The sequence below is a fragment of the Bidens hawaiensis genome, unplaced genomic scaffold, assembly GCF_021521415.1.
Source record: "Bidens hawaiensis isolate Kalapana, Puna unplaced genomic scaffold, B.hawaiensis_p1.1 tig00008861_1, whole genome shotgun sequence".
Lineage (NCBI taxonomy): Eukaryota > Viridiplantae > Streptophyta > Magnoliopsida > Asterales > Asteraceae > Bidens > Bidens hawaiensis.
In genome coordinates, this window is record NW_027491640.1 from 543,575 (window position 1) to 615,663 (window position 72,089).

Consider the following 72,089-nt stretch of genomic DNA (forward strand, 5'->3'; position numbering starts at 1 on the left):
AAACCTCAAAGAACTTAGGTAACGAATCACTAAGCCAAGATTAACGAATTAATTCACGAATTAAGTCACGAATCTGATTAACGAATTTGCTACAGTTGATTTAACGAATCAACTATAGAGAACCAAGTTGTTAAAACGGTTGTAACAAACTTCAGGCAATTATTGCCACGTGGCAAAAAGTTGTTAGAATAACAGTTAACGAAGTGGACACGTGTCACACGAATTGAATAGCACGAATCAGAAAATGTAACGAACTAGTTCACGAATTAGCCAATAACAATAACGAATCAACTTGAAATGTTAACGAATCAGCTTGAAGTTTTAACGAATCTTCAAAGATTAGATGAAGATCTTCAAATCTTCAAATATTCAATCATACATTTCCAAATTTCTGGAAAAATATGAACACCCAAACCAGTCTTAAATTTGTAATACTAATTCAATGCACCACCAAATCGTCCAATTCACCTATCAATATACTCGGAAACACAACACGAATCCAACTCAAACCATCTCGTAACCCAAATCACCGTATATCATAACCAATTTGAATAAAACGAACACTCTGTTTCGGCCAAAACAAATCCAAAACCAATCCAAATTCCAATTCCTACTAACCACACCTTACCAATGCCTTAACAAACACAGATCTAATCCAAATCAATCCATAACCAGTCAAATTCACACTCAATTTGATCCAAACTCAAACCGTATAGAAACTTATACTAAAATAACAATTATTAGTCCTTTAATAACGAATTAACACTCGAATCAAGAGCAATCGAACATCGAAAGCTCTGATACCACTTGAGAAGACCTTAATCCAGATCTAAGATAATAATAACTAAACGGGTCTAGTTCATGATGCTCTGTATTGATTAATATGTTAATATTATGTATTAGTATTATATATATATATATAATCTGGATTTAGTTATATATATATATATATATATATATATATATATATATATGTATAATATTAAGGTGAAGCTTGAGAGAAACGATTTGGACAGAGGTTCGATACAATTAACTCAAAACTTAAATTAACAGTGGAATGAGTCCACTATATATAGAAGATGGGTCTAGTTCATTACACATTCCGTAACGAACTAGCCACCCACTTCGTTACAATACAATTAACATAATAAACTTAATGAACCTCCCCCTGATTCGTTAAACATCCTTAACGAAACAGGAGTGAACATAACTTAAGTCTAGTTCGTTAAACATCCTTAACGAACTAGATGATTACCTTAACGAACTACATTAATATCTTAATATTTATTACATTAAATAAAAGATAAATACATAAACGATAATTACAAAGACTCAAGACGCAAAACCGTGTACTAACAGATGTGTTACTTAATTGGTCCATTTCAATCAAAAGTCCAAATAACAGTCCAATGGTCCAATATAAATTTTAAGTTCAATCAGCAATGTTCCAATATATCTAGGCCCAAAACTAAATTGAAAACCCGAGAACCCAAGAGCCGAAAAAACTAGATTAATCCCGAGAACCCTGTATGAGAGCCTAAAACACTTGAGCAGAAAACACAATAGCCGAGAACACACAAACAGTCCCGAGAACCCTTGATTTGAGCCGAAATCACCAAATATTTGCCGAGAAACTTGATTGATGCCCGAGAGCTATCAACTTATTGCCGAGACCCTTGATTATTGTTCGAGAATGATCAAATGTTGCCGAGAACAATGTATCTTTGACTTGGTAAACTTGGTAACAAATATTATCCCGAAAAATCAGGGATTTAAAGATCTTTCAAATTTTGAAAAGGATCTTATCCCTAACTTGCTAAACTTTCCCGAAGAACACGAAGAATACCAAGAACCACTGTAATATCGATTTCCATGAAGAATACCCACTGATTATCAATCAAAACACAATCTTGAATCCTTGATATCAACAACACCGAGCCTAGAATAGGTCTATAGGCGCGGATACCAATTGTAAGAGCATTCTCATCCAACCCCATATCCCTAAATCCAAAATTACACTAAAATCCACTACATTTTCTCTCTCATTTTCAATTAAATAATATTTTTTAATACCTTTATCATTACCATTTCTCTTTCCTTCACTCACAACCTCTTTCAAAGTATATTAAAAAAATATATGGGGTGAACAGTAGCTTTTAAAATATACAAAAATATCACAATGTTTTATAAAATATAAAAACTCTTCACTCACAACACCCTAAATCACTCTCTAAATTATAAAAATACCCCTCACATAATATAGGGCCTTGAATGAAAATGCTCTAAGTCCCAAATCGGCATCTTTCAATGTGATATCACCAAACTCGTTGTTAGGCGGAAATTAACAACGAATTGATTCAAGACAAACAAGAATAAACACAAATCAACACACGATGGTCTTCAAAACACACGTTATATTAACATCGGGTGCTTAAGCCCTAACGAGGATTACAAGATGATAAGAATACGTGACAATGTAACCCTACTCCACACACACCGTTCTGTTAATCATCGACCAACATAATGACCTAATACAAAGTGTATATGTAGCACTAAACACACTACGAACTAAGCCCATACATAAGCCCACCGAAAACACATGTTTTCGGTATTACATAATAATCAAACCCAAGCCCAAGAGATTAAGTATAAACCATCAAGCCTAGCCCAACAAATTGAATGCTTGTCCACCACATTTAACACACCATTGAAGAACATTAAATCCACTTCAACCACCTCCTTTCACAACCATTAATAAGGGAATTATCTCATCCATCCACCTTTTGAAGATCAAGAAGATTAAGATTTCGGAAGAAGTCATTAGCATCAAAGATTAGTCATCCAAATTGGTTACTCTGTTCTAATTTGATCAAGTTTATAATTATTACTTTAATGTATAACATTGTGCTTGGCATTGTCAAAACTTTCATAATATCATCTTGGTTTATAATTAATCATAATTAAAACTTAGTAATAATGGTTAAACATGTGATCGGTTTAAAAAAAGTAAAGGCAATGACGTAATTATCACTTAATGAGGAATGTTAAAATACTCCTAAAAAATACACCAAGTGCCAAGCTTGACGATAAGCCGAGGAACTGCCACTCTTGTGGGGCCTTGGATCATAAACTTTAAAAGAGACACCAAATACCGAGCTTGATGATAAGTTGGGAACTCCCTTCTTGTAAGGACTAGGTTGAAAAAAAACATAAATCCTAATATGAACATGGACCAAATGAAATATTAGTAGTAATTGATCATCTTAAAATGGGAATGTTGTCAATGTTGTGAAAACAGATTGTTGTTGTTAATCGACTAAAATCAGTTAATTACTTGTCAAGTGAGTGTGCAACATAATCTATTTTAAACAACTCTTAGATAGTTGTTACATGAGTTCTATAATTGTCCAAGAGTTGTGTGAGTTAACACTTGGTAATTCAAGGTTGATCCTTTACAACTTAACTAATCTTAGTTGGTCTTTTAAGTATAATACAAATGTTATTTTTACTAAAATCTCAAGGATAATTCACTTAGCAATTTAAGGGACTGTCTCATCTTTAAAGTAAGTAATCTTATAAAACTTGATATAAGCCACTTGCTTACATAAAATGGTATTTTAATGGGGATCATGAAGTTATGCATACATCTTTCTTTAATTATCATGAAATGACATGACTTAGGAATAAGGTGTTATTCCCACATTTAATTACCAAAGCAAGCTTATATCACATGTTTACCAATTAATTGTTAAACCAAGTTAAGAGAAGTTGTAACCAAGATGATACACTTTTATCCTTGATCATCTCTATAAAAATATAAAAATCCAAAAATACTATTTTTAATTTTTGCTTTTAAATTTCTCTTCAATTTACTTGTCTAACAAAAACTACTATGATGTTAACTTTCGAGTTAACATAAATGCAGCGATTTAGTAGTAACAATCAAACAAGCGTGTCAGCGGATGATACTTGGTTTTTGCGTATTCTATACTACATATACGATAGGTACATTTGCCTATTTGTGTTTGGTTTATATAAGATAAAAATATTTTTTGTAAATTTGAAAATTGACATTGCATGAAATAAACCTTTTTAAAAACTAACAACTTTTCATAACCATTGGCACTCATACCAGTCACCTTCATGGATATCTTTCAAGACTTCTAGTATTTCAGGATCCTCTAGGCATCTTAAGTATGGACATACAATAGACTTTTCTTAGAGAATGTCATGTAAAATAACAAATCGAGATACCTTCATATGAGGGCTTTAGGATTCTCATCCTTATGAATCTCAGTATGCTGTAAAAATCTCTTAATAGGTTGGGTCCATGATTCCTAATTATCTTGAGGATCCTAGTCAGCAACGTCTACAGTGTTCATTACTTCTTTCTTATTGTATTCAGGCATATCTAAGGCTGGATTTAGAATGTATATGATCAACTTATTAAAATGATGAAAAAAGATAAATTACAAAATATTTTTAAAAAAATAATAATAACTTTTTATTAATTTTGTTGTTCTCTCTTTAACTAAACTGACATAGGAAATACTTTTTATTACAAGGCAAAAAAAAAGTATTTTATATGTATTTTAAATAAATCCATTTTTACCCCAACTCGCCTTGAGGAGTACCTGTTTGACACAAACGAAATAGATAGCTTCTAACGTATCACATTTTAACCGGACTTTGTATAACCCAAGGCCTATAACCTGTTATCCAAACTTATCGGTAGACAAGCTTAAATATAAATAAAATAATATAGGGTTGATTTAAATAGAGTAACAATAACAAAATTACAAAACCCAAAATAGAAATAAGAAAATAACATATTAATGGCTCAAAATACTTTTATAACATAAAACTGAAAAATCCTTCACTGGACTTATTATGTGGCTAATTTACCTCTCATCCTCACATGTGTATGTGGCTTGTTACTGTCAGTGACGATAATAAGCAGTTATTCCTCTAAACTCCACTGCACTTGTTGAAAAATACATAAATAACACCACTTGTTTAATTCCCATTTTTTTAAAATAACCAAAATGGGACACCAAATGATTGTTCTTGCTCTTATCTCCGTCGCCATTATAGGCTTCGCCTACGCCGCGGCCCCTGCCACTTCCCCGTTCGCCTCACCACCAAAAGTCGCCCCATACGCGGCAGCCCCAAATAGACCAACGCACGCACCCGCTCCCTCACCCAAGTCCCACGAATCAAGCGGCTCCCTAGGCCCTATAACTCCCCCCTTCGGAAGGCATCATCCACGGTCCCCGCCTTATCAGTCATCGGGCTCAGACGCAGATGCTGGTTCATCAGCATCTGATGCAACGCCCGTAGACGCCCCTTCCTCGGGAACCATGTTGAAGGGCTCTGTTGCGGGCGCAGCAATCACTATTGCTGCTTACTTTTTGTTCTAAATTTGATTAAAGAGATTGATGGAAGTAGGAGAACAAAAAGAAAACACACATAAAGGTTTGAGTTTGTGTGTGTTTTTTTCCGGATTTGATTTTGGCATTGTTCTTATATGTTGGAACAATATGATGATGATGATGATGTAATGAGGGACCCCTAGAATGTGTACGTTAACATCAAATGCCATTTCTAGTGAGCTCTTTTCGATATTTCCTGTTGTATTCTTCGATTTTGTCCTAATTAGACAACATCAAATGTGACATGGAAATAATAAAATTTTTAGTTGGCTAATATAGATTGTTTACTAAAAATATTCTGAAGCTCTCAATTTAGGGCTTATAGCTTATCTTATTTCTATTTGACTATTATAGTATAGCCACTAGATGGTGATTAGCCCATAATCCCCCGAATATATACTAGGTAAGTAGCACAAAATATAGATAGTACTACAAAAGAATCATCAAACTAGCTAGTCTTTTGAACATTTTAAACATGATATTTTCAACTTTAGTCATGCTTTTGAGAAAACACCAAAAATAGTCATCACGTTCCGTTGGATTCGACGAAAGCACATTAGCCTCCGACGAAACTCAACAACTATTAAAATCTCGCCATGTGTCAACGCATTAAGGGATCCGACGAAACACGAAACTATTCTGCCGTTCGACTAAACATTTCATCTCCTACCTCTTAAACCATAAATCTCCATAACCAACCCTTATCTCCATATTTCTTATTTCTCCACAAAATCAAGTCTATCCATAGTGTAAATCACTTAGTTTTTCAGGGAGAATAAAATCATTGTGTTTGTTTTCCACGAATCAAATCTGTTATTAAGAAATCCGCACAAGAAAGTGACGAACCCTAGAGTTCATAGTGTAAAAATCCAACGAGATGGTGAAACTGTCGGACCCAGTGGACGCGACCTCCTGCACCGTCGGTCCGAAGGTTTAACGTTCCGTCGGATCCCTTGCGTATTCTGTCGGATCCATTAATACATTGACATGTGACGAATTTTTAATTATTGATGTCTTCAGTCGAAGGATGATGTGCTTCCATTGGATCTTACGGATCAGGATAACAATTTTATGTATTTTTTCAAAACCATGGCTAAAGTTGGAAATAACTTGGTTAAAATGGTTATTTTGAGGATTTTTCCGAGAAAGGCTATTTTAACTCATTCAGTGTTAGAAAACTCATAGATTTGTGACGTGAAATTGAGTATTTACAAACGAGCAATTTAAATGCTATGTACATGTCGGAAAAATCATCATTGGAATATCCTTCATGACACAATTTAAAGGCATTATTTTATTGCAGCGTTTGACATTTTTCCTACACTTGTTAACATCTCCATCAATAATATAAATAACTAGCTTTAGATCATGTGTAACATACGAGATGATCTAAATAATTAAGTTACAAATAAAACAATACATAATGTATATTGAAAAATATGTTACATTTAGGCTTGTATCATTATATATAAATTGATTTTATTTATATCACAAACTGATTTTTCTAAAAAAAAATGAACTTAAGAAAAAAAATAATGCATGTGTAAAAAACATACACAATAACACTCCATCTATTGAAAATTTATTCTTAGTATCATATATGTAGAATTTAAAGAAATTTGGTTATGAACCAATTTCGGAGAATACTTTTTACATAATAGTAGTTTTGAGTTACAAAATTAAAAAGATTTTGATAAGTTTCGGGGGGCTTCTCAACTTTGCCAATCGACAAAAAAAAATAACAGGTTAACCAGTTCAATTATGTGAATGTTTTGCTTTGCATAATTTTCTATGACATGCTTCACATACAACATTCTGATCAATATTCAAGAAAAAGTCAATGATGACACTATGTTTCTAATTTGATAAAAATTAGGAACATTGATAGATCTGGAGGTGGCATGTTAGAATGTTTGTCATTTTTTCTTAAATTTTAATAGTCATGGGAAAAATAGTCAATGTGCAAAATCGCGAATCTTTTGATTATTTCCAAAAATGTCTTTAAATATACATTTGAAACCCAATCACATTTAAAACTATAACTTTCACTTGTTTTACATTTACAAGTCAAAACTCTGAACCCATAACAAGTTTGATAATATATCTATTTGCATTCTCAAATTTTTAAAAAAAATCAAATTACCCATTTTTTACTCGTAACAAATTTAAGCCAAATTTAGTTAATTTGTACCAAACAATTTACTTACCAATGTTTATTTGTGCATATTATGATCTGGACCGGGTCTGAAACAAGCTTTGGATCTTTCTTAGAGTGATGGGTTGTTGTTGTTGCTTTGGGCTTATTTGTGTCTTCAGGAGTCAGGCCCATTTATCAGAAGTTAGGCTCGTTTATGGGTTGGTCAATATATATCCAAGAGTCTTCAAGAGAAAGTCTGGAGACTTCGATGATTCATTCTCACTTCACACATATTTCTCTCTCTAGTTCTTTCATCTTGAATTAGGGTTGTCATATTTTTTTCTATTTGATTTCATATTGAAATCAAATCTGGTGTATTCAATAGTTTTGAGTATTTTGAAGATTTCAATATGTGTTTATGACATGGTATCAGAGCTTCGGCTATGATCCATCGCTCTTCCGCATCTATTCTCTAATTTGTGGAGTTAGGGTTTCAAATTTGAAATCGGTTCAAGAAGGGTTGAATCTCTTGGAGTCTTCTCGATATTCAAGGGTGACTCTGTAACCCTAAGTGAAGGTTACAGCTAATTGAATCTTCTGATTTCTTTCAATAGTGGCTTCGTAACCCTAAGTGAAGGTTATGAGCAATCAGTGGAGTTTTCGTATGTAAGATTGTTCTTACTATATACTTATTGTTTTTTCTGTTATTGCATTAGGCATATTTGGTTGGGTTAGGGGGGATGTTGATTGACTACATATTTACTTGTTGCATTAGGCATCCTAGGGTTTTTATGTTTTATTGTGTGATTGTTTATTGATTGGTGATAAAATAGGTGATGAAAGTGAGTCTAGTTCTTCTAAGACTCTTATTAGTAACTTGGATGTTAGTGATCCATTATACTTACATCCCAGTGACTCAAGTTCATTGTCTATTATAAATGTAAAACTGCAAGGCACTGAAAATTATAGAGTTTGGGACAATGCAATGAAATTGCCCTTATAAGCTAAAAGTAAAATTGGATTGTTAATAATTAATGTTTAAAATCAACAGATGATGAAGTTCTTGCTAGTCAGTAGGATATGTGTAACTCAGTTGTTCTTACCTGGATATTAAATTATGTTTTTGAAGAACTGTATTTGGGTCAAGTTTATTCTGAGTTTGCTTTTGATGTGTGGGAAGAACTAAGGGGTCTTTATCAGAAAATAGGTGTGTTAAATCAAAATGGATCATCAGTCTCAGAATATTATCATAAGTTGACCACTATGTGGAAGCAGTTTAATGTTATGCTTCAACTGCCTTCATGTTCTTTTCAAGCATCAAAGAGCTTTAATGATTTTAACACTTTGATTAAGCTAATGCAATTTCTTATGGGATTGGATGATGTATATCAGTCGGTTAGAACTAATCTTTTAACTAGAGATTCATTGCCCATTGTGAAGACTTCTTTCTCAATCATTTATAGAGAGGAGTCACACAGGGTATCAATGGATCTTCAAAAAAATAAACTCAAAATGTTGGTTTTGTTGCAAAATCTAATCAAAAAGGAATTTATAAAGGGCCTAACCCAAATTTAAAATCCACCCATTGTGATAAGATTGGTCAGACAGTGAAAATGTGTTTTGAAATTGTTGATTACCCTCAAAATTCTAAATCAAAGTTTGGAAAATCTAATAATCAAAGTGGAAAATTTTTTCAAAATAATTCTAACTATGGTAAAACTAGTACATCATCCAACTCTAACAATGTTTCTCTTAATCCTGATCAAATTTCAAGATTATTAGATTTACTTGGAGATAAGAATGATGACAACAATCAAGCTTCAAATGTTGGAGATAATTTTTTGTAGTAATTGTTCTCAAAATCTGTTCAGTAAAAAGTTATTTTGTTTTTCAAGTGGGATTTTTCCTCAGTCTAAGTCAATTTGGGTTGTTGATTCTGGAGCTAACCAACACATGGTTATGAGTGATAAAGTCGTGTTTATTAAAACCGATGTTAATGATTTTGACATTAAAATTAAACATCCCAATGGATCAAATGCATTGGTTACAAAGATCGGTAATATAAAATTAAACAACAATGTAATTTTGAATGATGTGTTTGTTGTTCTAGAATATAGTGTTAATATGTCGTCTGTGTATAAACTTGCTTGTGATAACAAATTATCTATTACCTTTAATGAACATAATTGCTATATTCATGATTCAATCACAAAGACAATCCTGGTGGTAGGTAATCAAATTGATGGTTGTACTTGTGTGGTGATGCTACTAAACCTGTTAAGGTGTGTTATAGTAGTGTTGACCATGTTAATTTGTGGCATTGAGATTAGGACATCCTGATTTCCAAGTTCAAGATGTTTTAAAAAATGATTTGAAACTTAAAATGCAAAATATTTCTAGTCCTTTTGAAATTTGTCACTTGGCAAAACAACATAGGGAGCCTTTTTCTTTAAGTGATGATAAGACATCTGAACTTGGGGAGTTAATACACTTAGATGTGTGGGTTCCTTATAGAGTTAATAGTAAGGAAGAAAATAAGTCCTTTTTGACTCTTGTTGATGACTTTACTAGGGTTGTCTGGGGCGTATTTGCTAAAAACTAAAAGTGAAGTCTACCAAAACATATTAATTACTTTAATATGATAAAAACTCAGTTTGGAAAAATCATTAAAACTTTTAGGAGTGATAATGGAACATAATTTTTAACTCTCAAATGAAAACATTATAATTCATCAAACTTCTTGCATACATACACTTCAACAAAATGGTATAGTTGAGAGAAAACATAGACATTTGTTGAATGTTGTTAGGTCTTTATTGTTTGAAAGCGGTATTCCTTTGAATTTTTGGTCTGAATGTGTTCTAACGGCTACCTACTAAATTAACAGGACTCCCTCTTCGGTTCTAGATGGTAATGCTCTATATGAGTGTTTGTTTCGCTTTAACCCTCTCTAAACCACTTGAAGGATTTCGGTTGTTTATGTTTTAGTACCGTTTTCAATCAATCAATCATGCCCAGTAAAATCCCACCGACAGCAAAGCTATAAGTAGGGTCTGGGGAGGGTGGGATGTAGGCACACCGTACCTCTATCCAAAGGAATGAAGAGGTGGCTTCCAGAGAGACCCTCGGCTCTAAGTACATGTGTATGAAGCAAAATAAAGGAAATCAAAGTTTAACAGTTATATACAAACTACTACTAATTATAATAATATTAATAATAAGATCACAGTTTAACAGCTATATAAAAGCTAATAATAATTATAATAATAATAATAATATATGTAAGGGAAATACCATTATGGTATGCGACCTAAATAAGTTAAGTCTAAGCCCTAAGGTATTCAATTCTCTCTAGAAATCCTTAACTTTAATTCTACTTCTCCACGAATTCCTATCCTCAACCATGTCCTCGGAGAGGTTTAGGTCTATCAAATCATGCCTAATCCTCTCATCCCAAGTCAATTTCGGTCGTCCTCTACCCCTCCTCCCCTCTATAGTAATGTTTTCTACGGATCTAACAGGATTCGTCGTCTGTCTTCTCTTTACATGTCCAAACCATCTCAATCTCCACTCTCTTATCTTGTCTGCTATGTTCGCCACCCCTAATCTCTCGCGAAACACAACATTTATTATTCGGTCTAGCCTTGTGTGCCCACACATCCAACGTAGCATTCTCATTTCTGCTACCTCCATCTTCCGCACTTGTGCCTTCTTGATGGCCCAACACTCTGTTCCATATAGCATTGCAGGTCTAACTGCCACCCTATAGAATTTTCCCTTTAGTTTAGTCTGGAAACTCTTGTCGCACAATATACCTGTGGCTGCTTTCCATCTACACCATCCTACCTGAACTCGGTGGGTGACATCACTGTCTAATTCCCCATCGCTCTGAACAAATGATCCTAAATACTTGAACTTCGTTACCTGCGGGACCACCTGCCCTTCAATTGTGATCTGTGCGTCTTCATTGTCGTTTATCCCCCCAAAATCACAGTGGAGGTACTCCGTCTTAAATCGGCTAATCTTTAAACCTTTTGTCTCTAAGGTTGTTCGCCACTCCTCAAGCCTCATGTTTAGATCTTGTTTTTTCTCAGCAAGTAACACAATATCGTCTGCGAACATCATGTACCACGGGAGAGTCCCCTGAATCGACTTTGACAACTCATCCAAGACTACTGCAAAAAGAAACGGGCTGATAAATGTGTTTTTTTGGGATATTCTTTTCAAAAAAAGGGTTACAAGTTATGGAATATTGAAACTAAACATGTTTTCTTTTCTTGTGATATAAAATTTTATAAAATTGTCTATCCTTTTAAAAATAGTAATGGTCTGAAAAATAGTAATACAATTGTTGATACCTCTTTAAATGCTTTAAACTTTTTTGATTTGTTACAACACATGGTTTTCTATGTACGATTTAGTCTCGACAACTTCGATTCTGACTGAATTCGCGTTAGTGCACAAACGCAACGCGCGTTGTTTTTTATAACTTTTTTTATCCCTCGATTCCATAATTAACGAATTCGTATCAGTTCGCAAACTACAATGCGCACGTGGTTTTTTGTTTGCCACATTTTTAAAATTTTTGAATATGTTCAATTGTTGTATATTTAAGAGTGGGCGAATTTATGGTTTGCTTTATTTTTTGGGTCGTAACTAGATATCAATCGAAGTGTTACCGGTTTGTAACCGCAACACGTGTTTTGTTATGTTAATGTGTTGTATTTTTTTTGTAATTACTCACACCGATCGAATTCACCTCGACTCGCATACGCACTGTACGATTTGATAAGTTGTACGGGTACGACTGTTAATAACTTCAACCGTTGCGCCGGGAATCTTCCTAGTTGTATACATCTATAATTATAATTGTTTTTTTATGTACTTATAAATATAATTTTTATGGTCACTTGATGATTGTTTGCATATAACAAGTGATATTGTGTAAGTTACATGAAAACAAGAGTCATGACTTAAAATGAGAGCGTATTTGTTGGGGGTGGTGATGTGGACATTTATTTAGTTGTTTGTTAAAAAAGAAAAAGTTGATAATTAAAGGTGGAGCTAGAAAACAAACTTAGGGAGTTAGGGGGGATGCTTTCATTTTGGAAATCAGTCATCCCTAATTCTGACTGCTACATACAACAACAAATGCTGAAATTGTAATTCGAATCAATCGATTGAGTCGAGCATGGCTGCTGCTGCTTTTGCCAGGCTTTATACAAGATCATCCTTCTCTAAAACCCTAAATTACAACACTCTTGTACAATCCAGCAGGTTCATTCATTTCTCAACTATTATTATTATTATTAATTTTCCAATCAATCGCATTAGGATACGCCATCAACCTGATGATGATAATTATTCTTCACCTGGAATGATTATCGATTGCTTCAGGGGTCTAGTTGGACAAAGAAGATATAATACTTTTTTCGGATCTCAACATACAACTAGGAAGCCCTATGACAAATTTTCCCAATTCCGAATCCGCTATCATGCCTCAGGTTCTCATCACCATTATGCCACAAATGTCATTAGAGACCAAAAATCAACAAAAATGCTTTATTATTTAACCGGTTTGGTCTTTGCAATGGTGGGATGCACTTACGCTGCAGTTCCTCTATATAGACGCTTTTGCCAAGCTACTGGCTATGGCGGTACTGTTCAACGCCGCGAGGTAATATTTTTTCTATTTTCTTATAAGTTTTTTTTGTATAATTTTTATTTTTTCATTATTTAGACTGTAGAAGAGAAGATTTTGAGACATGCTCAAGATGGAACCGTCACCAATAGGTGTGTTATTAGGCTTGTAAACAAACCGTTCGTCACCAATACATGTCTCATCAGTTCATTTATGTTCGTTTACATTTACGTTCGCTATTTTATATTTGCTTAAGTTAACTCGTATATGTAGGGCTGTAAACGAAGTGAACCGAACGAAGCCTTGCTCACGTTCACATTCATGAACGCCAACCGAACGGAAAATCTTGTTTGTGTTCGCTCTTTAAGGAATTGAACTTGTTCACGAACGGGCCACGAACGCATACGAACATGTACTATTTAAAGGAAAAAAAGGCAAAAAAAGTAATATTTTCAATCCAAAACATTAGACATAATCACCTTATTTATATATAAAGTTAAGCATTTGAGATAATAATAATTATAAACATAATCATCCATCAATCGGCGGTTTTATCATAATAATGTGAACGAAGCACAAGATTTGTTTTTAGTTAAAGCAAGACTTTATAAAACAAACCATTAAAAACGAATTGAAGATAAACAATGAGGTTATGAAATTTAAATGTTGGTTTACCAATAAAATGGATAAAAAATACATAACAAACCTTTAACTAACGAACATAAACAAACGAATGTAAACAGACATAATGAACACGTTACCGAAAGTTAACGAACACAAATGAACAAACGCAGCCTCTGTTCATGTTCGAACAAAATTTGTTGTTTGTGTTCGTTCATTTATTAAACAAAAGAATGTAAACGAACTTTCCGCCTAACAGTTCACAGACTGTTCATTGAACGTTCATTTTGTTTACAGCCCTACATATATGTATTCATTTAAATTGTTAGGCCTGTTAAAATATAATCTAGTTTTATTAAATAAGCAGTCACCATTACAATTTAATTTCATTTTATGAATTTTTTAGACCCAACAGATTGATATCAACGTCAACTTTTAATTGGTGTTTGTTTAGTTATGTTCGTTTATATTCGTTCGCCTGTGTTCAGTTATATTCATATTTTTATGTTCGTGAAGCGTTCATTTATACTATTAACGAACCAAACAAAAACAAACATGAACACGTTCAATTTCTTAACGAACGAACACGGGCAAGAAGGCCTTATTCGTTTAACTGTTTATGTTTTTATGTTTGATCGTTTGTTAGGTTAAAATTAAACGATGCTCATTCAGTTCCTTTACAACCCTATGTGTTAATGTGTTATTTCAAGTTCACTTATGCTTGTACAAGTTTTTTTTTTAAATGTTAGATTTACTATTGCAGGGAGATTGTGGTGCAGTTCAATGCTGATGTGTCAGATGGAATGCCCTGGAAGTTCATCCCTACTCAAAGAGAGGTATTAATGTATTATAACCAAAATTGTAACTCGAAATGTGTTACATTCTTTTGAAACAGAGGGATACATGGAATGATGTATTATTGTATTTAATATCTTATAATATGCTTTAAATTATTTTTAATTTATATGTAGGTGAGAGTGAAGCCGGGAGAGAGTGCTCTTGCTTTTTACACTGCTGAAAATCTTAGCTCTGCTCCTATAACGGGCATGTCTACTTATAATGTTACACCCATGAAGGTAACAATTTTCATCTTCTCATTTTATACAATAACACGACTTTTGTAATTAATCAATGAGCTGGGATGTCATGAAACTTTAAAAACCGACCAGAAACTGAAAGAACCGAATAATCCGAAGTTTTGGTGTTGTATGTAATTAAAATCTAACCGAGTTTATGCATTTTAAACTTTAATTTTGAATTTTAAGTAACTTATAAGGATTTAAAAAATATTGTAATTCAAATATTTTAGCCAAAATGTATAATAATCAATTAACTATTAGTTAACAAAAATTTTTGGCGCAAATTCATTATTGGCAAAATTGAGAAACTGACACCAAAGGGTTTTCAAAAACTCAAAATCTAAAATTTAGGTTTTTGGCTCAGTTTGAGTCCAAAACTGACCCATTCACACCTCTACGGGTCAGTTTGGATTGACCTGGTCAACGCCTTTTGTTCATGTATGTGGGTTTTGTGATCAGTTATGTTTTTAATATGATTACAAAACCTTATTATTTAAAAGAAAAATTGGATTTAAATAATCCAAACTATTAACTATTGGCCAATAATAATCCTAACTAACAATCTAACTATTGGTAATCCCAACTTTCAGCTTTGTTACCAATAACAATCCAAGACTAACTGAATACTAACTCCTTTAATTTTAATTACGCGAATGACCCCTGTACTTTACACATGCATCTTGAAGAGCATTTAATTTTTTATGGGCCCATCTAATTTAAATTTATAATATACAGATTTATATTATATATAAATATAAATATAGATATGTGTGCATATAATATAAAACCAATTGTCTATCAGCCTCTGTATTTCCAACCACCACCACCCTCCGGAATAACCATCGAGTGCCGCCACTACCGCCACCACCACTGGTTGCCTCAACCTCCATGCACCACCCTACTGTTGAACTCGACAACGGTGAAACGATTTTCAGGCGAGAGAGGCGATTTTCAGAACTGAGAAACACTAATCCTACTGCAGATGAAGCTTATGGCTGGAATCGATGGTTTTATGGTTTTATACAGGACGGCTATTTAACCTGAAATATACGTGAAACTCTAATCCCAAATCTGTTAACCCCCTAAAATTCGTTTGAGATGAACTATCAAAATGTCAGGGAGTTGAGGGGAAACGAACTAGATCTCGGAGTTGAATTTGAGAGATTGCAATCTGGACTGAAATTTCAACGGCTACTGAAAGAGCACATTATAACCATTTGCAGATCGTTTAGGGGAAAAAAGCGTTGATTGAATTGACAAGTGATGGCCGGAGTCGGTCAAGCGGAAGAGATGTAAATGTCGCCGGAATGTGAGGGCGTCGGTAGCAGAGAGAGAGAGAGAGAGAGAGAGGGAGGGTGGGCTAAGGAGAGGGAGGGAGAGAGAGAGAGAGACAGAGAGACAGAGAGTAGGTTTGGGTCTTGATGGGGAAGAAGATGGCTGGACAAAGGTGGTTGTTGGCCGGTCGTCGGATAGGATAGAGTTCCAGGGGTGATAGTTGGCGGATTAGGTAGAGACAGAGTTTACAAAGAGAGTAAAAAGAAATTGGAGATCAGTTTAGGAGAGTATAGCTAGAAAGGTGGTTTAGGCGGATGGCGGCGGCCGGTGGTGGTAGTGGCGACAGACGGTGGGGGTTGGGGTTGTGGTACGTGGTCGGAAATACAGAGAGATTGTAAGACATGGTTTCTACTTTCTAGGTTTTTATATTATTTAAATAAATATAATGAGGTTGGCCCACAAAAATTTAATGGTATATTTGGTGCATGGGTAGTCAGTTAACGGGGTCATTCATGTAATGAGCTAGTAGTCAGTTAGTCTTGGTTTGTTATTGGTAACAAAGTTGAAAGTTAGGATTACCACTAGTTAGATTGTTAGTTGGGATTATTATTGGCCAATAGTTGATAGTTTAGATTATATAAAATCCAATTTTCCGATTTAAAACATTACTCTAATTTAATAAATAAAACATTTTACGAGGCTGTAAGTGTTTAAAAACATTTTACGCTACTTTTGGCACATTTGTTATGTTTATTTGTTAGGTTTTTTTTTTTATTTTACGTTTTTACCTATTTGGCACCTGCAATTGCTCCCTATATTTTAAATAAAGTTTATTGGATTAGGAAGGGAGGTAAAAAGGTTGATGGGATCTGTAATGGTAAAATGATTCATAGAAGCAATTTTAGTTAAATAAATGAATAAAATAAAGTGAAATGCATCATGTTTCTCGCACATGACGAATTCCGCACTTTGTGAAATTATTATGTTTGTGTTATTGTTCAGGCTGCAGTTTATTTTAACAAGATACAATGTTTTTGCTTTGAGGAGCAACGCCTTCTTCCAGGAGAGCAGATTGATATGCCTGTAAGCATTAGCAATTCTGCTATATCAATTGTCAAAATAAAAATGAAATAATATAAAATAATGGGATTTTATAGCTTTCACGGGCATTATATTGTGGGATTTTTGAGTTACTTAATGGCATGCAACTAACAATATCTTGGGGGGTGTAAATGAGCTGTTTTTCGAGCTCGGCTCGTTTGTAATTTAACTATTATGTATATAATCACAGAATTACAAGTGACAAAACTATTCTGAAATAATATTAAATATATAAATAAACAACTAAAATGACTGGTTGGGAGTTCCTAATTATATATATAGTTATTTTTATTGACTAAAATACGTATATCATATTAAATAAAAATTGTTATATATATAGCCGTGCTCGGTAAATGAAGCTCGGTCTCAGGCTCATTGTCAGACAAGCTTAATTACAGGCTCGAGCTTGTTTAAACTTGGCCGGTTTTGAGCTTTTACCGAGGCAAGCTCGACTAGCTTACGAGCAACTTGGCTCGTTTACACTTCTAATTAGTGGTGAATAATACTTGAACATAATTGTAGGTGTTCTTTTATATTGACCCGGAGTTTGAAACGGATCCTAGGATGGATGGCATCAACAACATAATCCTTTCGTATACGTTCTTCAAGATTGCCGAAGATAAATCGTAGTCAGTTTTTTTAACTGTCAAGGTTGAATTTGATCAACTTACAAACCACTGTATTCATGCCCATACATGTAAACCTGAACTGTTTTATGAGGGTTAGGTTTTCAATTAACTTAGCATTTGTGACTTGATAGTCGTTAGGAATAAATATGACCAATTGTATCTTATTTCATATGGGGTTAAGGTAATGATTTTGGGCTGAAATCATACAATTAAATATATGCTTTGTTGGGCTAAGTAAGAGGTTCACAACCGGTTCGGATTGGTCAGAGTCGACGATTTAAATCTAGTTTGGGTTTACAGTTAAAACCGGTTTTAAAATCGGTTTGGAACTATTGAAACCGATCCAAGCTGGTTTCTATCGGTTTAGATTATCATCTCTCTTACAAATCAATTTAAATCAAATAAGGTTTGGGCTAGAATGGTTTTCAGTTTTATTGACCTAATCTGATCTGGCTTTAAAACTGATTCGGTTGGGCAGTGATTTACTAAAGTGGGATGAGCCCAGCTCACTTGCTTCGAGTTCTATTTGAAGCTATGAGTTTTGACTCTTTTATTATTTATCAATGTATTCATATACAATTATAGGGTGTGTTTGGGATTCTTTATTTAAGTCGAAATTGACTTTTTGTAAAAAAGAATTATTAACTTATGACTTTTTAAAAACGAGTTTGTAAAAAAGTGTTTGGATTAGTTTATGTCAACAAGTTGTTTTGTAAGTGCTTGGTTTAACTTATTCATGTAAGTGTTGTGAAGTGATGATAGAGTTTAATGAGAATATCAAACCCATTAAGTTAATAAGTTATAGATTCCCAGCATTTTAAAACCCTCTTTATTTTGCTAATCCCTTTACCCAAAAAGTTAAAATCTATCCATTATGTAAATGTATATTGTATACATAGTAAACACAAATTGTAAATATAATGGGTTTACTCGAACTTGAATACTTAATAGGCGAAACTCCAGCTAGACAACTCTAGCTGGAAATAAAACTTGGGCTACATTGGCGAAACTTTGATAAGGTAACATTTTTGGTCTGAATTTATAAAACAAGTCTGTATTGGCAATAGCCCAATAATTTAAAAGAGTACAAACAGAGGTTTGCAAACATGCTTTGAGATAAATCGGATTCGTTTCAAACCGGTTTAGACCGAGTCAAAAGAAGTTAAATCGGATTGGCTTGAAAGGGGTTTCTAGAGGCAAAAACTAGTATAGGTATCAATCGAATCGGATTGGATTTGACAACCGGTTAGAAAAATGTTATTATGTTTTAATCTTAAAAGTTACAATAAAGAAATTACAATACATCTTAAGCTTAAAAACAGAATACAAAGCATTTCAACATGGGGGTTGAGTTATTTTACAAAGGCTAACAAAAATAAGAAGTGTGAGAAGCCATAATTAATTGACATCTGTCAAGTAAGGACCAAAAGAAAAATAGTATAAAAGTAATAGTACACATTCTCTCTCCACATGCAAGTCACATGCTAATTCTCCCACCATTTTTAAACACCTATAACTTTTTTATGACATTTAAAAAAATAAAATTCATCATAATAACAAGCGTTTTTTTATCTCTAATATGAGTATGATTTTTTTATATAAATATACAAAAAAAATTACGATATTGTGTCTTTGCTTACCATTAGGGCTGTTCAAAACCGGATATCCGAAATTTCGGATATCCGAACCTTTCGGATAGTGAAAATCACTATCCGAATACAAAACTTCGGATATCCGAAAAAGAAATTAAAAAAAAAACCTTGTTTTATTAATAAAAACCAAACATACAACCAAATCACAAGAAACATGGTGATAACTCCACAATCTAAAACACGTATATTTGGTGTGAATGGATGCTGGAAGATGATGGATGGCGATGGGTGGCTAAGTGGAAGATGATGGATGGCGACGGGTGGCTGAATGGATGTTGGATGGCGACGGGACTAGTGGTACTTGTTTAGAGACGGGATAGCTGGAGACGGTGGCCGCAGATCTTGTTTTAGTGAGAGAGGGAGCGGTGCTGCTTTTTATTAAGGGTGTGTTTGGGATTCCTTATTTAAGGTGAAAAGAACTTTTTGTGATAAGTTGAAAAGGTCTTGTGATTATTTGATAAGGAGTTTCAAAAAAAGTGTTTGGATTAATATAAGCCAATAATTTATTTTTTAAAAAGTGTTTGGTTTAACTTATTGATGTAAAATGACTAAAAATGACATCTTTTTACAAGTGAATAAGTTATTTTTAAAAAGTGTTTGGGATTGCTTATTTATACTATTTTATAAATTTTTCATCTCTAGCATATTGAAAAAGAAATTACAAAATATACATCATAAAATTTGTTTAAATATATTATAATTTTTTGATTAAACCATAATAATACTACTTTCAGAATGTTAAAAAAACACCAAAAATGCACAATAATAACAAAATAATGTCATACCGAATTTCGCTTTGCGATTCCATTATTTCTTGCGGAATAGCTTCTCTTATCGGTGCCATAAGCATAACATCATCAGCCGTACGATTTGTAGCCGAAACTTCTTCATGATCTTCATCCCTATGACCATCTTCTATGGGATTGTAAGATTCTTGTTAGGCAGTTTCAAATGCTTCATCAAACCTACCGGCCTTTCTAATAATGTTATGAATAGCCATCGATGCTAAGACAATTTTCACTTGGTGATCGTATGTGTAATAACCATGCATATCTCTCAATAATGTAACACCCTTGGCAAACACAACATCGTCCCACTCTTAGGCTATCCCACATCGGCCGTAGACAAGAGAGATCCTTGGTTCATAAGTAATGTGCTGCCTCTTAACATCACCAACGCGTTTTGGGCTTAGTTGGCTGTGGAGCACATGAAAACTCTATGGTTAAGCGCGCTTAGGTGGAAGTAGTACTAGGATGGGTGACCACCTGGGAAGTCTCTACCTGGGCAACCAAAAACAAAGCCGTGAGTTCCCGGATGGGCAACCCATTGGGGGCAAAGGGACAATATTGGTGGTACGAAAGGCCGAGATGTTACAGGGTTTCTGTCTTCTTAGGAATCAAGAATACAGAGGTACGAATTCCATGAGTGTTTTTGGGCAATCTGTTGCACCCCGATGTGGGAGAGCCTAAGACTATTTACAAACAAAAATCTTATTTTATTAATTTCATCATATTAAGAAGGTTTTATGATAAATTTCACCTCAACATTTCAAGTAAAGTTCCTATTATGTAAATTTAAATTGTCTTAAAAGTCCTTGTACAAAATATTTTATAAAATTTTATTTTTATAACTATTCTGTTTATTTTGGACGATCACTTCAAAAATTTTAATTATTTAAACTTCTCACGACATTTTAAATTATACCATATTATACAATATACGTGGTAAAATTTTCACTACCCAAATTTATTTTCATAACAACTTTCATCATGCAAAATCTTTGGTTCGTTATAAATTTTCGCAAATAAAAAAATTTTACATCATACGATTTTCCGTGTTGTAAAATTCTTTTGATAGTTTTGCCATGATTTTTCAAGAAAGTCACAAACTTTTAGCTTGCAATCTTCTTGAAATTCCCATGCAAAACTTCATAGAAATTTTACTTTAAAGACAAAAATCGTTTGCTCGTGATATCTCGATTTACAACGCTGGTCATTTTAACTTACCATGATACTCTTCATTACACGATATTAAATAACGAACCTGGTAAAAAAAAGATTTTCATTACGCCACTTTGTATTCCCCAAAAAAAAAACAACATTCATCATTTAATATTGAGACCTCATAACAAATTTTAACATTCAATTTACGTATTTTAAATTCTCATGGATGTTTCAAACATTAGTTATAAATTATGATATTTTCAATTTAATACATATTATTAGTAAAAAAAAACTCCCTAGACGCAACCACAAATTCCCAAACACCCGTAATCCATCTCAAACTACCGCCTTAAATCAAACACCTTTCCACTTCAAAAGTTTCCCGAGCACTCAAATCCTCCCTCGATATGAACGAAACCTAACACATCAACGTTATATCCTCACCTACCCAAACCCCATGCAAGTCCAAGATATACAAAAAAATCAACCCAACAAAATGCCCTAACTACCGCCACTTCTACGCCAAGAAAACTTATCAAACTCACCATCCTAATACTTCAAGAACACCGACAAACACATTCACGAATGCCTTGAACATATACAAACCAAAGCTTACCCAACTATGACTCAAATTCTTCGACCCATGCTATGTCAATTCACCGAACCATATCGCCACACCGTTTCCATCCAACCATAGAGTTGATGTCAAAATAGTAACCCAAACACTCCTTACAAAATACATGTATAAACCAAATCTCAACCAAAACTAACCAAGATCAAAATTATCCAAACCTCACCTATTAGCCCAACCACTACTCACACATATCATCCAAGCGTAACCCACTCAAAAGACCTAGACTCAACAAACCCCATCGATTCAACTCAAGAAAACGCAACTACCCAAGCCGACCTAAACACTCCCACTTACTACAACATTTCCAAACCATTCACCGTACGAAGCCTGAAACCCCTCCCTACGCATGCAAGCTTCATTTTTCCCTAAATTTTTTTTGTGTGTATATATATATATATACAACTAGTGTACTTATAACAACCTTATGTGTTCCATTAATCACTTTTAAATTATAAACTCTTTCAAAATTAACGATTTACATATCGTCCAAATCTTATTATCATCTTTCAAAAATCTAAGATTTGTCATGACAACAAAATTTTATTATGAGGATTTGTTTTCAAAACGATTATTAAACAATTATATGCGTGATTTCAAGATTTTAAATATTGTCACCTAAGGTGATAAATCTCTTAATAACTTTATAAATACGAGGCTTCATTTTGAACGATGAATGCGGGATTTATTTAGTAATAAATTACAACTTTCACCATATTGCATAAACTTAATGACCATGGCTTTGCAAATCTTTTGACATGCATTTATAAATACTTTATGCTTCATATTGTGACCTGAATTTTGTTCAATAACGATTTACACAACTATTACCTCTTATTATCGCAAGCATCATCACTTTATATAATTTATTTTCATCACAATAACTTTATGTATACAAACTCCTTTAACAATTTGGGTTACAAGATTTACATTCAATAATGATTTAAATATTTTCACTAACAATGCGTTACCGCGATGCTTTGTTATTATGTACATTTCTTAGAAACAATAAAATGGCCTTACTTAAAGACATCATTTTTCAATTTCATTCTATACGCTACGCGATTTACATATTTCGACGTTTATTTGAGTCTCACGATTATTGCGATTTTTCTTTTCATTTGATGAGATGTTTCGATGACAATATTATACACATGAGATTTCATTTTGATGTTTTTGATTATTCATGACCGAATTCAAACTATTCAATAACAATTTGTGTAATATTTTCATAGCCTCAATTTCGCTACAAATCTCGTTTATCTTTTAAACGATATTATCATGACTATGTTATTTATATTTGAGCATTTATGTAAACACGATTCTATACATTATTCTATATCATTTCATCTAAGCTATTAACGGCCTATGTGTGGCTGTCTACAAGTTTTGGCGCTATTAGAAACTGTTATTATAATGACAATTATATAAATGGTTTCACAATAGTGGCCGTATTCATGTTTTATCACATTTCATCGATTGTTTTGGTTGTTAATCAATACTATTTTATTTATATTGATGCACGTATGCGTCACCTCAAAGAAACTCACCTCATTCTCATGATTTCACGCAATCGTATTCTCAATTACTTATAACCTCAAGTTTGTACACGCATGAAACTCATTGTACGACATTATTGTTAATTGTAAACGTTGTTTACCCCGACCTCATGTACTCACTTTTTGGGATCCTCATTTACACCTATCAGATTTCTCATTTTCACTTTTCGGATTCCCGTTTAATTTACCGGATTTCTCATTTCCTTCTATCAGGGTTCTCATTATTAAAATTTCACTCATCAGATTTTATACTAATTTAGTAACCCGACTTTAAACCATGGATTTTAATGATTTACTTATTCCTTCACATTGAGGACACTTGACTTCAATTCTCGTTTCGTAATTACCTACCCTGGTTTGTATTTATTCGATCGTCTTTACTTATCTAAACCAAAATAGTTATTTTTCACCTTGGTTATACATTAAGATTTTAAATTGTCTCAATTATTTATTCCATTTTCCTACTTATTTAAGAAGGGTCAACCCCAAAATTTCCAACTGCGGGTATTGTTTTAACAATATGTGTAAAATTCAACAGATTCATGCACGTTTCTAATGTTTAAGATTTCAAAGTAAATATGTCTTTTAAACCACACAATGGGACGAAACATGTGGACCATACAATGATCTAAATAATTATGGGTGCACACTTAATTATCGAAATCCCCGTGTGGAAGCCATAGTAAGTACACTTGTGTGCGATAACTCAGGTCCGAGGATGATAGCGGAAAGACGGTAGAAATGCAAGTTATGATAAGGGCATGGTGGATACGCCGCTGGTACTTCATATATATAAGTGCCTTTATATGTTCTCATTTGTGGCGATTTTCGAGCCATCCAAGAATTTGACGTTCTTCTTTTGTCAAAAGTTTTTTTTTTCTTGCAAATTATTTTACTAAAGGCAATATTCGTTAGTAATTATTTTTCTATTTTATTTTAATTTTGGGACGAAATTTCCAAAAAGTTGGTGATATTGTGACATTCGTCAAATTAGGGCCTCGATTTGTTTTTGTGTTGTAAACTTTTATTATGTAAACCAAAGTCAACATTTTTTTGTTTCCTTGTTTAATTAATATATAATATTATTATATACTGGATCATCAATAAATCGATGTTTTTGTCATATTATAGTGTCGTTAAGGAACATAAGGGATTCAAACTAATTTTCGTAAAGTTGTTATAAGCTTTGAAAACCTTTCTCTATTAACTTGGATTAAAACTTAAGGGGTTGTTTGTGTAAATATGTAACTATATATATATATAACTTAAAAAAAAAAACTAACCCTAAACCTAAACCATCAAACCAACCGCTACCTCTTTCTCTCTTCCAACTCCGGCGCCGATTTCCGGCCGCCGCCGCCACCCCTGCCGGCCACCATCTCTGACGCACGCCACCACCACTTCCCTCCTTCCTCTCGGTTCTCCGGTAACCCCATCACCCAGCCGCACCCAGAACCCCTCTTCCCCTCTCTGCGCGTTTTTCCGGCGACCGGAAAACCAGCCACCGGTGCTCCGCCGTGGCCTTTCTCTCCCCGCCGTGGAACGCCTCTTCTCTCTCACTATCTCCGTCTCTCCATCTATCTCCGTCTCTCTCTCTCTCTCACTCTCTCCCTCTCTCTCTTTCCCTTCGGTTTCTGTTTTGTTTCCATCTCCGGCAGGTTTGGTTCGTTTCCTTCCCGGTATAGAGCCACGTCTCGGGAACATTTACTAGGTAAATTAATTTGGGGTTTTGGTATTATTAGTTTTCATATATTGATTTCTAGTTTTAAATTGTTAATAACTGGTTTGTGTATCGGTTATATTCTTTGATACGGGTTGGACGAGTATGAAGTTGGTTTGAATTGGGGAAAGGATAAACACCCGGGTAATGGATATATAAATTTTCTTATGGGTTTAATTAACAATTGTTATTTTGGTTCGGTTGGTTTGTACATAAGTTGTTGAACTAGAGGTCACGAGTTTGCGTTTCATCCTAGACTGGCTTCGGTATTATTTTTATACTTAACAAAATTTTATTACTATTAATACTAACATTACTACATAAAGATTATTATTAGTATTATTACATATAAATTACTATTATATTTATTTATTATTATTATTATTATTATTATTATTATTATTATTATCATTATTATTATAAATTTTAAAGTTTTTATTAATATTATTAAACACCATATTATTATTATCTATTAAAATCGTATCTTATCATTAATTACTAGCAATAATATTAATATAGTTATTTTGTGAACTCGTTTAGAAATCGAACCAACATCGAGTGATATCATTATTTACTATCAATATTATTTATTATTATTATTATTTTTATCAACAACGCTTTAATTAATACTTGGATTTTTATTCTTTAACTATTATTATTAGTATCATACTATATTAGTATTATTAATAATAATTATTGTTATTATTATTATCATCGTTATCTTATACATCTATATATATATATATATCATAATTTTTTTAGAATTATTATTATCATTACTACCATTATCATTAATAATATCGATATAAGCTTTATTATCAATTCAGTTTATGAAAACCGAACTCTTGATTAAAAACCAGTCTTGTTTCTATTTAATATTGGTTTAGTTATTTAAAAGCCCAAATAAAATAATATTATTTTTATACTAATTATCAATTTAGTACGAGTCCCTAATCATTAACAAATTAACCGGTAATCCGACTTACAACCGAACCTCCTCGTTCAATGTTTTCCAATGTAGTTTCAACTAAAAGTTTAAGTTCATTAATATTTTATTTATTCATTTTTAATTAGCTTTCAAGTCGGATTCGTTCATTTCGTTCACAAGCTTTCTATATGTCGATCATTTATTATTTCCCGATTCGTCAATCGAGGTGAGTACTTTCATACCCCTTTTTCCATCTTTCGTTTTGGGGTGACATTTCATATTTATCAAACTAGATGCTTTGTTTACTTGAATCTTTAAACCCACAAAAGTGATTGTATACTTTACTTAAATAAATGCTCGATTTGGTGTTCTATGCTTATATGCTTATGTGTTTACCACTTTTGGAAGGTTGATTCATAAATCCGTGAACTATCTGGTATTCTCTTATAGCATGGTGCCGTTAATGTATTCTTATTAACGACCTCATATAAAAATCCTGAACCATCTGGTATTCTCTTATGGCAGGTGTCGCTAATGTGTTAGAGATCTCATATTATCCATATTGTTGCTATTATTTATCGTTTCGTATACAATTTTTGTGGCTTTTTATTACTATATACTTATATGCTCAAACTTATGAATTGCACACCAACCTTTGTGTTGACAAACTTTATTTTATGAAATGTTACAGGTTTGACTTTTGTTGACTCGAGGACTTGACGAAAACGTTACCAAGACTATTAGGATATTAGTAAAAAGAACAATATAATTGCTACTTGTATTCAACTTGTTTGTGTGGACGAGATGTGTTGTTTATGGATTTGTTGGAATAAAATGAATGTTGAATAAATATTGTCACTTTAAATAGTGTCTTGTGTTTTTGGGCAATCCGTTGCACCCCGTTAATGTATTCTTGTTTGTAACACCCTTGGCAAACACAACATTGTCCCACTCTTAGGCTATCCCACATCGGCCGTGGACAAGAAAGATCCTTGGTTCATAAGTAATGTCCTGCCTCTTAACATCACCAACGCGTTTTGGGCTTAGTTGATTGTGGAGCACATGAAAACTCCACGGTTAAGCATGTTTAGGTGGAAGTAGTACTAGGATGGGTGACCACCTGGGCAACCAAAAACAAAGCCGTGAGTTCCCGGATGGGCAACCCATTGGGGGCAAAGCGGACAATATTGGTGGTACGAAAGGTCGGGATGTTACAGGTGGTATCAGAGCCACTCTTGTGCCGTTCGGGATGATGAGACATGCCTCATCGAGGACGATGAGTCCAAAGGGGGGTTGTTTGTAATACCCTTGGCAAACACATCATCGTCCCACTCTTGGCTATCCCACATCGGCCGTGGACAAGAGAGATCCTTGGTTCATAAGTAATGTCCTGCCTCTTAACATCACCAACGCGTTTTGGGCTTAGTTGGCTGTGGAGAACATGAAAACTCCACGGTTAAGCGCGCTTAGGTGGAAGTAGTACTAGGATGGGTGACCACCTGGGAAGTCTCTACCTGGGCAACCAAAAACAAAGCCGTGAGTTCCCGGATGGGCAACCCATTGGGGGCAAAGCAGACAATATTGGTGGTACGAAAGGCCGGGATGTTACAAATAACACCCACCTAGCTTTCCACGCTCCAAATGTTCGTTCAATGATATTCCGCAATGATGAGTGGTAATAGTTAAATGTTTCTTTTGGTCTGCGAGGAGCACGCGTATCGCTAGTTTATGCACGTCGAAAATCTGGTATATGATAATGGATGTTCGCACCTTTGTATGGAGCAAGAAACCCTTTAGTATTTGGGTATCCGGCATCAACAACGTAATATTTTTCTACAAATAAAAAAAAGTTGTGAGTCGTTTCAAACAAGTATAATTAAAACCGAACTGAACCAAACCGTTACTAACAAGTATAATCATCTAAAATCGAAACCGAACCGTGGATAATTAAAACCGAACCGAACCAAACCATTACTAGCAATTTGGTTCCGGTTTGGTTTCACGGTTTCGACTTATCGGGTCTTTTATAAAAAACTGAATAGAATATACAAATATAAAGCTGAGTTCAATATCCTTGTATGCCAAGCTGAGTTCAAATTCAAGTCATGAAAGAACTTGAAACTAAGCTGCAAGCTCATAAAAAAGTCCTTCAATTCCAATTTGGTGGAAACCAAAGGTTTGCAGCTTAAATTACATCAAATGGAATTAAGTGGGTGTTTGGGGTTCCTTATTTTCCTCTCCATATAACTTATGAAGATGAATAAGTCCTTTTTTCTCCATTTTAATGTTTGGGAACTAATAAGTTCTTATAAGTTTCTCCTATTGATAAGGCTAAAAAATGGGTTTTGAATAAGTTGGGATATCATAACTTATCTCCTTATAGGTTTTAAAATACCCTTTCCACCCTTATTCCACTAGATCCTTAACACATCTCCCTTCTGATCATTATTTCACCCACCCACCACATCTGCCTACCTCCCTTCCGATCATTATTACCCGGCTCTCTTCAACCCTAATTGATCATTGAATTCGCTCCCCTAAAACACACCCAACTCATCGATTAATTGAATTCATGTATCGGCCACTCTCATCTACCCCCAGTAACATTGAATTCACTCTTATAATCCTCCTTATTAATACGAACCTGCCTCATCTTAATCTATCAAAACACACACGGTGGTGTACAATTTGAAAAACACAGGTCACTAGGTTTGTACAATTCGATTTTCAGTCTGTTTGATTCTCATGTAATTGGTGTTTAAATTCGTTTGCAAGTTATTTAGTTGAAACATGCTTGATGTTTTGGTGATTTTAGTAGTATTGGATAAGTTAAGTAGCATTGGGGTTTATTTTTATGGAGTTTGACAAAGTTTGATGTTTTAATTACTAGTCTTATTAGATTTTATATTTATGGTGTGTTATTAGATGCATATTATGTTTTGTTGCAAATAATCTTATATGTTTGACATATGTTCATACGTAAAAAAGCTTAGGTGTTTTCATGATCTATTTGCTATACTCAAGTTAAAACTTCATATTTTAATGTACCCGATGACATATGTTTAGTTGGTTGCTCATTCATCCCCGGTTGTTTTCTTATATTCACTAATGTGTATTCACCTTGGTATATTGGATGTGTTTGTTTATGAATCATGGATATAGTATGCTTAAGACTACGAAAAACAAAAAAAGTCTTGTGGGGGTAATGATACGTTCAAGGAGTTTATCGACGCATGCTTGCTTGAACTTAGAAAAGGGAATAGACTCGGTACTCACTTCAGTAAGATTGGGCGGAAGAATATAGTTCAAACCATGCATGAAAAAACGGGCATAACCTTTGATGAGAAACAAATTATAAACAAATGGGACGTCATGAAAAAAGAATGGAAGCTTTATGACCGCTTGATGAGCCATGAAACGGGGATTGGTGGGACGAGAAGTTTAATCGATGCTTCGCCTGAGTGGTGGGATGAGAAAATAAAGGTAAGTTCTACACTCCTACTGTTTTTTTAATCATTTGTAGTTAGGGGTGTTAATCGGGTCAAGCCGATCGGGTTTCGGGTTAATCGGTTCGGGTTATTCGGTTATTTTAAAATAAAAAACTAACCCGCAACCAAGGGCGGATCTACGTAGTGTCGAGCGGGTTTACGGGAACCCACTGGAATTTTTATTTTTAGTAAAATGTATATAAATGATTTTACGAGTGAACCCACAAATATTTTTGAAGTGAACTCAAAACAATAAACTCAAAGGTTGGTTGTTCGATTCCCTTTTGCTGCTTGTTTTTTAAACAAAAATAATGACTTTGTTGTTTGGTTTGTAAAAAAAATAATAATGACTTTTACATAACAAAAATAATGAATGCATGTTTCATAAACAGTAAGTTACCCATCTTTGTTTGTAAAAAAAAAGGAAAAAAGAAAAGTTTGGGTGTAAGTTACCCATATTTCATCAACAGTAAGTTATTTCATCAAAAATAATGAACTAACTATATTGTTTAGTTCATGTTTGTTCATGTTTTCTAATTTATCTTGGAGGTGGATAAAGACTTTGCTAAATTTAGTGATGCAAACTTGGAAATATTTGAAGCGCATTATGCTCCTTTGTTTTGGATTCGGTTGCTATACGAGATCAAGCTATGACTCCGTTACAATTTCAAAAGGATAGCAATATAGAGGGCAATAGAGACAGTGATGAAATAAGTTTGGGTGTTAATGTGCCTTTGTTTGCTAGTTTTGCTGGAAGTAGTCGGGTAAAAGGAAGAAGTCTAATGATGTTGCCAACAACCGTTCAACCAAGAGCAAAGCTTCATCTTTGGAGGAAAAGATAGATGGCGTAATGAAAGTCTTATCAACAAAAAGCACACAAACTTTTCCAGCAAATGACTCCTGCCCAACAATTGAAGATTACATGAGCATTGTCATCACTTTCCCCGTTTAGAAGAAGGTTCCGATGAGTATTTAAGTGCATTGCATGAGCATTGTCATCTGAAAAATCTGAAAACTGCTATCCGAATCCGAATCCGAATCTGAATTTTCGGATATCCGGGATTCGGATATCTGAATTTTCGGATATCCGAGTTTTCAGATAGTTCGGATATGGATAGTCGGATAATTCGGATACGGATTTGGATAGTTTTTAACACCCCTACTTACCATTGTGTCTTTTTTCGTCATTGTGTCTTTCTGTTTGTCAATGTGTTTTTTTCGCCACCGTGTCTTTCAACTGATCATTGTGTTTTTTTTTAAATACCAATAACACCATTGTATTATAATATGTAAATATAATAAAAAATACCAACAAATTATCTAACACATAAATCATAATGATGAATACATATTACAAAAGAACCTGAAACGTAAAACACAATAATGAATACATATAACACAATGGCTTGAAACGTAAGACACAATGGTAAATACATATAACACAATGACTTGAAACGTAAAACACAATGGAATCTACATATTACACAATGACTTGAACGTATTACACAATGAACATAATGCTATTTTTCTCAACTTAAGTGACTGTTGAGCACAATGACTAAAACACAATGATAAGTAAAAAGACAAACGTTGAGCATAAAGACACAATGATAAACAAAAAGACACAGTGATGTAATCTTTGTTTTAATTTTTATCTTTAATACGGGTATCAATTGAAAAACACAATTAAAAAACAAAATGGACAACCAAATAAAACAATATAAAACCCATTTTTTTATTAATATATAACAATATGATAATCATATTAAAGATAAAAAATGTTTGTTATTATGGTAAACAAAATTTCTAAAAAATATTTCGTATGTAAAAGTTATAGACATTTTAAAATGATGGAGGAATTGACATGTGCCTTGCATGTGAAGAGAGAAAATCATCATAAGTGGGTTATTACATTCATGCATTTTTCATCAATTTTTATTTTACATTAATCTCCACCATCCAAATCGAAGATCAATGGATTAGATTCATTTCCACTCTTCTCATTTTTATTGTACTTTGTATTTTAACTTTACCCTCAACATGGAGCCAATCAATTCAAATGTATTAGATAATTTACGGAATGTGGATATAAAATCAATTCAAACATAATACGACGTTTCATCAATGCCAAGTACCCAGTTAGCGGTAACAGAAATGTACAAACCTGATGAATTATGTGGAGCCGTCCAAATATAGTAAGTTAAACTTACAACAGTTTTAAGTTTTAAATCCTAAAAACATTTTCCTGCCAAGGGTTGTACGACTAAAATGAGAAGAACACAGTTAAAAGAGTTTTTGGATGAACTTCGTCAAATGCAAGTTGTCAAAGTGGTTGAATGAAGAGCCCTCTTTAATCACAAACTTAGTCATCCTATCATGAATCGCATTTACGTCAAAATTTCAAATGTTGCCGTCACGGAATGGATTAGTTTCAAACCGGTTTCACCCAAACTGGTTTTATGAATATGTTTTGGATCAGGTTTCAGCTCATGATCTGGTATGACGTGCATCTTAAGTACAAGAAGACACATTTAGTATTTTATGTATAGGCAAGCAAACTAAGACATTGGAATCATAAAGGCAAAACTGAAACATCCTCCTGAGATCATTTTTATTGACAAACTAGTTTGGTTAGATACACTATTTTGTAATTAAAAAAAAGGAAAAAGCATCAAATTTGGCCGGAATCAAACTAGTTTACCCACCCACTTGCATATCACATGTCACTATAATACTGGTTCACATTTTTATTTATTTATTTTTTTCTTTTCATACTAATTAATTTTAACACTAGAAATGTTTTTCTTTAATAACTTTTAACCAATAAGTTTTTTAAAAGAATATAAAAACATAGCCTTGTTTAGTTTTTTTTTTGTGAGCACACTGGTATAAATTTTATTAAAAAACACAAGATCGCAAAAAAAATATTTTTATAATAAACTAAATATTAATTGAGCATATTCGGCAATATTTTTTTGTGAACAACCTTTATAATACTCTACTCAACGAATTGGAAGCTTATCCAATTATATGACCAATAGGGAACCTTTTCGCGATAGAGAAGCTCATATCACTTTAAAAAAGATTTGATTGAGCATATTTCGAAAAAAATTTAGCGATGATGAATAATTATGTAGTTTTTATCATTTCTAAGTGTAATTTAAAATTTAATGTTACGACTGTAATTTTTTTTATATTTAAATGTATTGTATATTTTTAAATAAAGAAATTTTTTCTTATATTTTTAAACACGTTTAATAAAAAACAACAATTATTAATAAAAAAACAATTATAAATTATATTTATATAATAAAAATTATTGAAGTTTGGTTTGCTAATGACTGTGGAAAGTTTGGTTTGATTGGATTGGGTATGTGGAAGAGAGAGAAATTAGTTTTATAATAATAGATTGGTTTGGGTTGGTTTGGTTTGTGAATGAGGATGGTCTGAGAGACGTAGACGGTACATATTTGAAATTGAGAGAATGGAAAATGAATCAGAATGTTAAATAAACATGTAATAAAATAGGCGAATTGGATTTTAATAATTCTAACTTTGAAAATAGTTGTCACCGGTCTCAACTTTCACCCTATTTGTTTTCATTGGACCTCCGTTAAAAAATTTTTTACGGCGTTAAGTTTTTTTCAAATTTCAAACTGATATATCAGGGCTTTTGATCGGAATGAGGGTACGAGTGATGTAAAAATTGCGTCCAAACGGTGGTCTAACAACTAAAGGATGCTTCAATTCCGGTGTTTAAACTTTTAATTAACAAAAATCAAGCTGTTTGAAACGTCATTTCAAGTTAGGTTTTACATCAATTGATTCACATTTTCATTCTGATCAAAAGCCCTAAAAATCAATTTGAAATTTAGAAAAAACTTAACGTCGTTAATTTTTTTTAACGGAGGTCCAATGAAAACAAATAGTGTGAAAGTTGAGATCAGTGACAGCTATTTTCAAAGTTGGAATTATTATCGGCCAACTGGATTAAGTGTATTAAAATCTAATTTTCCAATAAAATAACAACGTGAATCGTGTTGTGATTGAAATATATTTAATGGTGGTTTGAAATTTCAATCAACTATTTCAAATATAAACACAAGAACAATCTTTTATAAAATGCGTGCTAGAACTAGCTCAAATAACTTTCTTAAATACAGGGCGGGCAATCACAACGATTCTGTATAAACATTGAAATTGTTTGTGATAAGAGTATAACTGTTGGCAGTTATAGCGATGACTCTTTCAATGACCAAGTTACCATTAGCTTCAAGCTTTTTGTCATAACTTAAAAGCTTGAATCTTGAAGTTCCTAAAATCTTCCTATCAAACATACCCTAAATATGAGTTTTTTTAAAAGATTGTAGCTAAAAGCCTTAAAGCTCTTTGTCAAACATACCCCTAGTTACCACTGAAAACTAGGTAACCACTAATAACCGGGGACCACTTATTATTGACGATGAATTCTCATTAATGGTCATTTTCATGCAACATTTCATCAACCATACAAATTTAAAGCAACATCGACTAATATTATAACTGGGTATTTTTGAATAATACTAAACTTTATATATTGAACAAAATGATCCAATTATAATAGAGAGGCTGGTAAGCGGACAACAAGCTGTGTCGCCACCCCCTTTGAATAGCAAACCCAATCCTATTGAAAACAAAGTTATAGTTCTCTAACGTCGATAAGTTACTGTGCATGACCTGTTGAACTCTTTTCAAAGCGTAATAGCTTCGAGGGCAAGAGACCCAAATGTATCAAAAGCAAAAGGAATGAATGTGTGTTGATTCTTAGCACACACTTTCTTATGCTTAGCATTTTTTCATGATTCCGCCTTCAACACAGCCTGCCTAATAACAAACCCGGTATCCTTAAGCCCGACAAGGGGATACTCCAGTAAGGTCTAACAAGCGTGCTTCCCCTGCCCATCCAAACACAAGAGCGTCTGCTGGCTGATGAGTAGACCTCCTTTCAAGTGGATTCGACAAGAAATTCACAGGAGCTTCTTTTTTTGCCGAGATCCCCGCTCGTTTTAGCACATCACAAAGGATATCTACCAAATCATGTCTATATTTAAACCCCATAAGCTCCTTGAAAAGAACAACGTGTTCACCAAAATTATCAATACAAACTTTACGGCAAACTGGATATGGCTTCTCAACTGGGAATGGTGGGGTCATTAAATGATATTTAAGAATGGCTCGGTACTCCATTGCTGACTTGTGCTACCCTAACCCTTTGATGGGGATGACAGTCAAGAAATCCTGAGCATGGTTGAAGGCATTCTGACACCGCTTTTTGGCGAGTGGATAAGCTAAAATTCTCTCCCAAACTTTGGACGATTTTACTATAAAGGGTAATCGCCAAAGCATATTGGGCTTTAGAGGGGCGGTGTCCTTATTAGTGAGCCTGCCAAGATCAAGATTAGGAAGGGAATTATGCAAACAACCCAACGCACAACCATAATCCGAATCTCACCCATCAATACCACAATCCCGCAGAATGTGGTCATGTAACTTCCAATATTGTGCCCTCGATGCTACGAAAGCATATGTAGAAACATCCTTAGCTGAATACAAACCTAAGCCCCCTAAACGTATTGGGAGAGAGGCTTGTCTCCATTGAAAATCCCTAAAGAATGGACCCCTGCATACCACAATATCTTTGATCGCCTCTTGGAGCCCGTTGTGCAAAACAGAGACGACGTCCTTAATAAACATAGACTGACATGTTTGGAGACCGAATAAAAATTTAGCAACCCTCATACAGGAGCGACGCAAGAGGATCTCACATGGAGGGTCGCGCAAACGAGTAAGACATCTGATTAGGTCCACTGAGTTTGAAGCTCTATTAATGGCCAAGCTACTGATAAAACCATCACGGCTAACCGCACCCCAAGGAGTTTCCACCCAACTTCAACTTCCCAATCTCGCTAGGAAATAAACCAACTTTTGTCTTTACCCCATTGCAAGATGGCCAACAAACTTCAGTTTTTTTTAGATTGAGGTCAAGCCCCAAACATGGCCCCTCAGACTTAATAATATATAAGGCTTTAGCCACTTCAATGGCATCTCCTATAACCGTGCCATCATCTAAGTACCATGCATGATAAATAGCTTGCAACAATCTCGAACCCGATGAATGAGGGGGTGTAAAGCTAATCCAAATAGGAGGGGTCCCAAAGGATCCTCTTGTTGAACACCGGTAGTTGATTAAATACAACTGTTCCCTACATATAACTAGCCGGTTTCCATATAGAAAATTACCCACAGGGAAATAGATGGGAATCTAACACGAACAAATGGCAATTAAACAATATTTTAAACAAGCAAACAAGTTTTGGTTTTAATATTAAGCAAGCAATTAAACAATATTTTAAATAATTAATATAAACAAAACAAATGGCAATTGTATGCTTCTGAATATTCAAACTAGTCAAACAACCCTATAAGCAATTATCATAGCAACTGACAAACTAATCGTTAAGATCGACATAAACCTAAACCGACTGAATGCACAATAATACTAAACATCAATACTCATAGATTAAGGAAAGATAAATACAATCAATTCATTCTTAAACACATGAGAAAACTGAAAAAATACAAAATTTACATCCCGAGTATGATTCAAAGACACTAGCTGCATCTCGACATCACAAGATCTTGAATTCTAATGATATGGAACATGTAGATGATCTCGGGATGAGTTGGAATGATGGAAATACTCTTCTTTGATCTAGAAACTACTCTGGAAAGTGATAAATGATAATAGGGTCGTCATAATGATGTTATAATAAAAACCCAAACTTTCACGATTCTGCAACCCATTGCGGTGTAAGGCCCCGTTCCCGGTGCCCTACTTTGGCGTTGGATTTACTCATAAACATAGTTATACAAATCAGAGTTAATTAAAAAAATTCGCCGAATATAAAACTTCAACCTTTTAATACAAAACATTCAAATCTTATCTTTAAAACATAAAATAACATAATATTTAAAACATTAATTCTTTCATCTTCAAATGCCAGCCGTTCAATCCAGCCATGTGCCATCCTCATGCTAGCTCATTAAACATATTTACGTGCGTGTATACTAAAAGTCATCTACGCTGAGCAAGTTCTAGTTAATCGAGCAACATACAATACATGTAATAACCCGGTTTTTCTCGTTTTTGATTTACGAACTAGAACCCGACCCGTTTGTTTTTGGATTATTTTAATCTATAAAGTTAGTGCACGTTTATTAGTTAATTTTTATTTATTAAATAAATGTATATTATATTATACCGACTATTGTTTATATCCATATCACACCCTAAACTTCAAGTTCTAGCTAGATATGACTCCAACCTCAAGTATAGGGACCATATATGAAAATCAGTTATATTATTATCCATTTTAGTCATCTAACCCATTTATACTTGGATCCAAACCCAACCCGAACCCGAATTGATTAATTATAAACCCAAACATGTTCTTGAGCCCACATCCATCAACCAAAGTTTAATTAGGTGTTCTTAAACCTTAATTTGCATCTAGCCGACCCTAATCCCTCATTTAATTTCGTTTAGAAGGATCCAGAACATGGGCCGTAACTTATTACTCACGTCATGAACCCTAATCTCGATTTCTATATAAATGATCTCATAAACTCAATTAAATTCACACCAACCTTCTTTTAGCCGTCGCCAATCTTTCCCCTAAGTTTAATTATTCATCGAAGTCGCGAGGTGGTGTTTCTGGATCAAGTCTAGCCATAACCCTTTGTTTCGTCGTCTTCCCCTATCAGGTCAAGTTAAGGTAATTGATATATATGGTTTTGATCGCGTTTTCTTGTTGATCAAAGGCCCCAATGTCAATCGATTTAATGTTAACAGATTGAACGAGATTAGTTTCTAGGGTTCTTAGATCATTTGGGGTTCTGTTTATACTGTTTCGTTGTGATCTTTTATCAATCAGACATACCAGCACACATGGCTGGTGTGTTTGGGTGTAATTACTTTGAGCCGGGGGTGGCGCGGTTCGATCCCCTGCCACCCCGGATTGTTATTTTATTTAATTCCTTTTAAAATTAATTAAGAAACATATTAATAATAATAATGATAATAATTAATTAAAACTATTTTATTGAAAACCGACAAAATAACACTTGTTTTCTCCTGCCTTTAGTCCGTATGTATATGTAAACATATATATGTATTTATAATAAACCGATAATTAAAGATATAATATGTAACATATATAAAAAGCAATTTTTATATAAATATATTTGTATAACCTATAAAACTAATAATACTTTATATATAATTTACTAAACTAATAACCTTACATGGAACATGCTAAAATTTCTAATATTAAATAAAGACAGTCGCGTTTAGTTATCGTGTGCTAATAGTTAATAAATATTAAATGGAGAAAGATCATGGACTTGGATTAATTATAGTGGATTAAAGGGTAATGGGCCTTAGGTCCATGGGCCTTAAAAGATATAAATACCCCCTTAAACCAACCTAAAACCCTAATCCTCATTCCACCTTTCCATATTTGCCTACACACACAAATCATTATACATATATACTGCCGAGAGAGTTGAGTGAGGTTCGGGATCAAGTGGACGCTAGTTCGTGTAGATCCTTATTATACAAGCTTTATACAAGAGTTAGAGTCCGTAAACAAGTTAAAAGAGATCCAAACGAACACGAAAAGGTATGTTTTAAGCTTAAAGTTTACGTTTTTATGAACGGTTAGCCTTGAAACTTTAACCTAGAGTAGATCGGGTATAAACGGGCATTAAAATAGCGAACTTGATGTTAGAGACGAACTTAACGAACTCACGGCTGCTATGACTCGTTTAAAAATAAACCCTAGACCTAGTATTGAACGTTTTAATCTTAAAGGTCCAAACTTTATGCACTTTCGGGTCGTGTTTTATCCAAAAATGGCCACCGGAACGTTTGCGAGAATTATTAACATCTTATCAATGTATTACACATTGAAACGGAATGATTATAGGGGTTTTGGGATGATCCGTAGCTGCTGCTGGGTAACTTCGCCCGTGGCAAGTTCGCCCAGCATGTTCGCTAAGCAAGCGCGCCAAGAAAGTTCACCGTATAAGCTCGCTTATGTCAACTTCACTGATAGTTAAGTTCGTTTAATACTAAGTTCGTTTAATACTAAGTTCACTTAATACTAAGTTCGCTTAATACTAAGTTCGCCAAAAGTTAAGTTCGCTGAGAAATGGATTAAAATCCTAGTGAAAAATGTGTTAAGACAGTTAATGGAAATAAAAGCTTAACCCCAGCCAGGGGCTCTGCCCCTTGGACCCTGCTAGGGGCTGCCGCCCCTAGAACCCTGCTGCTACCCCCGGACCCCCGTTGTTGTGGGTTATAATTGAACTAGAAACACATTGTAGATAGCAATAGATGATTGATACGTGTAATTGTTATACAGTTAGCCGTGCACAGCTCAAGAAAGGAATAACAATTAACACTGAACGTAATCGTGTTCAGGTGAGTTTCTAGCCCCATTTCCTTGTTTTGTTTTCGGGGCTGTGTACATACTTGATGTGAATGTTAATACACTTACCTTAAATGTAAGTGTATGTCTTATTGACGATTGTGATAGTTATGTATGTATGCTTGATAGTACGTGAACGACCTTCGGGTATTGCACGTATTGTTAAGGTAAGTATAGTATAGTATGTATGAAATGTGTATGTGAATAAGGGAGTATGTACGATTATGTTGTGTATGGTATTAATTGTACGGATATGATAATGAAAGGTAAGGTAAGGATAAAGGGTTGCATACCCTAATAGTATATGCGAAGGATAAAGGGTTGCATACCCTAATAATATATGCGAAGGATAAAGGGTTGCATACCCTAATAATATATGCGAAGGTTAAAGGGTTGCATACCCTAATCATATATGCTAAGGTTAAAGGGTTGCATACCTTAATAATATATGCGAAGGTTATAGGGCGTAATGCTCTTTAAAACGTAAGGTAAGTATATGTAAGAAAGAAAGTGCGAAGGTAAGTAAGTATATTTTAAACGAAAGTATGAAAGTACGTAGTTATGAGTGTATTGTATGTTATGTGATTAACTAGAACTCACTCAGCGTAGCTGACTTTTAGTATGCACGCAGCTGAGTAGAATGAGGCAGCTCGCTTGAGGGGACACGTGGCATTGAATAAGAGGCTGGCATCGGAAGACTCAAGATGTTTAAGTTTAATATTTTGTTTACTTTGAAAGACGAGATGTTGATTTAAGACAAGTTATGGTTTGTTATGAAATGTTTTATGAAAGTTTTTATATTCCGCGAATGTTTTAATTAACTATGATATTTAAAACTGTGTTTATGAGTATATCCAACACCAAATGTAGGGCACCGGTAACGGGGCCTTACATTACATATAATATCTTTATATATAATTATATTTATCGAGCTTTCTTAATCGATCTAGTTCATTAACTTAGTATTTTTCATATTATATTTTCCTAATTAGGCCTTATCGTCAACGCATGATTTCTATGAATCGTCATCCTCCTTGTTATCTAATTCTTTTGTTCGTCAATCGAGGGGAGTACCACATTCCCCTCTTTTACTCGTTTTCTCACGTTTTGGGGACATATGTAAATATATTTCTCATATATACTTATACACAAAACTGCAACTTTGTCTTATGTGTTAACAACTTATACCTTACTTGTTTATGTGCTTATTTTCTCTGCATTCGGAGAGGTCCAACATAATCTCAGTCTAGTATGTTCATACACCAGTCGTTAGCCTTTGTGTTTCTCGACATCTCAGTTATACTTGCTCATTTGGTTAATTTGTTATTCTCATATGACTTGTTGCAGCTACATGTTTTGTTATATATACTATATGTACAACTAAACTGGTGTGTTGCTCACTCAACATGTGTTGTTGACAAAATTATATTTTATACGCATATGCAGGTTATCGTAGAAACTTAATGCATATTGGTGAAGAGTTAGTGAAGAATTTAAGTTAGAAATGATACGATCAAGAATTTAATTTTTAATTGTTGTTTGTTTAATAAGTTGTATTTTGTACTTGAATTATTTGAAATTATTAAATAGATATTAAAACTTATATTGTGCATGATAGTAACCTTGAGAGCTGTGAGAATCAGTTCGCGCCCTGGCATTTCCGCCGTAGGTTGGGGTGTGACAATACATCCACATACATACATACATACATACATACATACATACATACATACATACATACATACATACATACATACATACATACATACATACATACATACATACATACATACATACATACATACGTTCGCACGTACGTACGTACGTACGCACGTACATACATACGTACGTACGTACGTACATACATACATACTATCACTTACCTCATCCCACCGAGAGTATGTTCATAGTCCAACGTCTATACCTATACTCAAAATTATGAACACGTAAAAGATCTGTTGGTGCATAGATGTCAGTAGTTCATATGTCTAAAGTCTGTAATCGAGTCTGTAATATTGTTTATGTATTTGTTTGTTTAGAAGTGAAGTTGTTGACAAGTTCGCTTAGGCGAACTTGTTAACCAAGCGAAGTTGTTGACAAGTTCGCTTAGGCGAACTTGTTGAACGAGCGAAGTTATAGACAACTTCGCCTGAGGCGAAGTTGTCGTGTATTTATATAGGCTTCGGGTCTACTGTTTAGTGTTGATCGATTTGGTTATTTACGTGTAATTCATTGAGTCGAGTGACGTGAGGTCGAGAGGCTGTAAGTAACACGGTTCGAGTTATTAATATAACGTGGTTTTGTTCGTATTGTGTTCGTGTGTTCGTAAGCTTATATTCTACGTCCGTAACGATCTACACAGGGATTCCGCACCTGTGTATATCGGGATATCTCGTGTGATCCGTCCGGGGAACCTACAATTGGTACCAGAGCTTTTGCTCGATTGTGTGGTTCGGGATATTCACGCGGGTGTAGAATTCGTTCCATTTCGGGTATTACCGGGACGAGTTTTTGGTGTTTTTGCTCATTCTAGCCTCCTACCAGTGTGTTCAAGCCTTCAAACCGTCAAAATCGTCGTTAAAATCCGTTTTTCAGATCTGCAGAAAGTTCAAGTTCGTCAGGCAAAGTTGCTGTTCATCAGGCGAAGTTGCCGTCAGGATACGTAGGGTTTCAGCGAAGATATAAGGAGAAGCGAAGTTATTCACAACTTCGCCTACCTCCTCAACTTCGCCTAACTCAGCGAAGTTCTCATCAAGTTCGCCTAGTTCAGCGAAGTTCTCTTCAAGTTCGCTTACTTTCTAAGTTCGCTTAGCCTAAACGAAGTTATTCTCAACTTCGCCCAGTTACGCGAATTTAAGAAGAATCCAGCGAAGTTATTACTTAAGCGAAGTTATTCTTAACTTCGCCTACAGTACTGTTCAGAAGAAATTTTTTAACTTCGCCCTTTTCAGAATTTTTCGGGTTTCTTAGTCTTCAAGAAGGATGTCGTCGATCAACATTTCGGAGCTTGTGAAGATGGAAGTTGAAGCGGAGTCAGCTACAAAGGCCCCAAGGTTGCTGAAGGGAACCGATTTTGTCGCGTGGAAGGATCGGTTCATACAATACGTTAAGTACCAGGATGCGAAAATGTGGGTATGCATCCAAGATGGATATATTCCACCAATCATGGAGTATGAGGGTCGAGACCAAATCAAGAAATACAGTAAGATGGAAGAGGAGGAGAAAAAGATGTATGAAGCCGAGAGCAAGGCTCATGCTGCAATCACAATGGCTCTTCCATAGGAGATCCTCCATACATTCAGAAAGTATACATCAGCTAGAGAGCTTTGGGAAGCTCTTGAGAGCAGATTTGAAGGGAATGTAGGTATTCGGGCTTCAAAGATAAAGTTGCTCAAGACTCAATTTTCAGTCTTTAAGTACTTAAAGAACGAATCTCTTGATGATATTATCACTCGATATTATCATCTAATGACTGAATTGAGTAACTACTCCATTTCCTACCGAGAAGAAGAGATTGTGGAAAAACTTCTCGATGCTCTCCCACCAAAATGGGAGATGTATACTGTGCTAATGAGGGAAGACAAGGACTTCCCTACTTATGATCTTGAAACCACTGTCAACAAGCTCAGAACTTTTGAGCTTAATATGGTAAGAAAAGAAACATCTATGGATCAGGTTCAAGATCCAGGCATGTACGGTACGAAAGTAAACTCCAATACAAGTTCAAAGACTGATTCTGCCGCCTACTACTCGAAGGGTGAGTCGGGTGCCAATTCTTCACAGGAGGGGCAAGTGTCAGTAAACTCAAATGGGGATGTTTGCTTTGTTGCGGGTGGATCAAGTGGTACTCAACAGACAGCAAGCAAGATTAGTGGATCTTCAAGTTCCTCAAGCAATAATTACTCTAAGATGCCAATGAGCGTCAAATCTGCTGAAGAGCAGTTTGGCCTCTATGCTTCGTTTATTGCTTCATATGAAAACTATATTCAAGGAAAGGTGGTTGATCCAGCGATGCTAGATGAAGACTATGACCAGATCGATGCTGATGATCTGGAGGATATGGATTTACAATGGCAGATGGCCATGATAGTGAGGAGAGTGAAGAAGTTCATGAGAAAGACGGGGAGAAAGTTTGTTGGTGGCAGGCCAGGGTTCGACAAGTCTAAGGTGAGGTGCTATAACTGTCAACAAAACGGGCACTTTGCCAAAGATTGCAGAAACGAGAGAGTTGAACGTGGTCAAGGCCGGTCTGCACAGCACACTGGGACTAATAAAGAAGTCAATGCCATGTTGTCCAGAGAAGCAGGTGAATACAACTGGAACCTGCATTTGAATGAGACTAGTGAACAGGCAAATATGGCTAAGGTTGAGAATGAAGAATGTGAGAAGACTACCGGAGAAGAGAAAGCTACTGGTAAGGAAAAAGCTTTCATGGCAGATAACAATGATCAAGTCTCCGAGGTAAGTTCTAAATCTATTTGTACTACATGTGAGAATTTGTCTGAGCAACTTGCTACAATAACTGATCAGTATGTTCGTTTAGATGCTGAATTTAAAACTCTTAAGGAAGATCATCACTTTATGAAAGCAAGAGAAAACAGTTACAAAGTTAAAATAAAAGCATGTGAAAAAGATGTTAAAAGCTTAAAAACAAAACTTGCTGAAAAAATTGAAGTAATTGATCTAAGTTATGAGGTTTTAGAAGAAAAGACTAAACTGATTGCTGAACGAGAAAAGCAGATTGCTGACCACCAGGTGAAAGTGGTGGAACTGAACCGAAAACTTGAACAGTTCAGAAATTCCTCAGCTATTCTTGATCACCTTGTTAGTGATCAAGGTACCTCTACAAAGAGGGGAGGAATTGGTTATCACGAGGTTCCACCACCTTATAACCATAATTACACTTTTAACCCTAGTGTTCAGAAATCTGTTGATTTTGAAGTTCCTCAGACAGTTCCTATCAAGGTAACGAGAAAAGAACCAAGTGTTAGTAGTGGCGAAACGAGTTCGCCTGTTTCAAGTGTGAATATTTCTGTTACAAGTCCAGTCTCATCGGATTCGGATAAGTTGTCCGAATCGGGTAAGACAAAAGAAAAGGTAGTGTTACCCACTGGTGGAGAAAAAGATAAAACTTTTAAAAAGAGTACTCCACTCAACCCGTACGTCCCACCTTATGTGAGACGAACGGACGGTAACACAGCCTCTACATCCAAAACAACATTTGAAAAGAAAATGGAGTATAGGTGTTGTTTTAGATGTAATAAGTTAGGACATCTTGTTGCAGATTGTCCTCTGACGCCGAAATTCAGAGGCGTGAGACCTATTAAAACTGAGCATAAGTCTACTGGTAATTTTAATACTGTTAAAAATGAAAACCCTTTAAAGTTCCGAAATGTAACTAATTCAGGTTTTCACAGAAACAGACCTCAGTTTAACAATGCTAATAACCAAACCACAAGATATAATACTTTCAATGTACATAGGTTTGGAAGGCCTCACACTAAATTTCCAAGGAGATTTCCTAATAGGACTGACAGGAATTATCCAAATGCTAACTTTGGAAAGCAGAAGTACGGGATGTATAGATCCAAGACCAATTGGTCTTGGGTCCCTAGATTCTAATCATTTGCTTTATTGTGCAGGAACAGTTGAACAGGGCTGCCCACAGTCTTTGGATTGTAGATAGCGGCTGTTCCCGGCACATGACGGGCAACAAATACTTGTTGCACGACTTAAAACCTGTTCAAGGAGCGAGAGTTAGTTTTGCTGGTGAAAGTGGAGGAAGAATTACTGGAAAAGGAACGGTGTCCAATGGGAAAATAACTCTTGAAAATGTGAACTTTGTAGAAGAGTTGAAGCACAATCTGCTGAGTGTGTCGCAGATTTGTGATAAGGATTACACTGTTCATTTCACGAAGAATGAGGCGATCGTGTTGAAGCCTGGTTTTCAAATACCAGATGAGTGGATAGTGATGAAAGCTCCACGTGATACGAATACTTATGTGATGGATATGAGGTCTACTGAAATGGCTACGGGAGAATCATGTTTAATGACGAAAGCAAGCGAATCGGAATCCGAACTATGGCACAGGAGGATGGGGCACATTCATCTTCGGAAGATGAACCACATTGTCAGAAATGGGCTTGTGATGGGCGTTCCCTTGAAAAGTTTTAACTTTGAAGACAAATGTATTGCATGCAAGAAGGGAAAGCAACACAAGAAATCCCATCTCACCAAGAAGGTCAACTCTATTTCCAGTACTCTAGAACTGCTTCACATGGATCTCTTCGGTCCAGTGAATGTACAAAGTCTAGGAGGTACTTCTTACTGCTTGGTGATCACTGATGACTACTCGCGATATTCGTGGGTATATTTTCTGAAATCGAAAGATGAGACGGCTCAAATGGTGAAGAATTTGATTACGAAAGTTGAGAACGTCATGAGTAAAACAGTTAAGTTCATCAGAAGTGACAATGGGACGGAGTTCAAGAACTTTGAAATGGAGATCTTCTGTCTTCAGAAAGGAATTGAACATCAATACAGCGCTCCGTATACTCCGCAACAGAATGGAGTGGCTGAAAGGAAGAACCGAACTTTAATTGAAGGAGCCAGAACTATGCTGGCAGATTCGAAGCTTCCTGTGATGTTCTGGGCTGAAGCAGTCGCTACAGCCTGCTATGTTCTGAATAGAGTGTTAACCGTTAAGAGACTTGGTAAAACATGTTACGAGCTTATGCATGGAAGAAAGCCCAACTTGAGTGGTCTTGAACCATTCGGGTCCCCTTGTTCTATCTTGAAGAAAAATTCTAAATTTGGGGAAGTAGCCGATGAAGGAATATTAGTCGGTTATGTTGTTGGTACTCCCAACAGACGGGTCTTCAATACTTCGACTTGCAAGGTGGAGGTGGTGTGTAACACTGACATCACAAGTTACCAACCGCCAAAACCAAGCAATGGACCTGCTGAGCTTTTTGACTATGTTAAGCTTTTTAAGTCGTTTAACGTACCGGATTTGGAAATTTATGAAGAAGAAGAAAGAGCTGCGACGAAGATGATACTTGATGAGGAAGAAAATCTATTGCAAAGACAGCTGATTGAAAAATGTCAACCTTCCTCATCAAACACTATTGGTACCCCTGCTACCTCAACTGAAGAAGAATTTATCAATCCTTTTCACTCTCAGCATGAAACAACCATTGATGAGATCTCTTCTAATTTGGAAGATAATTTACATGTCGGTTCTGTTCTGACCACGAGAATTCATAAAGATCACCCTTTGGATAATGTGATTGGTGATGTGTCCTCAGGTGTACAAACGAGAAGTAGCTTGAATGAACATACCTGTGTTTATACAAGCATTAAGGAGACAGGAATAATCGATGAATGCCTGTATACCTGCTTTATAATCCAGATTGAACCGAAAAATTATCAAATGGCTTTAAAGGACAGCTCGTGGGTCGAGGCCATGCAAGAAGAGTTGGCTCAATTCGAGAAGATGGAAGTTTGGACTTTGGTTGAAAAACCAAAAAATGTGCATGCGATAGGCACAAAATGGGTGTTCAAGTGCAAGAGAAATGATAAGGGGATCATTATAAGAAACAAGGCGAGGCTGGTCGTTAAAGGTTTTAATCAACAAGAGGGGATTGATTATAACGAAGTGTTTGCTCCTGTCGCCAGGTTGGAAGCCATAAGATTGTTTTTGGCGTTTGCTGCTTATGAAAAGATGAAGGTGTTTCAGCTAGATGTGAAGAGTGCGTTTTTAAATGGGAAAGTTGATGAGGTTGTGTATGTTGAGCAACCTCCGGGTTTTCCTGACCCAGACTATCCAGATCATGTGTACAGGTTGAGCAAGGCGTTGTATGGATTACATCAGGCACCTCGTGCCTGGTATGCAACTTTATCGGATTACTTGCTCGAGAATGGTTTTGAAAGAGGGAAAATTGATAGCACGTTGTTCTTCAAAAGAGATGGAAGCGACATCCTGCTGGTACAAGTCTACGTGGATGACATTATATTTGCTGCATCAAAAGTCTCCATGTGCCAGGAGTTTGAAGCCGTCATGAAGAAAAGGTTTGAAATGAGTGCTATGGGTGAACTAACTTTCTTTCTAGGATTGCAGGTTGATCAGAGGAAGGACGGGATGTTCATTCATCAGACGAAGTATGTTCATGATGTGCTCAAGCGCTTCAAGATGGAGGACAGTTCTCCATATGATACTCCAATCTGCGTCAATCACAAATTGGGTGCTGAAGTAGACGGTGATGCAGATGTGGACCCAACTCAATATCGGGCAATAATAGGTTCTTTAATGTACTTAACTGCTTCTAGGCCTGATATAATGTTTGCTGTTTGTCTTTGTGCACGTTTTAAGGCAAATCCAAAAGAATCTCATTTGAAAGGTGCAAAGAGGATACTGCGGTATCTCAAGGGCAAGCCGAAGCTGGGGTTGTGGTACCCGAAAGGAGGAGACTTGGAGCTGGTCGCTTACACAGACTCTGATTATGGAGGGTGCAATCAGAGTCGGAAGTCAACAACTGGAGGATGTCAGTTTCTTGGTGGCAGATTGGTGTCGTGGCAATGCAAGAAGCAGACTTCAGTCGCAATTTCAACCTGTGAGGCAGAATACATGGCAGCATCCAACTGCTGCTCTCAGCTTCTTTGGATACAACAACAATTGCGCGACTATGGTCTGAATTTCTTACTTACTCCTATTTGCATTGATAACACAGCTGCTATCTCAGTAACTAACAATCCCGTGAAACATAGTAAAACTAAACACATTGACATACGTCATCATTTCATACGGGATTGTGCTGAGAAGAAACTGATAATTCTTGAAAAGGTGGATACGCTTGATAATTTCGCTGATTTATACACTAAAGCGTTTGACAAATCCAGATTTCAAAACCTTATTGAACTGAATGGGATGATCAATCCCGAGTAACCATGCTTTAAAAAAAAAAAAAAAAACGTCACTAATCGCTTAAAATTATGTCGGTTACATTAGTTTGAAGGACTTGTCTTCGGATATGTTTTGGTCCTCATTTTCTACTTGTAGATTTTGAGGATAGCCATTAACCAGATTACTGATAGTGACCGGGGCGGTTTATGATGAGTTTTTCGTTCTTTCGCTTAAAATTAGTCGATCATACTTAGTTAGAAGGACACATACTGTTATGTGGTCAGTCCAGCTGATCTATTGGGTCTTCGGGATAGCCGTTTACCTGAAGACTTTGTTTTGGTCGGGGCGATTAATGTTAAATTTTTGAAAGAAAAAGGGAAATGAAATTATTTTTCAAGTCTGCTACTTTGTAAGAAGTTCGTTAGCTATGTTAAACGGAAAATTGATCCAACCTTGGAAAATGATAGATATACTAACTTTGTGTGCTTAACTAGTGAAGTTATTAGGCTTAAAAGGCTTTAGGACAGCCATTGTATGTCATGGTAACTTTTTATCGTGCGTAAAAGTAGACGTGATACAAACTAATTTTTACTTGATTTTACGTGGAAACTCCTTAAGAGTTTTGCGTGTCTTCATATATATCTTTCCGAATGATAGGCAGAAAAGCGATTACCCAGTCATACACGAGCCCATGTGTGTTCTGATTCCCGTGAAGATAGCGTCTCAAGATACTGCAGTGATTCAGATTCGGGACTTGCAGTTAATTACTACTTTGAAGTCTATGTTTATTTAAAAAAAAAAAAAAAAAAACTTTTTGAAGTTATTGAAACATATTAGTGATGATAAAATAAAGACTTCACAATCGTTGAGTAAGAAGAAAAACGGGAACCAGAAGAAGAGTACTTACATGTTTAATCAGACACTATGGGTCGAAGTCAATTCGGGGTGACTTGGGGAAAGCCAAATACGCTTTGAGGATAGATAGGAGGCATCAATATTTATGAGTTGTTGCCCACTTAAATTTTGAGGCTTAATTGAACCTAACTCGTATCACAGAAACGATGAAAACCACTTTAAGTTATACCTGTTTACAACCTGTCTCTTTATGTCATAATACAGCTAAACACGGATCTATGTGACAGTCACATACTTAGTATGATTCCTGTTCCGATCTTTTCTAAAACGTAGCAGTCCCTATCGAGACTGAAATTTGATCCCTTATACGTTAAATTTTTTAAGTTTTTGTACTAAGATAGTTTTATGATTTTTTAACTGGTTACTTCGAATTGATCATGTCATTTATTTCTTCTAGGAAAGTTTTATAACTTAATTGGAAAATTGTTAAACTTATAAGGTTAAATTTTGTAAATATATAGGCGATGTTGTTGAACAGGCGAAGTTGTGGATAACTTCGCCTAGGCGAAGTTATCAGTAACTTCGCCTGTATAACTACGCCCCTATATAAGGATATTCAAAGGTCAGAACTGTTCATTATATCAGCGAACTTATTCATCTTTTCCGGCGATCTTATATTATTCACGGCGAACTTATACTAAACCTTCGTGTTATCTTGTTCTTCGATTTCAAACCGATCTAAAGGTTGTTAGGGTTCGTTTATCACATGTCATATGTTCCTTGATTAATCTAAGGTTGTTTCGACAACCGGGTTATTAATCTCGAACCATCGGTTTTAAAACCGATTTTCATAACTGTGTTTTTACGTGTTGAACACCATTCTGATCGTCAACATGTCCTTAAAAAGCTTGTTTTAAGGATCCTTAATCGTCTAAACTAGCCGAAACATCGGATTTCGATGTTTGCAGAATCTTACTGTCGCCGTTTCAGATTCAGGCGAAGTTAGGGTTTTGGCGAAGTTATCCGTAACTTCGCCTGGAGCTTAAGTTCGCCTGAGGCGAAGTTATCCGTAACTTCGCCCGAAGCTTAAGTTCGCCTGAGGCGAAGTTATCCGTAACTTCGCCCGAAACTTAAATTCGCCTGAGGCGATGTTGTGATGAGGCGAAGTTAACTTCAACTTCGCCTAGATCAATTTTAACTTAATATTAATTAGACGAACTTAAAGCTGAAGCGAAGTTGATCCCAACTTCGCCTCAACTTTAACTTCGCCTATACAGAGTTTATCACAACTTCGCTAATGGTAACAAAGCGAACTTGTGCTATGTCTTTATGTCATTCTAACTTGGTTAGTTTGTTGCAGATATGGCTGCGGTAGCTGGTGCTGGAGGTGCAGGAGGAGATGATGGTGACAATCAGAGACAATTTTTCCCGGGTCACAATATGTACATCACTCTTGACCCGGAGGCGAGCGGTATGGACGACTATCGCGAGATTATCACTTTCCTCCTGCGCTCGAGGATTTTTCATGCCATCACCAACACACTGCCGATATCTCTACCGAATATCGAAGACTTCTGGCAGACGGTCGAATACGACTGTCGTATTGAGCCCCCGGTCATGCGAGCGACGGTGAACAATCAACAGGTTCAGAATTATCAACAGGTTCAGTTCAATTCTGAATAGATCCGGGTGGCGTTACGATTCGGTGAAGAGACTAGGGATGACCCAACTGAGTTCGTGGCTCCGTTCCGTGATGGAGCGTTTCTTCGAATGGGCTACTCTGGTCCATTAGGAGATACCCAGAGGAGGAAGGGTTTCCTTCTAGATCAGTGGCGCTTCCTCATGCACGTTATGATAGTGTGCATGTCTGGGAGGAAGGCGGGCACTGACGGCATGGGTGCGACCATGCAGTCTGCAATGACTGCACTGACCTATAACAAACGTTATAGCTTCAGTCAAATGGTCTTCTACGAGATTGATAGACAAAGAAGGGCGATGTCTCGGGAGCGGTTCATCATGTACCCACGGTTCATCCAGATGATATTGAACCATGTCGCTCCGACTCTACCTCAGAGACGCCCGATCAGATACGTGGAATCGGTGAGCAAACGTATCTTTGCTCAATGCCGCACGTCGAGTGCGAGGAGCAATCCTGAACGTCGTCCCAGGCATACTCCACTGTTTGGGTTTTTAATCAACCCAGAGTATGTTCCTGCTGGTGGGGACGAGTTCAGAGATCCTCAACCGCGACAGGCAAGAGCAACTCATGCTGTTCCTGCTCCTGCTGTGCCTGTTGTGTCTGCTGCTGAGGATATTGATCTTGACGCTGTTTTTGGAGGTCAAGGTTATTTTGATATGGATCACGTTGAAGAGATGCAGGTCTCGGCTGCACAAGGTTTGGGTGTGAGTATGACTAGAGCAGCTACGTCGATGGCTGACTCCGATTTGGATGAGATTATGAATGAGGGGAGACGGTTGATGGTGTCTCGAGAAAGAACGTTTGGGAAGAGGAAGAGAACGGAGGATGATGATGAGTCGGAAGAAGAAGAAGACATACATAAGCTGATTAGAAGATCAAGACGGGAGAGGACAGGTGCTGGCATGGGAGCTGGAGAGACTTCAAGGACTGTACGATTTGCTCCGGCCGCACTGTCTAGTATGTCCATTGTTCCTTCTTCTGTACAGGTGACAAGTACAAGCGCTGCGGATGTTCCCGTGGTGGCTAGATCAACGGCTGGCATTCCATCCACCACTACCATCCAACGTCGACTCCGGAGATCGTGTCTCTACCGCCTCCAACGCTTACTCAGTCGGTGGTAGCTGCACGTTTTGTGGAGTCAACGGTCGTTACTGCTGCAGGGTTATCAGGTATGGTACCACCTGCGGTTACGCCTGCTTCTGGTGTCTCGCCTTCGCCTACTTCAGATTCAGAGAGAATAGCTTCACTAGAGCGGATCGTGGCAGAGCAATCGAAGACTATTCAAAGCCTAGTGGAAGCAAATCAACTACAGGCATCCCTCCTGGTTGAGCATGGGAAAGTTATAGATGCCTTGAAGGAGTTCTTGGCATCTCAGGAGAAGATGAGCTGTAAAGGCGACGAGCTCAGAACGAAGAAGAGAAATGACCGTGACGATGATCCCAATGCATCGAAAGATGCAGGTGGTGAGCTGCCAAGAACTTCTCAAGCTCTTGGTACTTCCACAGCTGAGGGGGAGTCTACCGACGTGGCTGGAGGTTCTGGTGATGATGTGGTGTTAGTTGAGGATGACGTGATTGATGCGCTGAAAGAGCTTGATGATGATATGTTCAGCGACGATGTGCTGTTTGATGAAGATGTGCTGCCGAGTGATATGATTGAGAAGATCGGTGAGCAGATTGTGATTGAAGATGGGATAGAAGAGGGGGAGATAGTAGAAGAAGGAGTTGAACACGAGATCCCTGATGTTGAGAAAGCCGACATGGGTGCTGAGATGGATGAGACTGAGTGGGAGGAGCAGCCTAGGTGGAAGGAAGGCTATGCTCATTGGTTTATTAAGACCAAGAAGCCTGCTGTTCCAGCCATGTTCAAGAAGAGCTATAACATCAAAGGCTATGCTGAGTCGAAGAAGGGAATTATCTGTTGGATTTATGATGAACAGATAAAACTGTTTGTGGTGAAGCGTTATGATGGTATTCAATACTTCAAGAGAATGTTGAGATCTCTCAATACGTTGCTGGAATGTGAGGTGAAAGATTTGGCCAGGTTGGGCCTGATAAATAGAAGTGACAACAATATGGCAAGAATGATTGAGAAGATTGTGTGGAAAGAAGGCATAAAAGAAAAGAAGTTTGAACTATTAAAGCCACAGAAGGGAAAGCTCATGGAGGATACAGAAAGGGGATTGAGAGCAGATGGCAAGCCATGGATGGTGATGAAGTACAAACCGATCCGATGCATCAAGGAGGTTCCAATGAAGAATATGCCTCAAGATGTGTTGAAGAATCTAAAATGGTGGTACGTTGATTGCCAGACTGCTGAAGCCGTGATGGAAGACGAAGATGAACAAGAAGTGCTGAGGGTGTATGACCCGATGCATCTTGTTAACTTATCGAAAGCTGATTTGCAAGTGTTGAATGAAAAGAAGATATTCTATATTTCTGCTTGGAAGGATGAAGCAAGGAAATATCAGCGAGTAGTCACGGTGTGTGTTAGAGAAGGAGTGCACGCTTGAAGATACAGGATTACGAGACAAGAGCTGAAAGATCAAGATATGAAGCTACTGCCAAGGGGGAGTCTGTTGGTGCATAGATGTCAGTAGTTCATATGTCTAAAGTCTGTAATCGAGTCTGTAATATTGTTTATGTATTTGTTTGTTTAGAAGCGAAGTTGTTGACAAGTTCGCTTAGGCGAACTTGTTAACCAAGCGAAGTTGTTGACAAGTTCGCCTAGGCGAACTTGTTGAACGAGCGAAGTTATAGACAACTTCGCCTGAGGCGAAGTTGTCGTGTATTTATATAGGCTTCGGGTCTACTGTTTAGTGTTGATCGATTTGGTTATTTACGTGTAATTCATTGAGTCGAGTGACGTGAGGTCGAGAGGCTGTAAGTAACACGGTTCGAGTTATTAATATAACGTGGTTTTGTTCGTATTGTGTTCGTGTCTTCGTAAGCTTATATTCTACGTCCGTAACGATCTACACAGGGATTCTCCACCTGTGTATATCGGGATATCTCGTGTGATCCGTCCGGGGAACCTACAAGATCCGCAGTTGTTAGTGCACAGTTTTGCATCTCGAGTCTTTGTATTTATCATTAATGTACTTATCTTTTTATTTATGTAATAAATGATTAAGTTATTAATGTAGTTCGTTAATGTATAGCCTAGTTCGTTAAGGATGTTTAACGAACTAGAGCTAAGTTAAATATCCCTTCTAATTCGTTAAGGATGTTTAACGAATCAGAGGGTGATTCGTTAAGATTATTCTATTTTATGTAATGTAACGAAGCATGTGTCTAGTTCGTTACGGAATGTGTAATGAACTAGACCTGTCTTTTATATATAGTGGGTTAAATATCCCACTGTTTAATTTAAGTTTTGAAATTACATTAATGAGTTGCTGTCTAATTCTCTCTCAATCTTCATACTAATATTATTAATCACATACATACAACTAATATATACATATATAACATTCAATCAAGAGTAACAATGTACTAGATCCTTATAAGTTAATTATACATAGATCAGATTTGTGTTAGGATTAATCCGTGTTCAAACAAGTGGTATAAAAGCTTTCGGTGCTCGTTTACCCTTGATTTGGTTGTTAATTGATGTTATTAGATTAATAATTGATAGTTTATGTGTTTAGTTTTGGTTCAGTTTGAATTTGGATCAAATTGAGGTTTAATTGGATGAATTATGAATGGTTTGGATTGGATTTGAATACGGTAAGGTATTGGGAAGTTGTTATGTACTGGAATTGAGTTTTTGTGTGAATTGGAGTGTTTATTGTATTAGATCTGTGTTAGACCTGGTTAGCCGAAAACAAAGGTGTAGTTTTGGTCAAATCGGATATGAATTAAGTGTTTATTGAGTACGAGATGAATTGCAGTGAATTCGCGATGTGGTTACGAGTAATTTGGTAGTTTAAGTGTGCGATTTGGTTGAGTATTGGTTAAATATTACAGTTTTGTTTTCTGGGTTTGTGTTCTTGAGATTTCCAGAAATCTGGAAAAATAAGTTTGAAGGTTTGAAGATTTGAAGAATCAAATCTGAAGGTTCCTGGACGGATCGTACACGGGATGTCACTAACAACGCAGGTGCGGAATCCCTGCGTAGGTAGATACGAGTGTAGAGTATGTAGAGATCGAACACACAAGCAATAAACCAAACACGTTATATTGATAACGAACACGTGACCCGAGGTCACTATTACAGACAATGACACGTAACACACGAAGTGAACAACTGAAACGTAAACCCTAAAACGATCAACACAAACTGTTTCGGCTGAAACAGTATATAAACACGACAACTTCGCCACAGGCGAAGTTGTCAATAACTTCGCTGATTCAACAAGTTCGCTAGAGCGAACTTGTTGACAACTTCGCGTGTTACAAAAATAAACATAATCAAAACATAATTGCATTACAGACTCGATTACAAATGCTAGACTATGAACTACTGACACACATGTACCAACAGACTCCCCCTTGGCAGTAGCTTCATATCTTGATCTTCAAATCTTGAGTCTTGTAATCTTGCATCTCTACGCGTGCGCCACTTCTCTAACACATACCGACACCACCCGTTGATATTTCCTAGCTTGATCCTTCCAAGCAGGAATGTAGAAGATCTTCTTCTCGTTGAGCACTTTCAGATCAGCCTGCGATAGATTAACAAGATGCATCGGGTCGTAAACCCGAAGTACTTCTTGTTCATCCTCATCTTCCATTACCGCCTCAGCTGTCTCACAATCCACGTACCACCATTTTAGATCTTTGAGCACGTCCTTGGGCATGAACTTCATCGGTACTTCTTTAAGGCACCGGATCGGTTTGTATTTCATGGCCATCCAAGGTTTTCCATCAACTCTCAGACCTCTATCCTTGTCTTCGACAAGTTTCCCCTTTTGTGGTTTCAGTAGCTCAAACTTTTTCTCTTTAACGCACTCTTTCCACACGATCTTCGTAATGATTCTAGCCATGTTGTCTTCACTTCTGTTTATCAATCCCAATCTGGCTAAATCTTTTACTTCACATTCTGGCAGTGTGTTTAGAGATCTCAACCTTCTCTGGAAGTACTGAATGCCATCTTATCTCTTGATCACGAAGAGCCGCAGCTGCTCGTCGTATAACCAGCAGATAATACCTTTCTTGGCTTCCGCGTATCCCTTAATATTGTAACTTTTTATGAACATCTTAGGGACCGCCGGCTTCTTCGTCTTTACGAACCAGTGGGCACAACCCTCCTTCCATTTCGGTTGTTCCTCCCACTCAGCATCTTCCTCCGCGTTCTCATCACCAATCTCTGGTCTCTCAACCTCCGGAATCTCGTGTTCCACTGAGTCATCTATAATCTCACCCTCCTCTATCACGTTTTCAACCGTAATCTGCTCTCCAATCCTCTCGATCTCATCAACAGGCAGCACATCATCTTCAATCATAAACTCATCATCCTCCTCATCCAACTCTTTCAATGCGTCGATAACATCTTCAACATCAGCATCATCATCACCATCTACAACGTCGTCACCAGCTGCATTTGTAGACTCCCCCTCAGCTGTGGAAGCCCCAAGAGCCTGAGAGGTTCTTGGCAGCTCACCACCTGCACCTTCCGGTGCATTGGGATCATCGTCATGATCTTCTCTCCGTTTTGTCCTCAACTCATCTCCCCTACAAGTCTTCTCCCCCTGAGATGCCAAGAATGCCTTGAAGGCATCTATAACTTTACCGTGTTCAACCAGGAGGGCTGCTTGTAGTCGATTGGATTCCACTAGGCTTTGAATGGTCTTTGTCTGTTCAGCAACAATCCGCTCTAGTGATGTAATCCTCTCGGAATCTGAAGTAGGCGTTGGAGTTGGCGGGACATCAGCAGCAGAAGTGACCGCAGGTGGTACACTTGGTAACCCTGCAGTAGTAGTGACGGTCGACTCAACAAAGCGTGCAACTACCACCGGTGGATTAAGCGGTTGGAGTGGTAGAGACACAATTGCTGGGGCCGACGTCTCGACAGCAGTAACCTGTGCTGTGGAAGGAATAAGAGACATACCAGACAAGGCAGGTGGAGCAAAACGTACCAGCCTCGAAGATTCTCCAGCTCCGGAACCCATACCTGTCCGTTCTCTTCGTGAACGTCTGAGCACAATCTGCACTGCCTCCTCTTCATCAACTTCGTCCTCATCCTCGTCTACAGTTCTCGGCCTCTTTCCCGTAGTTCTCTCCCGAGACACCATAAGTCGTCTCGCTTCAGCAAACGTTTCGTCTAGATCGGAGTCAGCTACCGAAGTAACTGCTCTAGTAACATCCATAAACTGAGGACCCGAGACATCCATATCAAACAAACCATGTCCGCCAAAGGCAGCATCAAGATCAACGTCTTCAGCAGTAGACACAGCAGGAGATACCGCAGCTGGCACAGCAGCAGAGGCAACAGTAGATACAACAGGCGCAGCTGATACAGCATGTGGTGCTGCCGCCTGATGTGGTTGCGGGTCTCTGAACTCGTCCCCTCCTGCAGGAACATACTCCGGATTGATGAGATACCTGAATAATGGAGTATGCCTGGGACGCAGCTCAGGCTTGCTACGAGTGCTCGAAGTGCGGCACTGAGCAAAGATACGTTTCGTCACGCATTCGACGTATCTAATCGGGCGTCTCTGCGGTAGCGACGGAGCGACATGATTCAAAATCATCTGTAAGAAACGAGGATACATAGTGAATCACTCGCGCGCCACAGCCCTTCTCTGACGATCGATATCGTAGAATATCAGCTGACTAAAAGAATATCGGCGGTTGTAAGTCAGCGCTATCATGGCTGACTGCATCGTCGCGCCCATCCCATCTGTTCCTGCCTTCCTGCCGGACATGCATACAATCAATACATGCATCAGGAAGCGCCATTGATCCAGCAAAAACCCTTTCCTCCTCTGCGGGTCCCCCAGCGGACCCGAATAACCCATCCTCAAATAAGCTCCATCACGGAAAGGAGCTACGAACTCCGTTGGGTCATCTCTTGTTTCTTCACCGAACTGCAGAGCCAACCGTATATCTTCCGAGGAAAACTGTATGTTATGACCATTTACGGTTGCTCGCATCACCGGAGGCTCAGGCCTGCAATCATAGTACACTGTCTGCCAAAAGTCTTCAATGTTAGGCAGAGAAATGGGCAGTGTATTTGTGATCGCATGAAAGACTCTTGATCCCTGGAGAAATGTGATTATCTCCCTGTAGTCTTCTACGCCTCTTACGTCTGGATCTAAAATGATGTACTGGTTATGGGCCGGAAAGAATTGTCGTTGATCATCACCGTCATCACCACCAGCACCTCCAACAGCGGCCATATCTGCACAAAACAAAACAAGTTAGAGAACAGTTAAGCAACTCACAAGTTCGCTTTGTACCACGTGCGAAGTTGTGATTAAACCTGTACAGGCGAACTTAAAGGTGAGGCGAAGTTGGGAACAACTTCGCTTCAACTGTAATTTCGTCTAAAAACTGTTAAATAAATTGGTATAAGCGAAGTTGATGATAACTTCGCTTTATCACAACATCGCCTCAGGCGAACTTGAGTTCAAGGCGAAGTTACGGATAACTTCGCCACAGGCGAAATTAAGCTTCAGGCGAAGTTGCGGATAACTTCGCCTTAACCATAACTTCGCCTGAATCTGAAACGGCGACTGTTCAGATTCAATCGGCCAAATCCGATGTTTTCGCACAAATTTGACGATTTAGGAGTGACGAACAACACATAATAATGGTGTTAAGACGTAAAGCTCGTCCATGAACACGTAATACACGGTTGAAAAACTAGGTTTTGAAGGTTCGATGACCCGAGGTCTCGAACCGGGTAAAACTATAACGAACGAGTAAGTTTGGGAATGATATTGACAACACATACCGTCAATGAACACTAGAAACTGAAATCAAGGATCGAAAACGGAAGGTAAAAAAGATCGCCGGATAATTCGGTTTTTGATTTATATGTTCGCCGGAAATTTGAATATATGGTACTGTTCCAGATTTAAGAATCCTTATATAGGGCGGATTTTGTTCAGGCGAAGTTACGCTAGGCGAAGTTAAGCACAACTTCGCCGAATTCAACAACTTCGCCCGTAATTTCAAAATCAGCCCTTTAAGTTTGAATAATCTTGCACTTAACATTAGAAGTTTCCAAAAAGAGTTAAACAAAAATGATCAAGACCCAGTAACCAACGATAAATTTATATAAGTACAAAAATAGAAAAACTTATAAAAATCTTAACGAAATAAGGGATCAAATTTCAGTCTAGTCAGGGACCACTACGTTTTTAGAAAAGATCCTAACAGGAATCATACTAACTACGTGACTGTCACTTGGATCCGTGTTTAGCTGTATTATGACATAAAGAAACAGGTTGTAGGCATGTAAATAACTTAAATGGTTTTCATCGTTTCTGTGATACGGATTAAGGTTCAGTTGAGCTCAAAATTTTAAGTAGGCAACAACTCAAAGATAATGAAGCCTTCTATCTATTCTCAAAGCGTATTTGGCTATACCCAAGTCACCCCGACTTGACTTCGACCCATAGTGTCTGATTAACTTGTAGATACTCGTTGTCTGCTTCCCGTTCTTTTCTTACTCCAGAATTGAGAAGTCTTGATTGTGACTATGACTCATAAGTACTGAAAATATACACATTTTTTTTTTTTAAACCATACATACTTATAGACTTCGGAGTACTAAACCACTGCAAGTCCCGAATCTGGATCACTGCAGTGTCTTGAAATGCTTTCTTTACGGGAATCAGAACACTCACGGGCTCGTGTATGACTGGGTAGTCGCTTTTCTGCCTATCATTCGGAAAGATATGTATGAAGACATACAAAACTCTTAAGGAGTTTCCACGTAAATTCGAGTAGTTTAAGTTAGTATCACATACACTTTTACGCACCATAAAAATTACCATGACATACAATGACTGTTCTAAAGCCTTTTAAGCCTAATAACTTCACTAGTTAAGCACACACAATCAGTATATATATCATTTTCCAAGGTTGGATCAATTTTCTGTTAAACACAGCAAAGAACTTCTTACGAAGTAATAGACTTGAAAAGTAATTTCATTTCCCATTAAAATTTTGATTTCAATCGTCCCGATCACATCAAAGTCGTCAGGTAAACGGCAATCCTGAAGATCCAATGGATCAACTGGACCGACCACATACAAGTATGTGTCCTTCTTACTAAGAATGACCGACTAATTTTCAGCAACTGAAAGAACACACGTCATAACTGCCCCGGTCACTTTCAGTCTTCCGGTTAATGGCTATCCTCATTCTCTAAGTCGAAACGAGGACCAAAACATATCCGAGGATATGTCCATCAAATTGAGGTAGCCGACTAATTTTAAGCAATAATGACACAGATTTTTTTTTTTTTTTTAAACCAAATAAACACAAAGACATGGTTACTCGGGATTGATCATCCCGTTCAGCTCAATTAGGTTTTGAAATCTGGATTTATCAAACGCTTTTGTAAACAAGTCAGCAAAATTTTCAAGTGTATCAACTTTTTCGATCTTGATCAGTTTCTTCTCAGCACAATCCCGTATGAAGTGATGACGAATGTCAATATGCTTAGTTTTACTGTGCTTCACGGGATTGTTAATTACTGAGATGGCGGCAGTGTTATCAATTAAAATAGGAGTGAGTAAGAAATTCAGACCATAGTCGCGTAATTGTTGCTGAATCCACAAAACCTGAGAGCAGCAGTTGGATGCTGCCATGTATTCAGCTTCGCATGTTGAAATTGCAACTGATGTCTGTTTCTTGCACTGCCAGGAAACTAATCTTCCTCCAAGAAACTGACAGCCTCCTGTTGTTGACTTCCGACTCTGATTGCATCCCCCATAATCAGAATCTGTATATGCCACCAGTTCAACGTCTCCTCCCTTTGGGTACCACAACCCTAGTTTCGGCTTGCCTCTGAGATACCGCAAAATCCTCTTCACACCTTTCATGTGAGATTCCTTTGGGTTTGCCTGAAAACGAGCACAAAGACAAACAGCAAACATTATATCAGGCCTAGAAGCAGTTAAATACATTAAAGAACCTATTATCGCCCGATACAGAGTTGGGTCCACATCTGCGTCACCATCTGATTCAGCACCCAATTTGTGATTGACGCAGATTGGAGTATCATATGGAGAACTGTCCTCCATCTTGAATCTTTTCAGCACATCATGAACGTACTTCGTTTGATGAATGAACATCCCGTCCTTCTTCTGATCAACCTGCAATCCTAGAAAGAAAGTTAGTTCACCCATAGCACTCATCTCGAATCGTTTCATCATGACAGCCTCAAAATCCTGACACATGGATACTCTTGATGCAGCAAAAATGATATCATCCACGTAGACTTGAACCAGTAGGAAGTCACATCCTTCTCTCTTCACAAACAACGTACTTTCAATCAATCCCCTTTCAAAACCATTTTCCAGCAAGTAGTCCGATAACGTTGAATACCAGGCACGAGGTGCCTGATGTAACCCATATAACGCCTTGCTCAACCTGTATACGTGATCAGGAAAGTCTGGGTCAGGAAAACCCGGAGGTTGCTCAACATACACAACCTCATCAACTTTCCCGTTTAGAAACGCGCTCTTCACATCCAACTGAAATACCTTCATCTTTTTAAATGCAGCAAACGCCAAAAACAATCGAATCGCTTCTAACCGGGCGACAGGGGCGAACACCTCATTGTAATCAATACCCTCTTGCTGATTAAAACCTTTAACAACCAGCCTCGCCTTATTTCTTACGATAATCCCCTTATCATCTCTCTTACACTTGAACACCCATTTTGTGCCTATAGCATGCACATTCTTTGGTTTTTCAACCAAAGTCCAAACTTCCATTTTCTTGAACTGAGCCAACTCTTCTTGCAATTCTTCGACCCACGAGCTGTCCTTTAAAGCCATTTGATAGTTCTTTGGTTCAATTTGGCTTATAAAGCAGGAGTACAAACATTCGTTCATTATACCCGTTTCTTTAATGCTTGTATAAACACATGTGTGCTCATTCAAGCTACTTCTGGTTTGAACACTGGATGACACATCACCTATAATATTCTCCAATGGGTGATCTTTGTGAATTCTCGTGGTCGGAACAGCACCGACATGCAAATTATCTTCCAAATTTGAAGAGATCTCATCTATGGTTGTTTCTGGTTGAGAGTGAAAAGGATTAATAAATTCTTCTTCAGTTGAGGCCGCAGGGGTATCGATAGGATTTGATGTGGAAGGTTGAGATTTCTCAAACATCTGATGTTGCAATAGATTCTCTTCCTCATCAAGTATCATCTTCGTCACAGCTCTTTCGTCTTCTTCAGAAATTTCCAAATAAGGTACGTTAAACGACTTAAAAAGTTTAACATAGTCGAAAAGCTCAGCAGGTCCATTGCTTGGTTTTGGCGGTTGGTAACTAGTAATGTCGGTGTTACAAACCACCTCCACCTTGCAAGTCGACGTATTGAAGACCCGTCTGTTGGGAGTCCCAACAACATAACCGACTAGGATTCCCTCATCGGCTACTTCTCCAAATTTCGAATTAGTCTTCAAAATCGAACAAGGAGACCCAAATGGTTCAAGACCGCACAAGTTGGGCTTCCTTCCGTGCATAAGCTCGTAACAAGTTTTTCCAAGTCTCTTAACGGTTAACACCCTATTCAGAACATAGCAGGCTGTAGCAACTGCTTCAGCCCAGAACATCACAGGAAGCTTCGAGTCTGCCAGCATAGTTCTGGCTCCTTCAATTAACGTTCGGTTCTTCCTTTCAGCCACTCCATTCTGTTGTGGAGTATACGGCACGCTGTACTGATGTTCAATTCCCTTCTGAAGACAGAAGATTTCCATTTCAAAGTTCTTGAACTCTGTCCCATTGTCGCTTCTGATGTATTTAACTGATTTATTCATGACGTTCTCAACTTTTGTAATTAGATTCTTCACCATCTGAGTTGTCTCGTCTTTTGTTTTCAGAAAATATACCCACGAGTATCGCGAGTAGTCATCAGTTATCACCAAGCAGTAAGAAGTACCACCTAGACTTTTTACATTCACTGGACCGAAGAGATCCATATGAAGTAGTTCTAGAGTACCGGCAATAGAATTAATCTTCTTGGTGAGATGGGATTTCTTGTGTTGCTTTCCCTTCTTGCATGCTATACATTTGTCTTCAAAGTTAAAACTTTTTAAGGGAACGCCCATCACAAGCCCATTCTTGACAATGAAGTTCATCTTCCACAGATGAATATGTCCCATTCTCCTGTGCCATAATTCTGATTCTGATTCGCTTGCTTTTGTCATTAAACAGGATTCTCCAGTGGCCATTTCAGTAGACCTCATATCCATCACATATGTATTCGTTTCACGTGGAGCTTTCATTACTATCCATTCGTCTGGTATTTGGAAACCAGGTTTCAATACGATCGCTTCATTCTTCGTGAAATGGACAGTGTAATCTTTATCACAAATCTGCGACACACTCAGCAGATTGTGCTTTAATTCCTCCACAAAGTTTACATTCTCAAGTGTCATTCTCCCATTCGACACAGTTCCTCTACCGGTAATCCTTCCTCCGCTCTCACCAGCAAAACTAACTCTTGCTCCCTGAACAGGTTTTAAATCTTGCAACAAGTGTTTGTTGCCTGTCATGTACCGGGAACAGCCGCTATCTACAATCCAAAGATTGTTGGCAGCCCTGTTCAACTGTTCCTGCACAATAAAACAAAGAGTTAGAATCTTGGGACCCAAGACCAATTGGTCTTGGATCGATACGTCCCGTACCCTGGCTTTCTCAAGTTAGCATCAGGATAATTTCTGTAAGTCCTGTTAGGAAATCTCCTTACAGATTGAGGGTAAAGCCTCCCAAACCTTTGAGAATTGTAAGTGTTATATCTTCTGGTTTGGTTGTAAAACTGAGGTTTGTTTTTATGAAAACTTGAATTCTTTACATTTTGGCATTTTGTAAAGTTTTCATTTTTAGCAGTAACAAAATGACGCTTATGCTCAGTTTTATTTGGATTCACACCTCTGAATCTCGGCTTCAAAGGGCAATCTGCAACTAGATGTCCTAACTTGTTACATCTAAAGCAACATCGACTCTCCATTTTCTTGTCAAATGTTGGTTTGGATGTAGAGGCAGTGTTACCAGCCGTTCGTCTCACATAAGGTGGGACGTACGGATTGAGTGGAGAACTCTTTTTAGAAATTTTACTTTTATCTCCACCGGTGGGTAACCCTACCTTCTCTTTTGTCTGACCAGATTCGGACAACTTATCCGAATCCGATGAGACTGGACTCGAACCAGAAATATTCACACTAGAAACAGGCGAACTCGTTTCGCCACAGCTAACACTTGGTTCTACCCTTGTAATCTTGATTGGAGTTGTCTGAGTAACCTCGAAATCAACAGATTTCTGAACACTCGGATTATAGGTATAGTTGTGGTTAAAGGGTGGTGGAACTTCGTGATATCCGATTCCTCCCCTCTTTGCAGAGGTACCTTGATCACTCACGAGGTGATCAAGGATGGCCGAGGAATTCCTGAACTGCTCAAGTTTGCGGTTCAGTTCCACCACCTTCACCTGGTGGTCAGCAATCTGTTTATCCCGATCAGCAATCACTTTAGTTTTTTCTTCTAAAACTTCATAACTAAGATCAATTATTTCAATTTTCTCAGCAAGTTTAGTTTTTAGGCTTTGAATGTCTTTTTCACATGCTTTTATTTTAATTTTATAACTTGTTTCTCTTGCTTTCGTAAAATGGTGATCTTCTTTAATAGTTTTAAAATCAGCATCTAAACGGACGTACTGATCAGTTATCGTAGTGAGTTGCTCAGACAAATTCTCACAACTAGTACAAATATTCTTAGTACTTACCTCGGAGCGATTATCCTTGTCATCTGCCATGAAAGCGGTTTCTTCTTCATTAGCTTTCTCATTTCCATCAACCTTCTCACATTCTTCAACTTCAGACTCAGCCATGTTCGCTTGCTCACCAGAACCACTTGAATGCAGGTTCTAGTTGTATTCACCTGCCTCTCTGGTCAACATGGCATTAATCTCTCTATTAACTCTATAGTGTTGTGTAGGCCGACCTTGTCCTCGTTCAACCCTCTCATTTCTGCATTCCTTGGCAAAGTGCCCGTACTGTTGACAATTATAGCACCTTACCTTGGATTTGTCGAACCCGGGCCTACCACCAACAAACTTTCTCCCAGTTTTGTTCATAAATCGTTTCACACGCCTCACAATCATTGCCATTTGCCATTGCAAATCCATCTCCTCCAGATCATCAGCATCGATCTGGTCGTAGTCCTCATCCAGTACAGCAGGGTCCACAATCTTCCCCTGGATGTAGTTTTCGTAGGAAGCAATAAATGATGCATAGACTGCAAACTGCTCTTCAGCAGATTTTACACTCATAGGCATCTTGGAATAATTATTGCTTGAGGCATTTGCAGAAAAACCACTTGAGGATGCTTGAGGCTTTGAAGTACTTGATCCTCCAGCAACGAATCAGACATCACCGTTCATGTTCACAGAAACGTTTCCTTCATGAGAAGAGTCAGGACCTGACTCCCCTTTCGAGTAAAAAGCAGCAGATTCAGGCCTCGAACTTGAGCCTGAGTTAACCTTTGCACCATACATACCAGGGTCTTGTATCTGATCTGTTGGTGTTTCTTTTCGAACCATATTAAGCTCATAAGTTCTGAGATTGTTTACTGCTGTTTCCAGATCATAATTTGGAAAGTCTCTGTCTTCCCTCATAAGAACGGTGTACATTTCCCACTTCGGTGGGAGAGCATCGAGAAGCTTTTCAACAATCTCTTCTTCTCGATAGGCAATCGAATAATTGCTAAGCTCTGTCATTAGATGATAATATCTGGTGATAATATCATCCAGTGATTCGTTCTTCAAAAATTTGAAGACGGAGAACTGGGTCTTTAAGAGTTTGATCTTTGATGCACGGATACCCACATTCCCCTCGAATCTATTTTCAAGAGCATCCCAAAGCTCTCTCGCAGAAGTGTACTTTCTGAAAGTGTGGAGAACCTCTTGAGGAAGTGCCATTGTTATAGCTGCATGGGCCTTGCTCTCAGCTTCATACATTTTCTTTTCTTCATCCTCCATTTTGCTGTACTTCTTAACCACGTCACGGCCTTCGTATTGCATAGTTGGAGGGATATATCCGTCCTGGATGCACACCCACATTTTGGCATCCTGGTATTTAATGTATTGGATGAATCTGTCCTTCCATGCCACGAAGTCAGTTCCTTTCATCAACCTCGGGGCCTTAGTGGCTGACCCCGCTTCTACTTCCATCTTGACCAAATCGGAGATGTTAATTGACGACATCCTTGTGAAAACCTGAAAAACCTGAAAATAAAAAAATATTAAAACAGCTCAGTAGGCGAAGTTAAGAGTAACTTCGCTTGAAAGTTAACTTCGCTGAAAAGAGAACTTCGCTGGGTCTTAAATTCGCTTGACTTGGCGAAGTTAAAAATAACTTCGCTTAGGATGAGCGAACTTAGGAGGTAAGCGAACTTGGGTGAAAAGCGAAGTTGCGGATAACTTCGCTAAGGCGAACTTATGAGGTAAGCGAAGTTGTGGTTAACTTCGCTAATCCTTATATCTTCGCCGAAACCCTAATTCCAGTGACGGCAACTTCGCCTGAAGAATGGTAACTTCGCCCGAAGAACGGTAACTTCGCCCGATGAACAAGGAAACTGTTCAGATCTGATTTCGTCAATCCAGCAGTTTCCGATCAATGCAATGGCTTGAAAATGACTGTCAAGCACGAGCAAAACACAATCCCAACAAAAACACGTCCCGCGAATAGGTCAAACGAGACGTTTTCTACACCCGCGTGAAATCCCGAACCTCACAATCGAGCCGATGGCTCTGATACCAATTGAAGGTTCCTGGACGGATCGTACACGGGATGTCGCTAACAACGCAGGTGCGGAATCCCTGCGTAGGTAGATACGAGTGTAGAGTATGTAGAGATCGAACACACAAGCAATAAACCAAACACGTTATATTGATAACGAACACGTGACCCGAGGTCACTATTACAGACAATGACACGTAACACACGAAGTGAACAACTGAAACGTAAACCCTAAAACGATCAACACAAACTGTTTCGGCTGAAACAGTATATAAACACGACAACTTCGCCACAGGCGAAGTTGTCAATAACTTCGCTGATTCAACAAGTTCGCTAGAGCGAACTTGTTGACAACTTCGCGTGTTACAAAAATAAACATAATCAAAACATAATTGCATTACAGACTCGATTACAAATGCTAGACTATGAACTACTGACACACATGTACCAACAAAATCAATTCGTTAAACTTTAAGTTTGATTCGTTAACATTTAAGTCTGACTCGTTAATCACTCAGCTTATTTCGTTAATATTTTTAGCTCATTCGTTATGGGTATTGATTGATTCGTTAATCAATTCGTTACGATTTCTGATTCGTGTTCACTGATTCGTCTGATACGTGTCTCACCTCGTTAACTGTTTTCTAACAACTTTTGCCACATGGCATTTGTTGTTAGAGGTTTGTTACAACTGTTGTAACTACCTAATTCGTTATCAGTTTGATTCGTTATCAACTGTAGCCAATTCGTTATTTAATTCGCTAAGGCTACACTTAGTGATTCGCTAAAAGAAATCCCCTGATTCGTTGACAACTTGATTCGTTATTTGACTTAATTCGTGAACCAGTTCGTCAAAGTTACTGTTTCTAATTCGTTACATAATCAATCTTAACTTCGTTAAGGTGTGATTCGTTAATTACTGTTCATAGTTTGTTATAACTGTTCACAGTGTGTTAATTAAATTTTCAATTTTAACCCTTAGAGTTTGAAATCTTTTTCGTTTAGCAAATATGGCTGGTATGTATGCATTAGCTTCTCAAAATAGGTTAATGCAACAAATGTTACAACTGGATACCGAGATCGGTTCACATTCAAAGTGTCCATGTTTGATGAAATTTAGCGATTTTGCTAAATGGGAACCCCGTTTCCGTGCTCATCTAGGGTCAGTTCATCCTGATTGTTTGTACTGTTCGGATGAGGTTTACATCGTTCCAATGATTGGAGATGAGACTATTGGTTTTACACCCAAAGCCATCTCACAATACTCGGTTGAAGAGAAGAAAGCATTGGAAATTGAGACAAAGGATTATTCTACTCTTACTATGGCCTTACCTGAAAACATCTTTCGTCAAGTAGGGAGTATAAAGATTTGTGTTTCATTATTCCAACATATTCGTATGAGAAGTATGGGTAACACCGCTGAAAGCAAAAAGGTTATGCTCAAGTTTCAATTCAAAAATTTTAACCTACTTAGGGGTGAGACTGTTGAAGAGATGACAACAAGGTTTAATCATTTGATAGCTGAGATGGATAAGATGAGATTGAAAATTTCTGAGATTGATAAAATTGATACCATTAAAAGTGCACTACCGAGTTCCTATTCGAGTTTCTTGATGGTTCTGAAAGAAAATAATTATTTCAATAATTAAAATTTGATGGCATCGGAATTTATGCAAAAGATCGAAGCACGAGAATACGATCTTAAATGTCAAAAGTCTTCAAAAGATAGTCAAGATCCTGCATTTTATGGTGGAAGTATGCCATTAAGTTCAACCATTTCACTTATCACTGCATTTCTCACACAAAATGCAAGTGAGAATGCAACAACCATGTATAGTGATCCACGTGCCTGTTTCTACACAGCTGGAAATACTGGATTCTCTGGTATTTCTTGTCCATCTGGAGGATCTGGATCTTTATCACCCGCAAATCAATTCTCGTCTCAAACAAATGTAAACATGAGGAAGGCCGAACAAAACTTTGCGTTTTTGTCTACCTTCATGACTTCATATGAGAATTTGGTTAGTAGTAAGATTGCAGCGAGCGACCTGACGGATGAAGAATATGATCAGATTGATTCTGATGATTTAGAACTGATGGACTTAAAGTGGAATATCAGGAAAGTGAAAAAGTTTATGTAGAGAACGGGTAAAGATCTTCCGGCTTTGAACAAGAAATTGGGGTTTGATAAATTAAAGGTTAAGTGCTACAATTTTCAAGAGTTTGGGCATTTTGCCAAAGAATGTGATAAGCCTAAAAAGGAGTATACCGGTCCCAGAAATCAAGATCAAAATTCAACAGGTAAAAGTGGAAATGATGCAGGAAAGTCTTCTGGAGTAAAACCGTCATCTTCTGGATCTCAAGCAATGTTATCCAACGTAGATGGAGATGACAGGTCACAAAGGCTGCTATGTGGTAACAATCAAGCAAATCTAGCAATGTTTGGATTTCTTGAGTACTTTCAAGATGTGATTGGAAGTGAACTTTCTTCTGATGCTGATTCCGAGTCTGAGTCTGATGATTCAAGTGAAAAGCTTCCAACTACTTTCGCTTGTATGGCAAAAATCAGTGATTCAACCACGTCTGTTTACATGGCTAAGCAAAATGAGGTTAGTACTTCTACTTCTAAGTTATCATGTGCTGATTATGAGACAAATAAGTCTAAGATAGATGCCTTAAAACTTCAAAATGATAATCTGCTAAAAGAGATTGTTTCGTTAAAAGATACTTATAGGAAATCCTTGACCTCTCAAATGAATTCAAGAGAGAAAATTGAGGCTTTAACTATAAGTAATCATGATCTTAAGGCTGAGCTATCGGTTAAAATGACTATCAATGATCAAAAGTTTCAAGAAATTTTGAAACATAGATCAAAGATAACCAAGCTTGAAAATGAGGTTCTTGATTTAAAGAACAAATTGGGCAAATTCAGAAACTCTTCCTTTTTGCTAAATGAAATAATTGAAGTATCTGGTAAGAAAAAAGATTCAAAGAATGTAATAGGTTTTGCTGAAATTCCACCACCTTTTCAAAATGATTACAAACCAAATCCTTTTGCTAGAAAAGAAGAGGATGTAATTGTTAGAGAATCTGTGATTCCTGAAAATGCAAAACCAGTTAAACCTGAAACTGTTAAAGCCCAATCTTCAATTCAGAAACCTCATGTTCATAGCAACAAAGTTTTTGTTGAAAGTGGTGACAATGTTATCATTGAGGATGTGTTCGAACCTGAAATCATACACAAGAACAAGAACATTCCAAGTTCTAGTCACATACTGTGTGAACCTCATGAATTTGAAGAGGCTGTGTATGGTTCGCACACAACTAAGGTGAAACAAGATGCTCATGTTAATGTCAAACTAGTGAGGGCAAAGAAACCAGAAAAACCCAAAATTTCTGATGAGGATTTGTTGCGTTTCATAAATCCAACTGTTTCCAAGCCATCTACTGGTAGAGTGTTTAAATTAAAGGGGATAGACACGATGTTCACTGAGAAAGACATTCCAATAAGTATCATTAAACCAGAACTTATTGAGATTGTATTTCACAATGAAACTTCTAAGATTCAAGATCTTAAACGACGGTATGCTCAAGCTAAAACATCAGCTTCATCTGATCCATTTGACTAAAGCAAAGCAAGTTTTTAAAACAGGCTAAGAAAGTTCAATTTGTAATGTCAACTGGAACAGATACATTGAAAAGTTTTTCAAACTGTTCTAACTTAGATTTTTATTTGAGAAAGAAATCCGAGTTATCTGATGAATTTTCTAAGAGCTTGACCAAGAATGTGAGTTATCATCAACCATATTTGTCATATGTTAATGCTAAACCTCAACAGGATCGGGTTGACATGCGAAGTTGTTTTCTTTGTGGTCAACATGGTCATGTAATGAGAAATTGTGGACAACAGAAATTTCAAAATCTTCAACCTTTTGTCAAGGACCATTCCAAACCGGTTCTTTTGATAAAGGAGATTCTGAAACAACCTGTGTCGCATGATGATGATACTCATATTACGTTCTCAAACGTGAATCCTCTAAAAGTTGTTCATGTGAATGAAACTCATGATTCTGTTAAACCAAAGTTCATTCCAACTGAACCGTTATGCAAAAAAGTGAACTCAAATGTAGTTCAAGCTGCGTATCTAAGACGAAAGTCTAAGAAACCTGTAACTTGTTCTCAAGTTGCTGAACAACAGTTGAATTCAACTAAGTTTAATTTTTCTCAAGAAAACCAAAAGGTGCCCAAGACTGAGGCCTGGGCTGCCTTTTTGAACTAATCATTTTCGTTTGTGTGTAGGATACATCCAAGAAAATTTATGGTGAAAACTGGATCATGGATAGTGGATGTTCTCGTCATATTACTGGGAATCTCGACCTCTTAACAAATGTAAGAAATATTCAAGGGGGTTATGTGGCATTTGCTGGGAATTCTGGGGGTATGATTACACAGGAAGGTGATGTTTCGAATGGGCATATTACTTTTGAGAAGGTTAACTATTGTGGCAAGGTAGATCATAATTTATTGAGTGTGTCGCAAATCTGTGACAAGCAATACACTACAATATTTACAGAAAAAGAGTGTCTGATTTTAAAACGGGGTATGTGATTCCCGAGGACATGGTCATCATGAGATCACCCTGATCGAATGATATTTATGTCTTAAATATGAGTTCTAAAGTATCCACATCGATCGAAACATGTTTTGTCTCGAAAGCAACCGAGAAAGATTCTATTCTATGGCATCGTAGAATGGGACATATTCATGTTCGTAAGATGAACTATCTAATGGCAAATGACCTAGTTGAAGGTGTGTCTTTGAAGAAATTTAAGTTGTCCGATCACTGTATTGCTTGCAAAAAGGGAAAACAGAAGAAAAAGGTGCATCCTTCTAAATTACTGAATTTCATTGATACTCCTCTTGAACGACTTCATATGGATCTTTTCAGTCCAGTGAATCTTGCGAGTATTTCTGGAGATTGGTATTGCCTGGTAGTTACTGATGATTATTCACGATACTCATGGGTCTTGTTTATGAGTTCGAAAGATCAAACACCGGTTCTCGTTCAAAATTTAATCACTAAGATCGAATCACTATACAAACAGAAAGTGAGGAGAATTCGAAGTGACAGTGGTACTGAATTTAAAAATACTGTATTGGATTTCTTTTGTTTACAAAAGGGAATTCATCGTGAATACAGTGCTCTATACGTACCACAACAAAACGGTGTTGTTGAACGAAAGAATAGAACGTTGATTGAAGCTGCTAGAACTATGCTTGTAGACTCAAAGCTTCCTATCCATTTTTGGAATGAGGCGGTGAATACGGCTTGCTA

The 72,089-nt window shown here is 36.9% G+C and overlaps 1 protein-coding gene across 1 annotated transcript; it reads left to right on the plus strand.

Annotated features, from left to right (window-relative positions):
• Window positions 1-12,704: 12,704 nt before the first annotated feature.
• LOC143530222 (cytochrome c oxidase assembly protein COX11, mitochondrial-like) lies at window positions 12,705-18,208 on the plus strand. The gene is made up of 7 exons (XM_077025825.1): window positions 12,705-12,846; window positions 12,967-13,246; window positions 13,310-13,362; window positions 14,595-14,667; window positions 14,803-14,907; window positions 17,188-17,268; window positions 17,809-18,208. Exons 1-7 carry the CDS (start codon window positions 12,761-12,763, stop codon window positions 17,914-17,916), a joined length of 786 nt encoding a protein of 261 aa, XP_076881940.1. The 5' UTR covers window positions 12,705-12,760; the 3' UTR covers window positions 17,917-18,208.
• Window positions 18,209-72,089: the final 53,881 nt, after the last annotated feature.

Excerpts from the sequence above, each read along its gene's own strand:
- LOC143530222 (XM_077025825.1), top strand. The coding sequence starts at position 12,761 with ATGGCTGCTGCTGCTTTTGCCAGGCTTTATACAAGATCATCCTTCTCT. Across the intron at positions 12,847-12,966 it reads ACTCTTGTACAATCCAGCAG|GGGTCTAGTTGGACAAAGAA; the intron begins GTTCATTCATTT and ends CGATTGCTTCAG. Across the intron at positions 13,247-13,309 it reads GTACTGTTCAACGCCGCGAG|ACTGTAGAAGAGAAGATTTT; the intron begins GTAATATTTTTT and ends TTCATTATTTAG.